Source organism: Microcebus murinus, chromosome 23 (genome assembly GCF_040939455.1).
Source record: "Microcebus murinus isolate Inina chromosome 23, M.murinus_Inina_mat1.0, whole genome shotgun sequence".
In the NCBI taxonomy this organism is placed as follows: Eukaryota; Metazoa; Chordata; class Mammalia; order Primates; family Cheirogaleidae; genus Microcebus; species Microcebus murinus.
The window spans coordinates 5,378,761-5,450,665 of NC_134126.1; the positions used below are offsets into that span (position 1 = coordinate 5,378,761).

At 45.7% G+C, this 71,905-nt stretch overlaps 3 long non-coding RNA genes across 3 annotated transcripts; 2 read left to right on the plus strand and 1 right to left on the minus strand.

Annotated features, from left to right (window-relative positions):
- The first annotated feature begins 9,398 nt into the window (after positions 1-9,398).
- On the plus strand, positions 9,399-30,420 carry LOC142863874 (uncharacterized). Its single transcript, XR_012914517.1, has 3 exons — positions 9,399-9,613; positions 20,776-20,959; positions 30,262-30,420. It is a non-coding gene; the product is annotated as an uncharacterized LOC142863874 (long non-coding RNA).
- Positions 30,421-30,690: 270 nt separating this feature from the next.
- LOC109730090 (uncharacterized) lies at positions 30,691-41,921 on the minus strand. Its single transcript, XR_002222765.2, has 3 exons — positions 41,650-41,921; positions 34,627-34,845; positions 30,691-32,633 (listed from the first exon to the last, which is right to left on the minus strand). It is a non-coding gene; the product is annotated as an uncharacterized LOC109730090 (long non-coding RNA).
- LOC142863875 (uncharacterized) lies at positions 34,802-36,759 on the plus strand. Its single transcript, XR_012914518.1, has 2 exons — positions 34,802-34,889; positions 35,478-36,759. It is a non-coding gene; the product is annotated as an uncharacterized LOC142863875 (long non-coding RNA).
- Positions 41,922-71,905: the final 29,984 nt, after the last annotated feature.

Below are 71,905 nucleotides of genomic sequence, written 5' to 3' on the forward strand. Positions count from 1 at the left end.
CTTACTCTGCATTTTCCAGATATTTGGAGAGAAATTGGGGGACACTGCACTTGATCATGAGACAAGCCCCTAACAGCAATCTCTTCAAACTTCTTTTTAAAGTATTTTCACATAAAGTCACACAGCAAAATTGTGCATACCCCCAAATCATTTCCCCCATTTTCTCTCTCTCCTCTGTTTTTTCCTGCAATTGGAAGTGACTCTGGTCCACTTATGTCTCCATCTGTGTCTTTTTGGTGACATCTTTCTACCATAGTTGAGTGATGACTTGGCTGTCTTCTGCTCCTGGCTTCCAGCCTGTCTGTTCTTCCCGCAGTGTCCTCGAGACCACTCTACCATCTCTCACATCCCTCCACACGCGAGGGCGAGACAGCTTCAGAAACAGGTCAACAATCTTCCACGGAGTCTCAAAGCAAACTCCCTATCGGTAACAGGCTGCACGTAGTTGCGTCCAGGAGGAATGCCGGCTCCTGCAGCAGCCGCCCACAAGGGCCGGTGGCCCCTGCTGCCTTCCCGGCCCCGCCCGCGCCGTCCTCTCCCGCGCAGACCGCAGGCCTCGCTGGTTAAGGCGGGATGGGGTGTCCTGTGCGTTTAGGGATTCACAGCGCTTCTCCTCCAGTGCTGTTCTGTTTTCTTTGCGAGTCTCCTCCGCTCGCACGGGGTTAACTCACCATCTGCGTAGACGACTCTCAAAGTCTGGCTTCCCGCCCAAGTTCCTCTCAAACCACCCGCTAAACTCCATCTGGATATTCTTCTGTAATCTGAAATCGACTATGGTCCAAAATGTTCTCACGTCTTCCCCCCTGAGCTACCTGTTCGCTTCCTGGTGACTGGTCAGCAAAACTTCAATGTCGTAGTCGTCTACCTTCTCCCCCTGCTGTGGCTGTCCGGAGGGTTAGCTCACCTTTGCGATGACTCACCGTCACCTTCTTTGCTTTTCCATGGCCACCACCCAATACTGGCGGGGCCATGTTAAAATTTCAGCTTCCCTTCTCTCCTGTGCATTATTCACATTTAAAACTATAATGTATGTATTCGCTGAAAGTGAACTTTGTGTGTTTGTAAAGTACCAGCATGAGCAAGAATGAGACCCCATCTCTATTAAAGATAGAAAAATTAGCTGGGTGGCGCATGCCTGTAGTCCCAGCTACTCAGGAGGCTGAGGCAGGAGGATCACTTGAGCCCAGGAGTTTGAGGTTGCCGTGAGCGAGGCTGGCGCTGATGTGGAGAACGTCAGGTGCGGGGAGGCAGCCGGTTGCCGCCCCCCTGTAGTTCCGCATCTCGGGGGCCAGTGAGAGGCACCTGCTGGGCCGCCGGGCTGGAATGCCCAGGCCCACCTGCCGCTGCCTGTTTCCGGCCACGCTATTTGTGTGGTCCTGACTGGGTAATTTTTGAATCCCACTGTTTTCGAGTAGATGTTAAAGCCTGTTGCTGACTGAATGACTATTTGATCCTTAAATAATGAAAGAATAGAAAACCCCACCAAGGTGCATAATAATGATTATATCCATAGGGATATGAAAAGCTTGTAGTTGATTGGACGCTTCTTGAGCCCTACCAAGGGTATAAAGCAGGGGCAGAAGGGCAGGAAGGGGAGAACATCGAGAGAACATCGGGAGACACGAGGAGAGCTGAAATGCTAGGTGCTGAGCCTGCTGCGGAAGAATAAAGGCTGTTCTCCGACTGACTATTCGTGGGCCGCTCGGTTCTTTCCCGGTCAAATGGATAAGAGCTGTCACAAGGGCTGTAACACTAGCTGTACACACTGCCGCAACAGCACCATGGTACTCTAGCCCAGGCAACAGGTTTTTTTTCTCAATAAAAAAAAAAAGAAAAAAAAAGAAATTAAGCTCTTGAATGACTATTTGATCCTTAAATAATGAAAGAATAGAAAACCCCACCAAGGTGCATAATAATAATGATTATATCTATAGGGATATGAAATCAGACTTCCAATGTGGAACTTTTTGCATTCTCTATTCTCTACCCCTAGGCTTGACAGAAGGAGTGTATAGGCTGGGCGAGGTGGCTCACGCCTGTAATCCTAGCACTCTGGGAGGCCGAGGTAGGAGGATCACTTGAGGTCAGGAGTTTGAGACGAGCCACCTGAGCAAGAGAAAGACCCCCATCTCTACTAAAAATAGAAAGAAATTAGCTGGACAACTAAATTATATATATATATATAAAATTAGCCAGGCATGGTGGCGCATGCCTGTAGTTCCAGCTACTCGGAGGCTGAGGCAGGAGAATCGTTTGAGCCCAGGAGTTTGAGGTTGCTGTGAGCTAGGCTGACACCACGGCACTCTAGCCCAGGCAGCAGAGTGAGACTCTGTATAAAAAAAAAAAAAAAAAAAAAGAGTGTATAGATGAGTATAACTTCCGGTTCTAATAAACTAGTGTGGATGCCTATGCCCTGAGGCAAAAACTCATGGGTAGAACTGTGAGCTTATGATCAGAATGGTACTTTGAAGGGAAGGAGGAGGTAAAGCCATATTTAGGACCTCTTCCTTTTCTTTCCTCTCTATTCCTTGTTTCCTGTCTTGCCGTCCATGCCCCCCTATAGATGTGCTCTTAGATTCATGACCATTTATAACTATGAGGAAGACATCCCAATGATCATCTAGTTCCCCATTTCCAATTTGAAAAGCAAATTAAAGGGTTCAGTAGCCTTGGCAGTGAGTGGCACAGAAATTGTTGCTCAAATCTTTAATTCATCTTTGATTTCTAATTAGACTTCTCCCCATTTCTGGGAATATATGGCATTCTATTTCCTCAGATTCAAAAGGCTTAACAGCTTTTTCTGACTGTGGGCATAAGACCAAGTCTTCCTTTATTATACTAGAGTGCCCATTAGGCAAGCTAAGTTCTATCCCAAAAGAGCCATCGTAAAATGAAAACCATTGAAGAATAATATTTATGTGGTATTGTTGAAGGTGGAAGGGACCATAAACTTTTCTGGGCTTCAGCATCTGAAGATCTGGCCCTGATTACTCTTAAGCCAGAGTGATCCATAGTGGGAGTGATCCATTGTAGGAGTGATCCATTGTGGGAGTGATCTATTGTGGGCGCCCATGTACACTGACCCAGCTGAGTCTACACCTGCTTCTTCATCCTGCAGTCCAGAGAAGTTCATGTTCTCATTTTCCGAAAAGCTGATTTTTCCATTTATATGCCTGTTTGTAATCTATATTTGATTAATGTCTGCCTTCCTATCTTTAAAAATTATAACCAATACATATCTTCTTCTTACCCTTTATTTTTTATTGCAGTTATTAACAGAGTGAGTAGCCAGTTTAGAGGCTGCTAACGGCAATGTTGAAGAGCTAGGCTGGTCTCTGTCTGCACACTGATGCTGATGATAATCCTAACCACGAATACAGATTACAGTGCTTCCCGTCTGATCTTTGCTCTCTCTTCCATGGTTCTATAGGATTCTGGCACCTCACATTACTTAAAGAAGGAAGTAGATGAAAATTCTAGTGCTTGGTCAAACAAACGGAACTTTAGAAAAAAATGCTACGCCTTGCTAGCAACAATGGGAGAATGTGATGGTGGTAAAAAGGACAAAGAAAAGTTATAAATCTATTAAGATTCAAAACAATAGGTGTCCCTGGTATTCATTGTAATGCAAATAAAGCTAGGTGCTAACTTTTTCTAAACTTGAAGGATACAACCCTGACCTGGACTTTAGATTCTTCCTATTTAATTTAAATTCTGCTAACCAGAGTGTTCTCTTCCAAGGTGCTGTTGAATTTCAAATTAATGTGCTCCTGCTTCATTGATATTTATAAAATTATTGAATTGCTCCTTCAGGAGAAGCTTGCTGGCACCAGCAGACTAGGAGGTGTGAACGGGAGTAACCTGCGTCAGACCAAGCAGCCCAGAATGGATCCCCTTTTCCTGTTTTTTGTTGTTGTTGTTGTTAACTAAAAAGGGTAAGTGGAGAGTGTTCTTCATCTGTCCTATCACACTTTTTTTCTTCTTTTCCTCTTCCTTCTAATCTCACTTGCGTTCTCAACACTAGTTATCTCTTTGCTGACAACAGCTGCTGAGCCTGTCCCGCCTCCCAACCCGCTCCCACCCCTAACGGCTGGGTGAGAATCTGTGAAAGAGGGGGCCTCGGAGTGGAGCAACTCTTGGAACAGGTGTTCACTTTGATCCAGATGAGGCACTTTGCTTCAATTACTTCTATCTACACAACTCATAATCTTCACGTGCAAATTGTTAGCTCTCCCTGTGACTTTACACTAGAGGAATGTGCACCTTTAAAATTCTTAGGTAAGTCTTAATTAGTGCCATGACTTATAATAATGGAACAACGTTAAGCAAAGCCTAATGTGGTTCTTCTTTCTTATGCAACAACAAGGGTTCCCTTTCTTGAGTGATCGGAATAAGTGGGTTTGGCTAAGCAAGATCAGGTTTGGGGGTGGAAGTAAGCTTATCGAAGAATGGAAAATGATTGCCTCGGTATTGTGGGCAACATGAGCCACTTAGTCCTGGGCGCTGCAGCAGACAGTTCTGCCAATGCCCAAGAGCCTTTGGGACAAGAATCTGAGCAGATGGTGCCTGACAGCTCATCTCCCTTTCTCCCCTTTCCCAGATCCACTTCTCCTTCTTGGTTTTTTCTCAACTCTCTTTTCTTGGAACCTCCATAAGTTAAAACACTGGGTCTCACTAGAGTCCGCAATTAGGACAGAAATAGCTACTGCAGTGTTGTCAGGTTGGAGCATGTTCCCCATTGACTGGTGGGCGCAGTCGTATGGCTTCTTATTCCCAATGTTGGCTGCATCTTACTATTCTAACTTTTGCGTTTATTTTGGAAACAAAGATTGAAAGGAGATATTGCTGTTTGTTTTCTGTCCCATTTCATAGTCAGTATTCTTATTTATTGGATTTTTCTTCCCAAGGATTAGGAAGTAGTTTCCCCAGCTCTACCCATAGTCTTGAATCATTGTAAGGATCTTACTACTAATTATTACAGAAAAGCAGAGATGGATGAATAAAAATAAGGTTTATTACAAACTGTGTAACCTTGGGTAAATCACTTAACCTGAGTCAAGAGAAGTCACTGTCCTCATCTGAGTCATAGGCTCGATGTGTGGTGGTTGTGGGGATAGAATGAAGTATATTGTGCAAAGTACTCAGTACAGAGCAGGAGACAGTGCTTGATAGAAGGTAGCTATTATTGTAATTGCTTTGCAGTAAATTCTGATTGAGTAGGTTGGGGTGGAGGTTGAGAACCAGTACTTGGGTGATTCTGAAGCAACCTAGTTCTGCTCTAGACAGTATTCCCTATGTTTTCAATATTAATGAAGTAAAAAAATTCATAGACTCAAATATGAGAGTGGTTATACTTTTCATATCCAGTGATTAAGGAAATGCATGGTAAGTGTATGTGATAGATGTTGTATATTTAGCCCAAAGACAATGCCCTCTTGGTATTCCAAATCTGTTTTAATAATGCATTGAGAGATTCCTTCTGGACCCTGTGCCGGTCAGAAGTCAGGATGCTAGACTACCTCATTCCCAAAGAACTTTGTGAAACATGATAGATCCTCTGCAAAAAAAAAAAAAAAGTTGTTTGGCATAAAGTTAATATTAATAGTTATTTACCTAAGAAAAATGAAAACATATGTCCACACAAAAACATGTACATAAATATTTACAGCAGCTTTATTTCTAAGAGCCCTAAACTGGAAAGAACTCAAATATCTACTAATTGGTGAACAGATAAACAAATTGTGCTACATGCGTTCAATGGAATGCATACTCAGTATTCAATGGAATACTACTCAGCGATAAAAAGAAATGAATTTCTGAGACAATACATATGGATCTCAAAGTAAAAAAGCAAACACAAAATCTTACATATCATATAATTCCATTTACATAATATTCTGGGAAAAAAACTATAGATAAATAATCAGACTAATGGTTGCCAGGGGTTGGAGCCATGTCAGGGAATTTGCTGCACTGAAGCATGAGGGAAACTTCTGGAGCAATGGAACTAGTGGATGTTTTGATCATGGTGATGGTTACGTGACTGTGCACATTTGCCAGACCTCATAGTGTTGCGGCAACATGCACAGCTAGCATTACAGCTCTTGTTACAGCTCTCATTTGTTTGACCGGGGAAAGAACAGAGTGGCATACGAAGAGTCAGAGAACAGCCTTTATTCTTCTACAGCAGGCTCAGCACACCTAGTGTTATAGCTCTCTTCGCGTCTTCTGATGTTCTCCCCCTTCCTGCCCTCCTGCCCCTCCTGTTTATATCCTTGGTAGGGCTCAAGAAGCGTCCAATCAACTACAAGCTTTACCATCCAATCAGCAACAAGCTTTACCATCCAATCAACAACAAGCTTTAACATCCAATCGAAAACAGTGGGATTCAAAAATTACCCAATCAGGATCACGGAAGCAGCGTGGCGGAAACAGGCAGCTGGCTTGTGGGCCCAGGAGCATTCCAGCATGCGAGGGTCCCAGCGGCACACAGGGTCCTGGGCGGCTGTGTGCCTCGGGGGTCCAGCCCCAGTAGCATGTCCTCCAACTGGCCACGGCAGCTCTGGCCTGCGGAGATGCGGCGCAACGGGGAGGTGGCAAGCAGCCGCGTCCTGGCGTCTGCCATTTTCCGTATCAATAGGACCACGGGCTGAAAGAGGGCGGATTTTACTGGTGTAAATTATATCTCAGTAAACCTGACTAAAAAACTAAACTAAAAAACCTAACTAAAACAAATGAAAAACAAAACAACCCCCGTGGCTACACACAAAATATTTTTACATATAAAATATCAAATATATTTTACATTTTTCTATATAATATGCACACATATTTTTTTCTTTCTTCAGCTTGAATTCTTCATTCTGTGATTTCATCTGTTGATACAGCAGAAAATTCATTCGTTTTTCATTGCTATGTGGTATTTGATTATATTAATATGCTATTAATACATAACGCATAGCATCTAATATACAATTCATCTAGCTCGTTCCTCATAGGCAGATACGCGGGTTGTTTCTGACTCCTGTCGGCCACCACAGCCAGCGGCCAGTTCGTGCCTTTCAGTGCGCGTGCGCACGCGGCTCTGCAGCGCCGCCCTGCGTCGCCCGCTGCCGCCGCCCGCCAGCGCCTCGCCCTGGCCCGCGGTTTCTTGTCCACAGAGCCGCTGGAGAGAACCTTTGAACATCTACGCGGAATAATGTCCTTCTGCCCGAACTCCTGCAAGAGCTTTCAATCACATTTGGATAAAGCCCTTTGTGACCCGAAGACCCTGCTATTCCTGACCCTCCACCGCGTCCCTCTCCGTGTCGCGGGTCCCTGCGGACACAGCGCCCGCCGGCCTTCCTCGAAGGCGCCCGCCGGCCCGCGCCCGCCGGCCCGCGCCCGCGCCTCTGCGCGTCCTTCCTCTGCCCCAGCCGGCCCTTCCGGGCCAGGACTGGCTGCCCCACTCTTTTTCTAGATCTTTACCGAAATATCGTGTACTAGAACAGCGTTTCCAAACCGTCCTATGAAAAATAGCACCCACCATCGTTCTGTGTCCTCTTACTTGCTTTAGTCTTCTATAGAACATTTATCACACATTTTATGTAGTTCTGTTTGTTGTCTGTTTCTCTCTTTCTGACTGAAATATAAGTTCATGGGAACAAAATATGTCTGCATAGGTCATTGCTATATTCCCAGCTCCCCAAAGAATGTCCAGTTATTTGTATGTATTTTTCATAAACATTTGTTATATATTTACTGTGTACATATTTAATCCTCATATTAACTCATTTAGTGCTCACAATAGCCCATTGAAGTGTAATATTATTATCCCAATTTTGCAAATGAGGAAATGGAGGGGCAGAAATGCTAATTGATGTAACCACAGTCAAATAGCTAATTGGAAGAGGAGCTAAGATTTGAAACATAGTCTGTGCTCTGGACCACCTTGCTGTGCTGCTTCTTATCATAGGTGCTTAACATTTGTCGAATGGATAAGAGAATGGTGAAGGAAGAATTTATGTGACAGTGGAAAAAAGCATTGTTCATTAGACTTCTTTAAAGTCCAAGTCCTCATTTAGAGCCGTGACTTTCATTACAAAAGGAAATTATTGTGTGCTAATTTACATGATTTCAATGCAAAGGTTAGGATGCATTTCATTACCATTAATAAATTTATTGCCCTGTTTTGATATTAAGACAAGGTGTGGAGTTTATAGAGAACACTCCCAAATCTTTTCCTTTTTTAAGTAACAAAAGCAAATAGCATTTGTTACTCGCATTCGTACTCACTGGAGATGAGAAATTCCAAATGGAATCTGAAATAACAGAAACGACGTCAGCAGGGCCTACTTTAGCTGCCCCAGTGGTTCTCCACTACCACACTCCACCTTTGTAAAAGCACTTTTGTTCCAGGATGAAAATAAAAGGCAGTATGTTGTATATAATAGGGTCTTTCTTTTCACCTTGATTCAGGAAAGCAGATTGCTCTAAGAAATTCTTCTTGGTACTACACAATTCTGTTCCATGTAATAAATTTACAAAACTATTTATTTCTTAAAAGTATGGTAACTTGAAGTTAAAAAAATAAAAAACCAAGTCCTATAAATCTAGAGTGAGCCAGAAAATCTTTTATTCTGATTGAATCAGAGTTATTTGCAAAAGCAATTTTTGTTCTAGTTAATTTGTCTTCTCTTTCGCTTTTTTCATTGTGGAAATAAGGTAAGATATGGCACGGAGCATGGATGCTGTTCAAGAGAACTGTGCTCAAATTGGAATTATGTCATTTACACACTAGGTGACGCCAAGCAATTTGCAATCTCTCACTAGGTCTCAGTTTCCTTAAAATAGTGATGATGTTGCCAACCTTGCAAGATTACTATGAGGACATAGCCTCTGCTTAAACGATGACTATAAGCTCTTAACAAATGCTTGTTCTCATGTTCCATTTCCCTATTAAATGGATCTAATAACAATTATTTGTGTTGTGTGTCTTGACCGTGGGAGGCAATGCTATGCTTTTCATCCATCTTTCCATACTGAGGGCTATGCTCTCACTGTGTGTGTCAGTGATTAACAAAATACCTAGAGTAGTGGCTTAAAAAGGAAAGGCAGCTCCAGAGGTAGGTTGGCGGGGGAGGTGTGCCGGTTCCATGGAACCAAGCACTGAGGATCCTTCTATCTTGTTCTGCCAAACATGGCTCCAGTTTCCAAGGCCACCTCCTTGGGAGTTTTCCTGGGCTACTAAAGTTCCACTTATAATAACCATATTCCAGGAAGGAGGAAAAGGGGTGAAGATTAAAAGAAGATGTCTCCTCCCTTTTAAGGCACTTCCCAGGAAATACCACGTAACATGTTTACTTAGATGTACTATTTAGAGAACTTGTTAATATGCTAAATAAAGAGAGCTGAAAATACACTGGCAGGTAGGTAGAACTCTCTTCCATGAAGCAATCCGAAGACTCGGGCTCTCGTGGTGGCTCTGCCACACCAGCGTGGAGGCTTCAAGGTTGCCGAGGTTGTCGCCAGTGCCAAGTTCAGCCAGCAGAAAGGAAAGGAAGGAGTGAGGCCGGCGCTGCCGTCGTTAGGAGGCTGCCAGTACAATCTCAGTCCCATGGCCGAGGAGAGTCAGGTCTGGCGTGGCTGCCATCGTGGCTATAGCTTTACCTTGGTGGGAGGTTTATATTATTTTACCCAAAGGGAAAAAAAGAGAGTGGATACTGGGGTACTGTTAGCAATCTCCACTCCACATGTCAGTGGCCAGAATTTAGTCCCCCGCCGCCTCCTAACTGCCGTAGAAGCCAGGAAATGTCTTTTGGTTGAGTGGCAAAGTAACTAGAGAATTAGAGTACTTTTCAGGAAGGAGAGAGTGGATATTGAAAGGAAATCGGCAGTTTCTATCACATTATACGATTAAGCTGCTGAATTACACTTCCTTTACCAGAATTTCAAGTATTTAAGGGCTAGGTTTTTCAAACTGTAAATCACTATTATCGGCTATTTATATTCACGGTAAAATTAATCATGTGATAAAGTAAAACCAATAGAAAATCTGTCAATAACACCTGACAATAAATTGATTTCTATATTATGGTTTTTGACAGAAACTAAAACTATTTGTACTACGTCAATCAACATTTTAACTGCCATGTCCATAATGCCTTGTCATGTCTTATCTTCACCGTGCTAGTGACTTTGCCAATATTATTTCCTGCTCTGGAAACATGCCGCTCCTTTGTTTCTGCATTGCTCTTCTCCAGCCGCTGAGGTTGCTCCTCCTCAGCAACTGCACCTCTTCTGAGTCTGCTCTGCAAATGCCCGCGTCCCTGCCTGTCAGGAGCACGCTGGCACTCCGCACTCTGCCCAGGCAGCCCGGCCTGGCCCAGGCTCCTGCCGCTGATCCGCTTCACGCTTCCCTTCTTCAGCTCTTATGCATGTACGCACATGCACACTAGAGAATTTCTTGTCTTTAATTTTTTAAAAAATTACCAGAATTATGAAATATAAAATGCCAGAGAAGTGCACAAAGCATAAACGTACAGTGTAATGAACAATGAAAAGTCAAACACGTGGGGAAACATACGGAAAAGACAAGGTGGCTGCGTCCTGTTGACTGCTCCCGGCTGTCACCTCGCACGATGCCGCCCTTTCTTCTCTCTCCAAGTAGCTGTTATCTTGGCGTGTGTGGTAATGCCTCTTTTGCTTCTTTAAATTTAGTTTTACTACCTATGTATACATATCTAAAAAATATAACTTTGTTTTAAAAGTCCATTTAAAAGTGGCCGGGCGTGGTGGCTCACGGGGTAATCCTAGCACTCCGGGAGGCTGAGTTGGGCAGATGGCTCAAGGTCCGGAGCTCGAAAGCAGCCTGAGGAAGAACAAAAACTCATCTCTGCTAAAAAAATAGAAAGACACTAGCTGTACAACTTAAAATATATAGAAATAATTAGCCGGGCATGGTGGCACATGCCTGTAGTCCCAGCTACTCGGGAGGCTGAGGCAGGTGAATTGCTTGAGCCGAGGAGTCTGAGGTTGCTGTGAGCTAGGCTGACGCCACGGCACTCTAGCCCGGCAACAGAGTGAGACTCTGTCTCAAAATAAAATTAAAAAGTTTATGTAAATGAATCATATTGTATTTATTCTTTTGAAGCCATATTATTAATAAGCACATTTGAATTTAGAGTTGTTAATCTTCAGGGTATTGAAACTTTCTATCATTATGGGGGAACCCTCTTTATCTTCATTAATGTATTTATCTTGCTTTTAACAAAGTCATTTACAGCATCATTTTAGTTAGTATTGGAATGAGACATTTCTTCCACTCTTATTCTCAATCCTGTATTCTTATGTTTTGGATATCTCTTATAAACAGCACATGACAGAGCTTAAATCTAGGCTTTCAATGTTTGACTCTTACCTGAGACATTTAGGACAATTACATTTAATATAATTGCTGCTGTATTTGATTTTAAATCTACCATTTTAGTTCACATTTTCCATTTATCCCATCTGTTTGATCTGTCTTTCTTTTCTTTCCTTTTGGTTTGAGTTGGTGCTATGGTTTGTGTTCCCTCCAAATTCATATGTTGAAATCCTAACCCCAAAGGTGGTGTATTAAGAAGTGGGGCCTCACCTTTTCTCATGCCAGTAAGTGGTGCTAGCTTTAGGCCAAGATCCCAAGCCAGAATTACAGAGTGAAACTCAATTCTTTCCTCTCCCCATGACCCTGTCTGTCTGAATAACACTCGCTTGGCATTGCGTCAGTCCATCTACTTCTCTTCATCCCCACTGCCGTACGTCAGTTCAGGATTTGTGTGAATTATTACAGCAGACATTTAAAACTGGTCTTTCTGTATTCAGCCGTGCTCCACTTGAGGACATTCTCAGTGTCACAGCAAATGCTCATTCTAAAAATCTGTCTTTGCCAGAGATGCTGCTAAATACCCCACCGTGCACAGGACAGCTCCCCCAGAAAAGAGTTATCCAGTCCAAAATGTCAATGATGCTGAAGTTGAGAGATCTTGTTCCAGAATATCGTATCCTTGGCAAGTCTTCTCTTAGGCTTAAGTGATCTGTTCTTTCGCCAACATGGCAATTATTGCAATGCATTTTATCGGTCTGTTTGTCTCACTCCTGTGGAGGGCAGAGTTTATATCTTATTCAGTATCGATTCCTCATTCTTAGCACAGTGCCTAGAGCAATGAAGATGATCATTAATGTTTTCTGAATTACATTGCAGTCGAACATGCGTATCATCAACCCAGAAAAGAGCGTCTTCTTTAGCCTACTCCAGCCTCGTGGGAGGGCTTAACTTTTCTCCTTATCAAACCACGTGAGAGGAAGAGGCTCAACTACAATTAGGATTCAGAGAATTTGGAGTGAGGAGAAAATAAATTTAAAACTCTTTCTTCTATTTGGACTGTGCTTTGAATTGTTCCTTTCTCCGAGTCCCATGCAGCTGATAGTAAGAAGGCCCTGGGAGAGGCGGGGCGTGGGACTTGGAAGGGACCCTCTCTTTCTCTGGCAAGGACAGGGTGGAGTCCGGCAGGCAGGACAGCATGGGTTGGGCTGTTAGGCTGGTGTGCTCTAGTCTTTAAGAAAACGCTCTTTTCTTTGGATGGGTTATTCCTTTGTGAGAGTGGAAGGCCTTGCTGGCTAAAGGCAGGATGTGGGCTGGCAGAGAGGAGCCAAGGGGCCAACTTCTAGCCTGGGCCGTGGGAAGACGGGCAGGGGAGTCCTCGGGCATATACTCCGTGCAGCCCCCACCAGGCGCGTTAGTTTCCAGGGCTACTATGGCAGAGCGCCACAAGCTGGTGGCTGAAAACAACAGTAACTTATTCGCTCACAGTTCTGGAGGCTGGAAGTCTGAAGTCAAGATGTGCTCAAGGTTGGTTCCTTCTAGAGTCTCGGAGGGAGAATCTGTTCTGTGTCTCTCTCCGTGGGTCTGGTGGTTGCTGGCAATTATTAGTGCTAATGGCACGTAGCTGTCTCACTCCAATATGTGCCTGTGTTGCCCACAGCCTTCTTCCCTGTGTGCCTCTGTGCGTGTGTCCGTCCTCTTGTTGTAAGGACACCAGGGACTGGATGTAGGGCCTAGTACTCCACTCAGAACCCACTCCAGCATGACCTCATCTTAAATCATTGTATCTGCAAGGACCTTATTTGAATTTGGAGGGACACTATTTAACTCACATAAGAGTTGGAATCTCATAAGTAGTTTCTAGTCAAAGCCCTGTAGAATTAAGTGTATATTTTTGCAGACTGTCCGCTTTGCAAATATCTGTCACAAATTTATTGTGGCAGGAGGTGGTGTATCTAAAATTCGGAAATCCCTTTTTTCTGGCTATCCTCATTGTAACTAATATATTTAACCTTGGTTGTGGCTCCTTAAATGTAGGTAAAGCCTAATTTATTTTACATATCTGGTATTCTGCTTACATTTCTTCAATGACCAAGTGAAGGATTACATAGTAGAATATCGTCCTAACAAAAGATTAGGGTAGGCTTACTGAGACTTCGTTCAATATAAGCAGTGATAAGATACCGAGTCCAGAGAATCAGTCAGATAATATAGGAGAAGACCTAGTGTATTATTCTTAAAACTTGCAATTCATATTTATCCCCTAAATTCTGCCAATATTTCATCAACCCAATCCAAACTCTTTTTCTCTCTACAGCATAATCAAAGACATATCAAGCACTTAAAGGCGTTATTTTCTTAAAGTAGTAATTAAAGAAAAACCTCAGAGAATCAGAATTGCTAGGTTTGTGATAGCATTTCTAAAAAGCTGGAGGAGGAGGCAGGCGTTGCAGCCTGAGTTCTAGCAGACGGCATTGCAGTCAGCTGCACCACAAGTGCCTTTTGCAGTGATTTGAAACCATAGAAACAAATCAAAGCTGCTGCCCATGTTTGCGTTGAGCTGAGATTGCATGTGCGTGAACTGTGGCGCACCAAAAATGGTAAGAGTTTTCATTAGCCAAAAATAGATTCAGGTACATTTGTCCTGTCTCTATGCATTTGTGGACGCTTATTTATTTTGACAGTTATGTAATCATCTCTCTGGTCTCCTGACGTCCTCGAGAAAGTGACTTCAGTTGTTTTCTATGGTAATTTGAATCGGGGTGAGGATAAGTTGAAAATAAATAAGATTGCAAAGCTGAGCTGCGGGCTGACCATTAGCAGCCTGGCTGTAAAACAACCCCCCCATAAACGGCTCGGCGTCACCGCAGCGCCTGGCCTGATGGGGGCAGGGCGTGCGGCTCAGAGTGCCTGGAAGACAGGTGGGAAGCAGCGTCTTTGGCACACGGGCTAGGGAAAAAGCCTTGTCCTATTCTTGTCAGATGTAATACCACTGGAATAGAAATGAGAAATAGAATCGAATGTCCTGGGCATTAAAAAACTTAACCACAAAGGAACATGAGCTGTTTTATTTCTGTTGAGAATCAGCCTTGATGACGTAAAACTTTTGGGGATAGTAATTTAGAGAATCTTCTTCTATTTGATATTATATATGAAATAATCCATACAAATGAAATAGAATCAAATAGAATTGGTTTTGAGTATGTGGCCAATTTAATTTTTTTTCTTCTTTTTAAATCAAGGACAGAAATGTTTTAGAGTAGTAATTAAACTTCAGATTTCTGCAGATGGCTCTACATTTGGATGTTAGAAATTAGACATCTCCATATGATTCTCCTCCCTTCTCCTACTAGCAGTCATATATTGGCAGCCCAAAGATTAATCTATCTCTCAAGTGTGTTTCTTTTGATATTTACAGTTTCTTTAAAATTGTTTTGAATGTGAATATCTTTGGTCTTCCAGTTGGTATTCCCTGCCAACTTTGTTCTTTGATTATCCATTTTTTCGCTTGTCCTTCCTAAGGTGTCTGGCCACATTTTCTATGCCATTCTAGCATTTATCTAATGTCATTTTCTGTATCTCAGGTAATTGTTTTCCTCAATTCTTCAAACTGCTGCTATTCTTCATTCTAGATTCCTGAATATTTGCTTTCCCCATTAAATTTACCGTAATTATTTATAATTTGCTCAACTGTTTTCCAATGTGGCCGTTTACTCTAACGCTGCAAGAGCAGGGTAATGTACAACAAAGAAACAACGCTGACAAAACTGGCTTAATTTCTAGGTACTCACCATTGCTCTGGAGTTGACAAGCCGGCTGACTGGAGATGGAACTGGTATTAACACATAGTCAGTTTCCCTCTGCTTCTACCAGGGCCATCGCCTTTGTTGGCTATTAATTGCGGCCTGGAAGTCAGGACTAGTGACAAAGACAGAACAGTGGGAAAGGTAAGGCATCAGACCCTATGAATGCCTCCTTCCTAATTCTGCTTCCGTATCCACCCCTCTACCACACAACCTATGCTTAAAGAGCAGTTGGCTCCATCCTCAACTCAGGCAAATATATCCTAGTTGTTTTACGTCATTTATTGTGGCTCCCCTGTATCCTTTTCAGACCAAGGAGATATGAGGAGAGGTTGGCTAGGGCTTCTGGAAAAAATTTCTTCACATTTAAGTAGGTAACACCGGAAAATCAGATCTTTTCAACCTCTGAACTTTACCTAGTCTGGGTGTGACAGCTATCTTGCTACCCGCTGAGGAAGAAGCCAACAGACGGATAAGGGAAGAACCGATAGAATTGCAGAGAAGCTCAGCGGGGCCTTGACAGGCCATGGCGGGAGCTGCCCTACTTCTGTTGTTTCAGACACTGCACCCGGGCTTTCTGCTACTCACAGCCAGAGGCATCTAATGTCAGTCTCCTAAATTTGCCATGTCATTAAGAGGCAAAATACCCTGACTTAACCTCCAGAAATCCATTTGTTCCTTTGTTGTCCTTGGGAACGTAAACACCTGTAGATAAGGATTCTTTCTCTGGGAAAAATCCTCATGGAACAATTAGTCCAGTGTTATGCTGAGAAAGTTACTAGTTATTGATGATTACTATAATCTTCATTTTTTCATTTAACCACTATTACAATTTGGTTATAATTATTATACGTGTATCTGCAAAATAATTTTGGGTTTACAAAGTGTTTTGTGTCATTTCATTTAATTCTAATAGCCCTGTGAGGTAGAGGAATTAGATGAAAATGCAAAAAAACAGAGACTAGAAAGGTCACATAATTTGACCAAGATCATAAATCTAGAAAGTGTCAAGGCCAGGACTTAAATCTCAGTCCTCTCTCTGCCCCTGCATCCAGTGCTCTTTCCGCCGCCCGTTGCTGGAGGCGGGCGCAGGCCCAGGGCCGGGCGCAGGAGCTCCAGGCCGCGGCGCGGAGCGGGCTCTGCGCAGGCGCGGGCGGGTCCCTGCGTCCCCTGAGCCGCGACCTCAACTAGCGGGACGGTCTCGCCCGTGCTGCCGGGTTCTAGCATCCCACGGCTCGGTAGCCGAGAACTGCGTGCCAACAGGGCGGAGTCGTGCGGCGTGAAGCGGGCGGCTTCCCCGCGGCCGGAGCCGCCCGCGCGCTCTGCCCGCCGCTGCGCCCGCCCCGCGTCGTGCGCCGCCGGGAAGCGTCAGCAGTTGACAGAGGCGCGCCGACCTGAGCTGGCTTCATAGCACAAGGCACAGGCTCCTCATTCACGGAATAATTTTACTCTGGAGCTGCGAAAATCATTTGTTGATAAACTGATCTTGTCACTATGACTCTTGGGGCACTTTTGAAAGGGCGTAAAAAGCCAGTCCTGCGGAGTGGTTAAGATGCTTATTTATTATACGCTCGAATGGTGGGTGTCCACAATTGATTTCCCTTCACTATTTTAATGAATCGTGTGATATTTGCTGCCTCACTAGATCTGGGTTTGCAAATTTCGCACTATGGAGGCTATTTTTTCCTAATCAATATGTCAGCAATTTGAGAAAATTGCCATCAGGGAAGCCATGTGCTTTAGTTGCAGTTTCACAGTCCTAAAGCTCATCTTCACACAGACAAATTTTTAAGTCAAAGAAAATGTAGCACAGCAGGACTTTAGTCTCTTGACTAGAAATTGGTCATGTTAGAAAGCAGGAAATTATATTTTCAGAAAAAGCGTAAAGAATTGGTTTGTGTGGCCGGGCGCGGTGGCTCACGCCTGTAATCCCAGCACTCTGGGAGGCTGAGGCGGGAGGATTGCTCGAGGTCAGGAGTTCGAAACCAGCCTGAGCAAGAGCAAGACCCTGTCTCTACTATAAATAGAAAGAAATTAATTGGCCAACTTGTTATATTCGACATTTCCAAGGCCGCAGGACTGAGAGAGAGAGTCACCGAGGCTGTAATTATCAAAAGGAGTTTTATTGTCTAGCTCAAGCTAGGGTCCGAGGCCCCAGAGTGCCAGCGCAGTGGCCTCTTCTTCAGGCAGGGACCCTCCTTTGTGTGCTAGTGCCCTTTTATAGCTCAGTTGTTTACACGCTGGTCATGCATCCATCCCCACAGTGATTCTTACTTCATCCTGCCCCTGATAGGCTCCGACCTGTTCCGGGTCCTCGCTGAGAGACTCCGGTTTCCGCGTTCTTTGTCTTTCTCCTCTGCATCCCATAATGTACTCACAATGCCTTGCGGTTAGCAGACAAGCAGTAAACAGAAGCTGGAAGGTGTCCATTGTCCTTATAGCCCAGTATCTTACAAATTAATATATACAGAAAAAATTAGCCGGGCATGGTGGCGCATGCCTGTAGTCCCAGCTACCCGGGAGGCTGAGGCAGGAGGATTGCTTGAGCCCAGGAGTTTGAGGTTGCTGTGAGCTAGGCCGACGCCTCGGCACTCACTCTAGCCTGGGCAACATAGTGAGGCTGGTCTCAAAAAAAAAAGGAACAAATTTACGTATTGGCTGACTAGAAATATTGGGGTCATGGATACAGAAGGAAAATAACTAGCGGGGGTGTAACAAAGATTGGAGACAGTCTAGCTGGGTGTGGCCTACAGTCGTCCTTGCCTTTGCTCTTGGAAAAGAGATGCTGGAAATTGGGTCCTCAGAGGAATGATGTGAGTGCAAATAAAACCTGTGTTAGGTCTCCTAAGTGACAGAAGCCCAACTCATACTGGTCAAGTACAGTAGAATTTATTGGCTTATATAACTGGGATGGCCAAAGGGCAGACTGGACTCCTGACTGTATTCAGCACTCAAATGATTGCATCTTTTAGTTCTTCTCTTTGGGTATTGGCTTCGTTCTGTTTGTGAGCTCGTGGTACACACCAGAAAAGGTGGCTACAGCTTTTCTTCCCCCAGAATGCATATGTAAATTCTAGGAGAGAATCTCATTAGCCCTGTTTAGGGCATAAACTCGCACCCAGCTAGTCGCTGTGGAAGGCGCTGGGCCTCTGCTCGCGCCGGGGTTCAGGCAGCCGGGGCTGGCAGTTCGCCTGGCGCTCGAGTTGCAGAGTGGGGAGTTTATGCAAAGGTGGGGATTTTGGACAGGCTAAGTCATAAATCTACTTGTAGATTTCTTTAAAAGTCTTCATATTTAACACTGAACCTAAAGCTATGAAGCTAAAAACAAAAGTGAGTTATGGATAAGCTTTTCCAAATTACTCAGAAATGCTTTGCCCTAAAATTAGAATGAATGAAATAATCAGAACTAAATAAGATTTAAAGTAGGTAGTGTGTGCTCTTTTCATCTAATTCATATCTTCCCTGTAAACTTGTTATTAAACGAACTATGTATTAATACAAATTGCTAAATATAAAATAATTGGTAATTTAGAAGATTGAAATAATGAATTAGACAACTCTCTCATAATGGCAGAATCCATCCTCGATTATTAATTTGTTTCTATACTTGGGTAAATCTAATGTAAACCATAAGATATTGGAAATTAAGTGGATCATTAAACCTTAATGATATTGGTAATTAGATTGGGTTCAACGGAGCAGACTCTGAGATGGAAGATATGTAGAAGATTTATATAAAAAAGGGAGGAAGGCAGGATTAGGCAGAAAGAAAAATAGATCTGCCATGCGATTGCAGCTGAGATCTCAGCCAACCCTTAGGAGCTCTGGAGCGAGGGTGGCCCTTCAAAGTTGTTCTAAATGGAGACAAGGGGGCCAGGACTTTGTACTTCTACAATGGCTAGCCATTGGATACAGGCTGACCCAGGGGGGTGAAAAGGACATAAACGTGGTCCAGGCAGCTCCCTCAGCTGAGGGCAATTCCTGGGAAGGGACTCAGCTGTGAGGCCAGCAGACCACCCTGCGGGCCTGGAGAGGCGGGCGCCTCAGGGCTGCAGGAGTGCCTGCGGGACACGCCCGCCACCACGGTGGCTGCTGCTACCGGAACACTCAGAGGCACTACACAGATGCCAGGTGTGCTGTCATTTTTGTCTCTAGGCAGGAAGAGTCTCTTTAGGCCAGAAAATATTTAAACGTTTCCCATCCCCATCGTCACAGCAAACAAGAACCAAAGCAGTCAGATCAAAGAATGCTAATGCTGTTTAGAGGAGGCAGTTACCCGAGAAGACAGAGAATGGATCCAATGTCCCAGCGAGCCAAGAGCCTGGGGTTGACAAACAAAGACTCATCTGGGCAGGACCCTGAAGCAAGACGTCTCTGCCCAGTCAAAATCTTAACAGAACAGCCTGAGGAGAACAGAAAAAGGTTCTCTGGGCCCAGAGTCAATTCCCTTGTGCAAACTACTTGGCTGTGATCAGCAGTGCCTTGGTGAGAGCTGGCACTGACAGTGCGCTATATATTAATAGCTTGTTCGGTACAACTGCGACTACCCAAGTGTTGTTTTTTCCTTCTCCTTAAAAGTCCTTTTATGCTGGTATATTAGGGTCAAATAGGAGGATGTTTCATAACCACTCTCAAGTTGTCCACCCAGCAATTCTGATCATGTTTTCCTTCTCATCTCTAGCTATCTACAAGCCAAATTTCTCCTCCTTGCTAGTCCTGAGCCAGGTCCCTTGGGAGGCAGCAGCTCTCAAAGAAGGGAGAAGTACCCAAAAGGTAGAAATGTGGGAGAAATCATGTTTCCCTTTACTTCCTGCCCCTTTGTTTTCCACATTAACCACACAGAACCTGGACTCGAGCAGAACAGTCTTTGGTGGGTATCGGTGTCCCCTTTGGGAGAGAGAGAGGCTGCAGCCCTGGCCACCACCGCAGAGCAGACAGACGCCTCTTCATTCTTTTATTTGTCTGACAAATAACTATTAAATCTATTATCTGCCTCCCAATCCCAAATCCCACGTGCATTTCTTTGAAGGACAGATTAAATCCTTAAGGAAGGAAAAAATGTGTTCTTACTGTGCTCTAATTTGCAAAGTTAGCTTCTTAGGTCTGACGGAAGCTGAACACAGACGTTCAGCCACCTTCTCCTTTTGCAGAGTGGAGACTTGGGTCTGTTAGAAATAAGCAGCTGACCATTTACTGAGTTAAGTAATTCTTTGTTTTTATTTTTATTTTGTTTTTTCTTTTTTTAATTTTTAAGCATTTCCTTTTAATTATCATTCCATTTTACATATTTCTCATTTTACAGTTGGTTCAATTATTTTGAATAAATTCTTTTATACCCTCATGAGGTCCTTCACATGTAGATACATAGAGATGCCTGTTATGGTTTGAATGTTTGTTCCCCCCAAATCTTATGCTAAAATTTGATCCCCAGTGTTGGAGGTGAGGCCTGGCGGGGGCTGCTTGGGTCTTGGGGGCAGACCCCTCATGGAGGGCTTGGGGCGCGCCCCCAGGGAGCCAGTTCTCAGCTTATTGGTTCACACAAGAGCTGGCTGTTTAAAAGAGCCACCTCCTCCCTCTCGCCTGCTGTCGCCATGTGACACCTGCCCTTTCACCTTCCGTTTTGACTGGCAGCTCCCTGAAGCCCTCCCCAGACACAGCGCTTCCTGTGCAGCCGGAAGCCCCAGAGCCGAATGCCCTCCTCTCTTCTCGTTATGAGCTGCCCAGGCTCAGATGTTCCTTTACAGCAATGCAAGATGGACAAACACAATGCCTGAACCAGATGGTCTCTGCTTTCCTTAAGATTCTGATGTCCAAAGTGAGTAACACCAGCTAAGTAATTCTTGCTGTGGAATCTTGTTGGGGTGCACTACACTTAATATTTAACTCACCTGAAATATTCTTTGCTTCTTAATAAACAAGCATCCCAGATGATTTAGGTAATTTCAGGTGCTTGTCTGAAAAAAGACTTCGGACTTTATTTAATCATTTTATTATTTATTTTTTAATTTGAGTACAATAAGGTATTAAAAGAATGGTTTTTGCTCTTTTTTCATTTCTGAAGTATTTAATTTATCTGCACTAAGGTTGAGGACAGCAGTGATATTAAGTAGTCATCATAAAAACAAAACTATAGAGGTAAGCAATTGGCAGTGGGAACCCACTGAAGACTTCACAAACTTTTTCCCATTGAAGACTTTTATGCAGTGGAGTGGCATAATTAGTCTGCGTTTTAGAAAGATTAAGCTGGTGACAGTGTGGAAAATGAATTTTTAGAAAGATTTATCCATTCCTTTATCCAACAAATATTATGAGTGTTCTCTTCTCTCAAGAAACTTACATTTTTTGAAGGACGGAAATGACAAACAACTATTTACATAACGAGTCATTTGTTTATCCTTGTGATGAGTGCTGTGAATGAGGAGCACAGGGCTGAAGAGGAACGTGGCAGGAGGGAATGGTGGAGAGAGGAAGTTCAGGGAGGCCTTCTAGAGAATAAGATTCAAGACACAGACACAAATTGTATTTGTTGCCTAACAAGAGTAGTAGAGTTGAATGGAACTGGATCAGTTGGGGATATGTCACACAGAATAAAATAGATTCAAAAAAGAGTGGATACTAGGACTCCAGGAAGATTGACAAGTATTTGCCTTAGGCACCTGGGTAGATGATGCTGTTCTCTATCTGAGATAAGAATTTAGAAAAAGCAGATTTGTGAGATTGGGAGGGGAGGAGAGATATTGATTTTGGAGTGTTCATTGGCCGCGTTAGTTAAGATCCCCAGTAGTAACTGGATACAGGAATTTGGAATAAAAGAGAAAGCTTTGGACCGAAGGTCTAATTTTTAAGTCACTAAGAGATAGCTAATCAATGTATATGCGAGATTAGAAGAGATAATTTGTAAATAATTTTAAAAAATGAAAATAGAAGAAACTCAGTACAGAATCTTGAAAACTATTAACATTTAAGGGATAACAGAGGAAGAGGAACTCATGGAAAATACTGAGAGTGAAATAATAGAAAGTCAGGAAAGAAACTTTGTTATCATGGTCCATAGAAAATGGGAAGAACGAGGGCCTGGTCACTGGTGTCAAATGCTACAAACAGCTCAAGTATAGAGTGAAAAGTATCAACTAGATTTAATAAAAGGGTGTCATGTGGCCAGGACAGTTCCTGTGGGGTGGTAGTGAAGGCCAGATTGCAGTATCTGAGCAGTCACTGAAAAATAAGGAGGTGGAGAAACAAAGGTGACAACTCCTTTATGACGTTTGACTATATAGAGAGGAAAGAAGCTGTCATGAGGGTTTAGTAGAATGTAAATACCGTTTCTTTTTCATTTCTTTTTATTTTTTGGCTGATAGAGATCTGAGCATGTGATGAATATTGGAAAAAGCCAATCAGAGAGGGAATGGGCAGAGGCGCAGGAGAGTGGGTGTTGGGACAGAGTGAAGTCCCACAGAGACCAGCGAGGTAGGTCCCACGCACCTGTGGTGGGTATGAGACTTCTGGTTCAAGACAGCATTTATCACTTTCCTTCTGACCTTGTAATGTGGTGATTCCAAAAGAATAAATACATGCAAATTCACAGAAGAGAATGAGAGGTGCCATGGGAAGATGAGAGAGTCCAACACAATTCTAGAAGACAAAAAGTGAATAGAGTCGTCACTGAGGTAGCAGGGAAGCTGCAGCCAAGAAGGTCTCAGAAAAGACATGACTAAGAAAAAAGACAGTTTGCTTGGCAGAACCCACAGAGGGTCAGGACCCGGTGACGATAGGTTCTGCAGACAAAGGTTCAAAATAAGGAGATGGAAGACTGTGCATGCAATAGTCAGCTGCTACAGTGCACAGTGCTGGCCTAACTTCCCCTAATTCCTACTTGGAAGATCAGAAGTTTCTTCTCTAAATAAATTGGACGGTGGCCCCCACCCAGTGACTTCTGAATGGTGTTATTTAGGAACCCTGGTATCATAGCTCGTTCCCTGAGTCATCCTCTTAAGCAAATCAAGTCAGCTGAAAAACTTCATCCATGTTAACAGAACCTCAAATATGAAGGAAGAATAAGGGGCTACTGTGCATCTAGCACCTGTGAAAAACAACCAAATAAACCAACGTCCCTGAGGAAATAGATACAGTGCAAGGAAAGAGAAACACAAATAAATTCTAATTTGTATCCACACAGGGATGAGACCATGAGAAAGAAAATTTAGAGAACCAGAAAAGAGCTCTTGGAAATAGAAAATGTTCATTAAAATTTTTAGAAATTCTATAAAAGAAATGGTAACATTGAGGAATCTCCCAGAAAATAGAACAAAATAGCTAAGTGTAGGGTAGAGATTTCATGCAAATCTCTAAATAAAGATTTTATATAAATTTTATATAAATATAAATAAATTTTATATAAAGCTTTAAAACTGTTGACACACCAAAGAGGAGAAGGAGTTGACGACTGTGGGGGCGGGAGGTCCTGGAAGGGCAGAGGGAAGCGCCGCAGAGAGCCTGGGTGCACAGCTGTGTGAGCTTGAGCCGGCGCCACCTCTTTGAGATTGTTCGTCAGTAAAGTGAAGACAACACTAAAATCATTAAAAAGGCTAAATTAGTTCAAACAAGAAGCAGCACCTACCTTATAGCAAATACTCTCTAAATGTTAGCAATATGACTGGAATCCCTTTTTCTTTGGAAAACCAAGCTCTTGGAATAATAAAAAAAATAGACACACAGAATTTTGTGTACAAAATGAGCATCTGTAGATAAGCCCACACTTCGCTGTCGGCCAGTCGCTTCTGCTGTGGGTTACAAAGATCTGTTCAGTTACTCAGTAGCTTCTTGTTCCGCCTTGTTTTGCTCTTAGTGCGGCACTGAGGAGCACGGGGCACAAGGATAAAAAGCTTGGTGTATTGGAAAGTTAATTCCATCACACAAACAGATGTAAAATCGCAACGGTTGCGAGATCCACGAGAGCCAGGTGACAGCAGGATTATCTGTTCTCGAGGTTTAAACTAGTGATGAAACAACAGCGGCGGCAGTCTTTTCCCGGCGGCCAGGCCTGGGCGGGGGCTCGCTCGGGCGCGGAACCGCGGGCAGCAGGTCCCAGGGGCTCCCTGTGCGGGAGCGGCCCTCAGTGGACAGGGGGACAGAGCTTCTCTGGAGGGATATTTCCTTCCTCTTTGCTTCCTTCCTCAGTGATATCCCACCCTCCTCAGCTGCTGTGCGGCCTGTGCGGTGTCGCGATGATGACAGTGTTCGCTGTCGCTGTCCGTCGTGTGTGAGTTCTCCACAAGTTCGAGCCGAACCCATAATCTTTAGGTTCCCCGTCAGTGCGAAGCAGGGCGCTCCAAGGCTTTGTGTTTTCAAGTATTAGAAACGTTAGTTGGTTGGTTCGGAAGATGTATAAATCAGGGCACATGGCTGCAAGTGGCAGAAAGACTTCTCAAATCAACTTTATCAAAAAGAAACACTTGTGTCCTGCATACCTGGGAAGCCTGGCATTCAGCTGACTTCAGGTGTGGTTGAGTGGGAGAGCCTAAATGATGCTAGAGGTTTCCCTCTCTCTGTTCCTCATCTCCGCTTCTTTCTGTTTATGTTAGCACGTTGACTTCTTTTTCTTGTGATATATTACAAGATTATTTTACGAGATTACTATGATTACAAATTTATTAATAAATCTTCCCAGAACTGTGACTCCAAAGGCAAAAAAGGAAGCGTCACTAATCTGAGCTAATCTAACAGTCACGCGGGGCTTTGACCGGCCACCTGGGGCCTTGCGCTCGCCTTGGCCGCTGCTGCTTGAGGCAGGGCCTGCCTGGCCCTGTGTGGCCTGCTCGCCCCTGCGTGGCCCTGCGTGGCCCGCTCGACCCTGCGTGGCCCGGCGTGGCCTGCTCGACCCTGCGTGGCCTGCTCGCCCCTGCGTGGCCTGGTGTGTCCCGCTCGCCCCTGCGTGTCCCCGCGTGTCCCGCTCGCCCCTGCGTGGCCTGGTGTGGCCCGCTCGCCCCTGCGTGGCCTGGTGTGGCCCGCTCGCCCCTGCGTGTCCCGGCGTGTCCCGCTCGCCCTTGCGTGTCCCGGCGTGTCCCACTCGCCCCTGCGTGGCCTGGTGTGGCCTGCTCGCCCTTGCGTGTCCCGGCGTGTCCCGCTCGCCCCTGCGTGGCCTGGTGTGGCCTGCTCGCCCCTGCGTGGCCTGGTGTGGCCCGCTCGCCCCTGCGTGTCCCCGCGTGTCCCACTCGCCCCTGCCTGGCCTGGTGTGGCCTGCTCGCCCTTGCGTGTCCCGCTCGCCCCTGCCTGGCCTGGTGTGGCCTGCTCGCCCCTGCCTGGCCTGGTATGGCCTGCTCGCCCCTGCGTGGCCCGGCGTGTCCCGCTCGCCCCTGCCTGGCCTGGTGTGGCCTGCTCGCCCCTGCGTGGCCCGGCGTGTCCCGCTCGCCCCTGCCTGGCCTGGTGTGGCCTGCTCGCCCCTGCGTGGCCCGGCGTGTCCCGCTCGCCCCTGCGTGTCCCCGCGTGTCCCGCTCGCCCCTGCGTGTCCCGGCGTGTCCCGCTCGCCCCTGCCTGGCCTGGTGTGGCCTGCTCGCCCTTGCGTGGCCTGGTGTGGCCTGCTCGCCCCTGCCTGGCCTGGTGTGGCCTGCTCGCCCCTGCGTGTCCCCGCGTGTCCCACTCGCCCCTGCGTGGCCTGGTGTGGCCTGCTCGCCCCTGCATGTCCCCGCGTGTCCCGCTCACCCCTGCCTGGCCTGGTGTGGCCTGCTCACCCCTGTGTGTCCCGGCGTGGCCTGCTCGCCCCTGCGTGTCCCGGCGTGTCCCGCTCGCCCCTGCCTGGCCTGCTCGCTGCTGCCACAGGCGGTGTGCAGGCCGTCTCCATGGAGGCTCGCGCTGCCACGCGCAGGTGAAGCCGTTACCGCATGTCACACCGCGAGAGAAAGAGGAGGCAGACCTGCTTTTCTTCTCGTTACACCGTTGACTTGATGGCCACATTCAGTCTCAGTTCTTGGGGAACCCAGCGGACGTGCTTTGGGCGTGTCTGTTGTCAGTGCTGGGCAGGCGTGTTTGGCAGTGGCAGTCACGCTCATTCACATGCCATATTATGGGATTGTTTTGTCTTTTTTCCTTCTTTTTTTTTTTTTTTTACATTGATGAAGATTCACCTTATCAGAACATATGGGATTGCTTTTATTGAGCTTTTTATTCATTCATTTATTCATTTTTGCTGTTGACAAGCTTTTGTCAAGTACCAAGAACAGGCCTGTACAGAACAAAAAGTCATGGCCTCTGCCCTCATCAAATTTACAGGGTAGTGAAGGAGAAAGACAGTCTCACTCACACACACACACACACACACACACACACACACACACACACACCCTCCCTTTGAGGTGGTTTCGAACACTGTAGGGTCACATAACAAGAGCAGGGACAGCGGGTGTCAGAGACGCCGTCTGACACGGGTTACAGGAAGGCGGAGCTCGCCAGACGGGCGGAATGAACAGTGAGGAGCGCAGGGAGAAGCTTCCAGGGAGAAGAAACAGCACGCGTGGAGCACTCGAACTGCAAGAGAGTGAGGGGCACAGAATGTGAGGCAAAAGATGAAGCAGGGTCATGAAAGGCCTTGCAGGCGGGACGAAGACTTTTCTCTCTTTAGCCCACATAAAATGAGGAGTCCCTGAAGGGCTTCAACCACGGCAGTGAAACAGTTTGATTTATGTTGGTAAAAATCAGTCTGGTTCATGCATTCATTTATGCATGTAGGCTATGGACTATGAACGCATAAATCAAGACTGCTTGACGGTGTTTGCGGGCTCAGCAGGAGACATTCTGAAGAGTGATGTGCGTTTCCGCAGCTCAGTGCTGAGGGCCGGGGCGGCCGTGGCTCCTAGCTAGCATGCGTCAGAGCGTTACCGCGTGTCTAGCACCGTTCCCAGCACTGCGGATGTTCCCTGTTAATTCCATTAGAAGCCTTTAGGACAGTTAAAAAAAAAGACTGATTGAGCTTGAAATCTTAGTCTGCCACTTACTGCCTATGTGACTCAGCATACGTTACCTAATCTCTTTGTGTCTCAGTCTCCTCATCTGTAAAATGGGGATAGTAATAGTAATTACCTCATAGGTTTGTTATGAAAATTCAATGAGGTAAAATATATACAAGTTAGAAAAGTGCTTTGTGTATGGTGTTATCTATTTGCTATAATTATTATTATTGCTATTATTTAATATATAGCTACTGAGCAGTTCCTTTGAGCCAGGCATTGAGGAAGTAGGAAATGGTTTTTGCAAAGAGTGGCAGTGTTTGCTCACTAGCGATAGCAAGGCTGACAAAGTCGGGTGCTATTTTGAGTACAAACTCAAATGATTGTAGCCTACATGTTTTACAATTATCCAGGCTATTTATGAATTTTAGAGTTAAATAGACTTGAATTTAGTTTCTGGCTTTGCCTCATACTAACCAAGTATCCCCATTTAATAAGCCTCAGTTTCCTTATCTGTAATATGGGGGCTTAAAATCACCTACCCCATACTGTTGCTATAAAGAATAAATTATATTATATATGTCTGTATTTATGCACTAATATATATGTAAAGATTTTAGTACTGTGCATGCCACACCATAAGAACTCACTAAATGGTAAATTATGTATTTTTTCAATTGCCATTCTCCATTCTTAATTGGTATATCTTTCTGATACACTCTCTGAGAAATTAGATTTGTTATTAGCTGTGTAAAATATACCCCAAAGAGGAAGAATACATGCTGAACTAGTATTAAAGTTATTTTTAAGTAGAGGAATGGAAAAAGCAGAACAGAAATAAAAACTTACCTATTTTACTGAAAATACTTACAAATTTCTTAAACCTTTGATGATGAAAATATGCTTATAATTTATTTATATGTTAAAAATAATTATTGAAAAGAAAAGAATAAAATAGTGGCAGGCATATATCCAAAATACTTTCTTAGCTGACAAAAATTAACATTTTATGCAATGGAATGATCTCTACTGGGAAAAAAAATTAACATTTTAAAAACTTGCATAATGTAGTTTTAAATTTTATCTTCCTATTATTATAATTTATAAGAAAACAAATCTAGTGAATTTTACGAAGCATAAATATTTGCTTGTTAAACAATAAAGTCTGAAATGAATATCTGTTTGTCATTTTCAAAACTGTCTTCAAATCTACCCTTCTGATTTCTATTCTTCTTGTCTATAAACATGCATTATCATAGGCTAGAGCTAGATGGATTTAATTATGGTCCAACACAAATGGAAAGTGAAATATGAAAAGGATATTTCCATTTATATAGCAATAAGTTAACATTAAATCTAGCTTTATAATGTTTAACTTTGCGATATCTGGCTAAAACACAATTGCTTGATAGGATGGAAATTAAAACCACTAATGGGATACCTTGTTCTATAATTCAGGGTTGAGGATTATGAAGCTAAGGTCATTATCTTTATTGCTTTGAGGGAAGAAAAGGCAGGTAAACACATTTAAATGAGCCTGTGGGCCTGGGCGCCCTGCAAGGACACCATAGAAGACCAGGTCACTGGCCTCGAGAAATTTATAAGCCTGTGGCAGATAGAATATGATCACTCAAGAAACAAATTAGTAACAAATGCCTGCAAGTGAACTGACTATAGGACAGAGAAAAGAACAACACTTGAAAGAGAAGATCATGCAAAGGAAAAGTGAATTAGAAGGCGAAACACCCAGCAAAATCCTGCAATTCCTCTGCACTCCACAAACCAGAACAGAATTCTAATTCCTGGCGTGCTGGTATTGACAACACAATCTACTGGGAGAGTTTTTTCAGCATTTAAAAACTGGGAGAGGCCTGGTACAGTGGGCGCTATAGTCCTAGCACTCTGGGAGGCTGAGGTAGGAGGAGTTTGAGACCAGCCTGAGCAAGAGTGAGACCCAGTCTCTACTAAAAATAGAAAAATAAGGCAGACTTCCTGGCATCTGCCTGTAGTCCCAGCTACTCGGGAGGCTGAGGCAGGAGGATCACTGAAGCCCAGGAATTTGAGGTTGCTGTGAGCTAGGCTGACGCCACTGCACTCTAGTCCGGGCAGCAGAGTGAGACTCTGTCTCAAAATAAAAATATAAAACTAAAAGAAAAAAGAAATTGAAACTTATTTCCCCCCTTCGTATTCTAAAAATATATATAATAAAATAAAAACTGGGAGGGAGAATAAAGATTTATCTGGCAAATCTTTTTTTTTTAATTTTAGGTAAATACTTTGTTTATAGGCAGCTATGTAGAGGACACGTATCTCATAAAGGAAAGAAATCATACATGCACCTTGTATTTTAAGCTCCAAATGATTCTCCTAAAAATACAAAAGTGTAAACTAGATATTTGGCATCAAAAATTTAAAAGAAGAATGTACTATGTCTCTCTTAAAATAAAGTAATATATTTGTTCCAACCTTGCAGGATACAAATGCTTTTATTTTTTTTTTAGACAGAGTCTCACTCTGTTGCCTAGGCTAGAGTGCTATGGCATCAGCCTAGCTCACAGCAACTTCAAACTTCTGGGCTCAAGTGATCCTCCTGCTTCAGCCTCCCAAGTAGCTAGGACTACAGGCATACACCACCATGCCTGGCTAATTTTTTCTATCTATTTTTAGTTGGCCAATTAATTTGCTTCTATTTTTAGTAGGGACGGGGTCTCACTCTTGCTCAGACTGGTTTCAAACTCCTGACCTTGAGTGATCCACTCGTCTTGGCCTCCCAGAGTGCTGGGATTACAGGCGTGAGCCACCGCGCCCGGCCAATACAAATGCTTTATGTATTATTAAATTTAATTCCTTTTTCATCTCTACACTTTCTCCTAGACTATTGGAATTTCCTCTAACTGATTTCTCTCTTCTTTTTCCTGTATTTTTGCCCTGCTTATTTTTCTTTTTCTATTTGCAGGGCTAGTGAAACTAGACAACTATAGTCCAGTAGTTCCGTAAACTTAAGCTTTAATGGTAAGAAAGTAAAATTAAATTAGGGGGCAACAACATGGGATTACCAATTTTCTTTTTGTTTTGCTAATGACAGACATCAAAAACTAATTTTAAAACACTGAATAAATTTAGTTTTATACAAAATTCATCACATTGTACTTAGTTCTTTTATTTCTTCTTGGACTAGTGAAAAACTGATTACTGGCTGACCCCAGTCTGGAGGCTTGTGACACGCCGCTCTCCTCTCAAACAGCCGGTCTCCCGGCCCGCAGCCTCAGGTTATAAACAGAAGGTTAGTTCTATATTTCCTTTGTTCTATGATTACAAAAAATCTACATTAAAACACTTAAAATTATGTTTACTTTATTGTTAAAGGAAATACAGTCTTCAGTGACTTCGGCACTTTGGAAGATCGTGTGTGTTGTCGTTATCTGGCTCCCATTTACTGTTACAGCCTCTTCTTCTGACCACTTACACCCCCGACCCGTGTGCTCTCACCCCCACACATGCACACGCGTGCCTCTGAGGCCTGGCCCACTGTATTGTCTTTGTGCTTTAACATGTACTGTTTATTCCTTGAGGGACTTTGCATTTTTATTTATTTATTTATTTATTTTTGAGACAGAGTCTCGCTTTGTTGCCCAGGCTAGAGCGAGTGCCATGGCGTCAGCCTAGCTCACAGCAACCTCAAACTCCTGGGCTCAAGCAATCCTCCTGCCTCAGCCTCCCGAGTAGCTGGGACTACAGGCACACGCCACCATGCCCGGCTAATTTTTTCTATATATATTAGTTGGCCAATTAATTTCTTTCTATTTATAGTAGAGACGGGGTCTCACTCTTGCTCAGGCTGGTTTCGAACTCTTGACCTTGAGTAATCCACCCGCCTCGGCCTCCCAGAGTGCTAGGATTACAGGCATGAGCCACTGCGCCTGGCCCAGGACTTTGCATTTAAAACCCAATTCAAAGACCAACTTCTAGGGGAAGCCCTCCTGGGTTGCTCTGAGCAGAGGTAGTGATTGATGTCTTCCTCTGCTTACACACACACACACACACACACACGCACACACAGACACACACACTCACATGAACATAAAATCGCCCTTGTAATGCCTGTTATAATATTGTGTGGCAATATTTTATCTATATATTATTTTCTAGAAAAGTTCCTTGAAGATAGAAACTATATCATTTCAGATTTTTTGTTATGCAATTAATGTACCTTGCTGGAAAGTAAAAATATATTAGGCAGAAGTCATCTACTCTCAGTTTTGAAATTATAATCTTTCTTTTAACCTGATTAAACTCTTAGGCAAGACTCCTCTTGTATAGGTTTGTATTGGCAAAAGAAAGTAGGACAGAGATGTATTCTCCCACTGGTGTGAATTTTGCAACTGAGACCACCTTCTAAACCACTCTCTGCCACTCCCACATCAACCCTTAGAAGACAGAAGGACTATAGGCAATGGTTTTTATTTATATGTTTAAGATAGCACTCCCCACCCTCAATGGATCTATGTATATTTATGAATAATGGACACAAAAATCCTGATGGGTCTATATGCGTGCTGCTATGGGTTGGCTACTTGACCCCATCAAACCTCATGATGAAATTGGATCCCCAGCCAGGCGCAGTGGCTCGCGACTGACATCCCAGCACCCTCTGGAGGCCAAGGAGGAGGATAGCTGGAGCTCAGGATTTCAAGACCAGCTTGAGCAAGAGCGAGACCCCATCTCTACTAAAAAGAAAAAAAGAAAAATAAATTTGATCTCCAGTGTTTGAGGTGGTTCCTCACGGGAGGTGTTTGGGTCATGGAGGCAGATCCATCCCCTCCCTGCGTGTGGAGGTGAGAAGTTCTTACTCCGTTAGTTCCTGCAGGGGCTTAAGAGCCTGCTGTCAAGAAGAGCCGCACCTCACCTCGGGCCTGCCGCCTCCCGCGGCCTCTGCGGCCACGAGGGGCCAGGCCGCGCCCGCCCGGCCGCCCGCCAGCCCTTCTCCCTCAGCTGCCCAGCTTCAGGTGTTCCTTCGTAGCAGCACCAAAGGACTGAGACACACACACACCCCAAAAGTAAACAGTGCTGTGGACATATATTTTCCTTTAGTGGGAGCGTCTTTCCCTGCCAATGTACTTTCATTTCATCGTTTTTATAGCTGCCTAGACAGACTGCACGGCTGTGTTTTATTTGGATTTTTATTCTCTGGCATAATGTCTGAAACAAATATTTGTCAAATAAAGGACAAAACATCTCAGTGCTTTTATCTAAGCCTGATTTGAGAACCTAGTGAGTCCAGAAGTGACCTTCACGGCAGCCTCCAGTGAGAAAACAGGAAAGGAAAAGAAGTGGCGGCAATGCAGTGACTCATTCTGTTTTTGTGTTTAATTTTCTCTTATCATAAAGTGAAAAACAGTGGCTGAAAAAAAAAGAAGATGTGGTTTTACAACGCATCATCATTTCCTCACGAAAATGACAATGTGGGAACAGGATCACGAAGATTGCTGGGCGCCGATGACGCGCGGCGCGGGGCGCTGAGCGCTCTCAGTCGTGCCATGAATAAAGTGACTGCGAAAATAATAAATTGCTTTGAGAACTCCTTAAGTGTACAGACTTCTTTAAAGACTCGTAACCTTGAACTACCCGCCCCCCCAGGGCCTCTCCTCCTTCTGCACCTTCCTGCATAGAGATTTGAGCAGGACGTGAAGGTCCACGGCCCACACCCCATCAAACTGGCCTGCTGCTGCCAAGAGGCTCCAGAGCAGCCATTGTTCTCAGTCAGAAGAGATGGCCTTTGCTTTACCTTCTCCCGGAACAGGGTTGAGGGAATGCAGTGGTTACTTAGTACTGTGAGTAGCCTACTCAAAAGCCAGTCTCCTTTTCTCTTTGTTAACAAAGTCCTGACTTTGCTTGAATGTTCAGTTCCTCTGTGATTCAAGGATAAAATACTGCTTAGTTTTGGTAATCCTCTTCCCTCTTCAGAGACTGGTTTAGGGGTGAGTATATGATCTAGTTCTAGCCAATGGCAAATCCCCTAGAGAGCTTCTGGAAAAGGTCTCCTCATTACCAGTAGGAGACCCAGGGATGGAGCAGCCTCTCTTCTCATACAGGATGCCATGGTGCCTGCAGGAAGGCCAAGACTGCAGAGCCAGCCGTGATATGAGGAGAGATTCAACCCAGTGTGGTGAAAATGGCAAAATAGTGAAAAATGGAAAAAAACAAGTTTCCCTGATGAATTTGATAAACCACTGAATTAACGTGTTCTGGAAGTACTACCTCTGGACTTCTTTTACATGAGAGAATAATAGTGGCCTTATTTGTTGAGGCTGAGGTTCTCTCCTGCTAAACTCCAGCATTAGCAAGTCCTAATGACTTCTCCGCCTATGGTTTTGCCAAATCAGGTTTCAGAACTCTTGGGACATACACGTTCTTTACAATTCATGAATCTTTATCCACACTACTCTATCCATGGAAAATAACTGCATATTATATTGCACTGATATCTAGTGAAAATATATCCATTCTTCAAATCTAGTCTAAATCTTATTACCTGAGATAGCCTTCCAACATTCCACTGGTCAAAATCACTTCTTCAGTCTCTGTATTACACTTGGTTTGGATCAGTTTTTTTGTCGTTATGCTTTTTTGCCTTAATCTATAGGTATACATTATCAGTCTCCTCAAATAAATATAAAACTTCTTTAAGGCAGAAATGAAATAATTTTTGCCAAATGACTCAAGGAATGATGCATTTTCCAGCTAGTCTCTCTCTTGCAGCCCCAGCACACTGCCTCTTAGCAGGTGCTGCACACAATTTGCCAGACTGGTCAAGTGTGAAATGAAAGGGTTGGATTAAATGACACTGAAAATCCCTTCTGACTCTAAGATATAGTGATGATATCTAAACTGAAGTGAAATCATGCTTCTCAGAGATACATAGAAATATGAGAGTTGAATAGAAAAAAAGGAAAACTGGAAGTGAAATACAAATAGCTTGAACTTTTTCATGATTAGTGTTTTTAAAACTACACTTCTATTTTTGAACATCTTTACTCATGATATTTACTTTTTGATGACTATCTAGGATAGCTCTTTGCAAATGCAGAAAGTCCTGTTGTTTGGGAGGAATGTGCTGGAAATAGAATCTCATAATCCATAGCTGATCATAAATCTTTTATAGCCCTGCCAATATTCCGGGATTTATTGTAGAGTTTTCTGTCCTTGTTTTAAACTTTGCACATCCCTGATATGTTGGACTTGGAGGAGGATTTGCTTTGCTTGAGGAAAACACGCCAGTGGGCTATTTTTGAACTGGCTTTTGACATTTAGACTTGGAAATACTGTATTTCCAAGATACTTATCCTTCAATAAGCTTGCGATGCAGATGTAAAAGTAAATCAAGTTAAAATTTTAATCATCTGTTGATATGAGTTTTCGTAGAGGATTTCCCTATTGTGTACTTCTCTTTGTGTACATTAATTGATGGGTACAAAAATAAATACAAGATGGGGAAAAGTATGCAAGGTTCAAGAATTCCCTTAATTATCCCTTAATTACTTACCTTACATCCTCATTTCTAAGGTCTGTGAGCACAGGAAAGGCACACACAATCCCCAGAGGCTCTGTGTTTTGGTTTAGCTTAATGATGGCTCAAATCTCTGCTTGTTTTTCTACTGCTACCTCGATTAGTTCTATTGGCTCTCGTGTGAACGTGAACGGGCAGCTAGGCTCACGTTAGCTACTTGGAAGGTTCCACTGAAGAGACAGAGTGGAGGTGGGGCTGCAGAGGAGACAAAAGGAGGAAGAAAATGAAGGCTGCTGCAGGTGGGTAAGAGAGCGAGGGGGGGACTGATTCCTTGACCGGGCACGGAATGGAGACTCACCCAGCCACAGCCCTGAAGCTTCTGAGGCAGAAAACCCTGATGTGAGCTTGCCTAGAGGCAGGCAGGCCTGGGCAGTTTGGTAGAATTACCCATAGCCAAAGCAAGTACAAATTGCAGAAGTGGCGGTACCAATAAATGCCTGCTGTGTTAAATTGAACTATGTTTTTGACTGGTGACCATTTTCATGTTCTCAAATGAAAAGTAGCTACTAAATCAACCTGTTTTCAGTTTCTGTAAAACATAGCTCAGTATCTCTGCACCCTTGCTCATGTTATTTCCTCTATCTGGAAATATCTCCATTTCTCCCCTATCCTTTGCCCTTTCCCCCAAATTCGAGAGCACCTAAACATTCCTTAAAGGCTTGCTTCTCTGAACCCTTTCCTGACCCCACTGTTACCTCTCTTCAGGTAGAATTTACCATCCTGTTTTTGAGCTTCCCACTGTATATGGTAAAATGTGCGTATCCCCTATAATACCTTAATGTCTTTATTTTGTATATCTTCTGTTTTTGTGTTTTTGCCTTCTTTAGGGCAGGGACTGGCTCCTAATCATCTTTAAATCCCACGAAATCAGTGCAGAGCCTGGCTTATTGCAGGGATTTAACATATGTTAGTTCCATGCGCAAATAAATGAAGAGTGGTGAGGGAAGAGGTTCGGAGACTAAACTGGTAAGGGTTTAAGGATTTCAAAGCTTTACCTGGTGGATATGTGCAATGGTGGTTTCCACCCTGCAACTACTTCAAAAACCGTGATTCCATGGGGTGTGGACACTGCAATGACAGCATCCTCCCTGCTGCTTAGGAATCCTGCTATGAGTGTACTATCTGGGCTTATCGTCTCTTTCCCCAGCTAAATCCCATGTAATCTTGTAGAAGCAATGAAAAATATCTAATTCTAAATATCTAAGTTTGCAAATTTGTATCTAAATTTATTCAATAACCTTCACCAAGTATTTAATGAGCATTTATGGTGTTCCTGGCACGATGCTAACCCACACGGTGGGTGACAGGATTCTGTAATTTACAAAACCTACATAAGTTGCTGTCTCTCCTTTGAAGTTCCCAAGAAAAAAATCCCAGAAAGCAATTCACTACTGTCCCACATTTCAACTTTTTCCTATATTTATTGGTAATAACTGAAGAGTTCAGCAGGAAATCTCTCCTCTGCTCTGGAAGGTATTTGAGTCTCTAGGAAAGAATATAGGCTTTGGAGGCAGGCAGATCAGTCTTGGACTCCCCTCTCTTTGCTTGAAGTGATATGGTAATTCACCCAACACCTATAAACACCAATTTCTTTTTTTTTTTTATGTGTACCTCTGCTTGAAAATCAAATCATCAATTTCTTCAACAAAAATGATAATACCTATCATTTGTGGTTGTAGTAAGAGTGAAATGAAATAATGAACATGGGACTATATCTAGGAAATATTAATACTGCTCAGAAGCCGTCAGGTACTCTCAGTATGACTGTGCTGTCTTATGGTTCACAGTTGTAAGAGCAACCTTCAGCAAACCTTGTAACATCTATGTGAGTGTGTATCATTTGCACATTTACAGGAGACTCTACATATTAGACTCTTTTCTGGAGTGATAGGGCTTGCTTGTAACATACTGTAAACATACCTTGATGGATAAAAGAACCATCCCCACAACACTTGGGTCTTTCTTGGGGTCTTAGAACCGTTCCAGGCCCAGACTTCTACTGCTCAGCTTTGCTAGGACTGGAAGAGAGGCAGTATGTGTGCTTTTAAAGGACAGCACCAGACATAGAATTTGCACTATGGAATTAAAAATGCTCAAATTTGCCACTAACTAGGCAATTGATGATGAACAAGTGAATTAAACATCCCATGGTAGGCAGAATAACGCCCACCTTCATGAGTCCATGCCCTGGTCCCTGGGGTGTGTAAATATGTTGCCTCTCATGGCAAGAGGGTCTGTGTATTACAGATATGATTAAGTTAAGGCCTTGAGACAGGATATCCTGGATTATCTAGTTGGACTCAGTGTCATAATGGGGTCCTCATGAGAGGGATGAAGGAAGAATCGGAGTCAGAAAAAGGAGATGGGACACTGAAATCAGTTTGGAATGATGTGCACTGAAGGTGGAGGAAGGGGCCATAAGCCAAGGAATGAAGGCAGCAAAGCAACAAATTCTCCCCTGAAACCTGCAGAAGAAACATGGCTCTGCTGATAATGTTTTAAGCCACTAATTGTGGCAATGTGTTGCATCAGCAATTGAAAACGAAAACACATCTTAAGTGTTAGTTTCTTATTTCTAAAATAATAATGCTATACAATGAAAGTTTATTGTGTCAGGTAATATTTTAGCCATGTAGGACACAACACTTAATACAAAGTCCCTGCCATCAGTGAGCTTAGTTATTGTGGAGAGACAGATAATGTAAAAAAAATTATTCTGTACATGTGTAACTTTGTCTCAAGCAGTACAAAAGTAATGCATATAACTAAAACATTTGTACCCCTGTAATATTCTGAAATAAAAATATGTACAGCTATTATAGACCCATAATAATTAAAAATAATTTTTTAAAAAGAAAAATATATCATTATGATCACAATGAGATATCATTTTATAGCTTTTAGAATGGCTATTATCAAAAAAACAGAAAACAAGGATATGGAGAAAAAGGAAACCTTATGCACCGCTGTTGGGGATGTAAGGCTGAAAGGAGAAACAGTGCACAATGGAGCTAGTAATTCATTTTGTTTTATTTATTTTTTGAGACAGAGTCTTACTTTGTTGCCCAGGCTAGAGTGAGTGCCGTGGCATCAGCCTAGCTCACAGCAACCTCAAACTCCTGGGCTCAAGCGATCCTCCTGCCTCAGCCTCCCGAGTAGCTGGGACTACAGGCATGCGCCACCATGCCTGGCTAATTTTTTGTATATATATTTTTAGTTAGTCAATTAACTTCTTTCTATTTTTAGTAGAGACGGGGTCTTGCTCTTGCTCAAGCTGGTTTCAAACTCCTGACCTCAAGCAATCCGCCCACCTCAGCCTCCCAGAGTGCTGGATTACAGGCGTGAGCCACCGCGCCCGGCCTGGAGCTAGTAATTCATTTTAAGTTGAGAACATTTTAAAAAGATTAGTTGTCATTTAAAAATCACTTTGGTGCCTAATCTTTTTTTTTTTTTTTTTTTTTTTTGAGACAGAGTCTCGCTTTGTTGCCCAGGCTAGAGTGAGTGCCGTGGCATCAGCCTAGCTCACAGCAACCTCAAACTCCTGGGCTCAAGCAATCCTCCTGCCTCAGCCTCCCAAGTAGCTGGGACTACAGGCATGTGCCACCATGCCCGGCTAATTTTTTGTATATATTAGTTGGCCAATTAATTTCTTTCTATTTATAGTAGAGACGGGGTCTCGCTCTTGCTCAGGCTGGTTTCGAACTCCTGACCTCGAGCAATCCGCCCGCCTCGGCCTCCCAGAGAGCTAGGATTACAGGCGTGAGCCACCGCGCCCGGCCTACTTTGGTGCCTAATCTTTTAATTAAAGGTTTCAAAACATGATTCCTGCCCTGTGGTCGCACTAAGTGGGCTTTGCCCTCTCCAAGTATGTAGAGCTTCTCCTTTTCGAGTATGGAGTCAATCTCCTGATTCTCCTTCTAGCTCCATGGGATGCCTCTTTTCCCCTGTGTGCATTCCAGCCGGTTTTTAGAAGTGCCGTTCTTCCTGTCTTGTGCTTCAGGACCTTTGCAAGGAGCCCTTCCTCTGTGGGAGCTCACAGAAACCGGTCCTCAGGGTAGGGGCATCTACTCAAACAGGTGAGCTTTCCTGGGGCTTTAGCGTCTGAGCCCACAGCCCTTCACGGAGGCCGCAAACCCCTAGCATTCTGGCTAGTGCCATGGCACAAGATCTGCCTCTCCCAGGAAGGGACTCCCATCTTTTGTGGTTCCAGATCACACTGGGTTGCAGACACACACCTTCACAGCCTTGTGGAGCTTGTTGTTCAAGCCAGTACGAATTCCCACAGTATCATGCTAGCTAGTTCTGCCTCAGCAAGCAGAGGGCACCATTTCCTTGGAGCTCTCTCCTAGCACAGTATCTAGTGTGTCTTAGATACTCCACAAATATCTGAAGAGTAAATGTAGTGATCCTCCCTACCTTCCTCACTTTCCCACTTCCCTCCTACCTCAGCCTGGTTTCTGTAATCCTTCATTATGATCCATCTTTGTCTACCCTCACTCCTTCCCTCTTTCTCCCTCTGTATTAGTTTTCTATGCCCAGTAACAAATCATCACAGACTGAGTGGCTTAAAAAAACACCTATGGGCAGACACGGTGGCTCACGCCTGTAATCCTAGCACTCTGGGAGGCTAAGGTGGGTGATCACTCAAGGTCAGGAGTTCAAAACCAGCCTGAGCAAGAGCGAGACGCCATCTCTACTAAATATAGAAAGAAATTAATTGGCCAACTAAAAATATATAGAAAAAATTAGCCGGGCATGGTGGCGCGTGCCTGTAGTCCCAGCTACTTGGGAGGCTGAGGCAGGAGGATTGCTTGAGCCCAGGAGTTGGAGGTTGCTGTGAGCTAGGCTGATGCCACAGCACTCTAGCCCGGGCAACAGAGTGAGACTCTGTCTCAAAAACAAAGCAATAAAACAACACCTATGTATGCTTATACAGTTTCCATGGGTCAGGGGTCCAAGCGCACCTTAGCCAAGGCTTCTCAGGGCCCACGACACTGCACCAGCCAAGATGCAGTCTTCCTCCACGCTCTCCTGACGGTCGCTGCGGAACCACACTGGCCTGCTCCCGCGAGGCCAGCAGGAGTGTCTGAGCTCAGACAAGGCCTAAGCCTTTTGTGAAGGCTTGTTTGATTAGGTCAGGCCCATCCAGAACAATCCCCTTTTGATGAGGGACTGGCAAATCTCTCGCTACATAGTATACGATACCATCGCCGCGGGAGACATCCCATCGTGTCCCAGGCCCGGCCACACTAAGGCGAGGCTTGCACCCCAGGGCTCAGGGAATCCTGGGGCCATTTACTCTGCCGCACTGGCGTCTGCATCCCTCAAACTGCCCAGTTACATTCAGCACTTCACCCCAAATACACATGCACATGGCGGAAAAAGCACACGAACAGACCGACTGCTTTCACTTTAAATTCTCAACCGCTAACTTACCCAGGAACTTCCCTTGCGCCCTCACGGTGTCCAGCAGACTGGTTTATTGTCCTGTTCCTGTTCCAGGTGAACACGCCCATCCCACACCTTCCTAACCACCCTCCCACTGCGTTGGAGCTCTAAGTTTGCCACCACTTCTGACATAACTGAATTCACCAGCTCCTAAGGTGTGGGTTTATATGCTTTTAATTTAATTTAATTTTGAAGAGTTAATGTATTCACAGGGCAAAAAACTCCAAAGACATAAAAGGACTTAAATGCTGTCCCCAGCCACCAGATTCCCTGTCTTAGAAGGAATCAATGTTCTTGTGTTTCTTTCCAGATATATTTTTAAAAGCATATAAACCCACACCTTAGAGCTGCTGTGAGTGTCCTCGCTGGAGTTGCCAGGTGGCTACGGCCACAGAGCACGGTGGCCTCCTCTGCGCTCCAGTCCTGAGCGATGGCACTGAGATTTCCGGTGTGGAACACACTTTTGGCAACAGGCCAACTAAACAATTCAATCCACCAGCAAAACGACGTCAGTGGGAAACACTGTGTGCCAATCCCTTTTTGCCTGTAATGGGGAAAACACACAAGGCACAGTTACGTGAAGCAAAAGGTGGTCAAATACTTGTGATATTCTTCAATTTCTTGTCATACCAGAGAAATGGAAAGAGAAGCAGAAAGAGAAAATCTACCAAAAAAGGAAAAATAAGGTAGGACAGTTCAGTTAAAGGTATAATTGAACGGAATCTTGAGTGTATGTTGATTTATAATTAAAATATGTTTTCTAGGAGACATCATTATTATTGATAAAAGTTTATTTCAGGCACAGTATTGTTAAATTTGTTGCCCATAAAGTATGTCAATCTCTTATTTTTTATTTCCCAGCTAAGAGAATTCTGTCTACTCCCCAAACTGATACATTTAAGTTCTTCAGTACTATGTTCTATTATGGCAGTGACGGTGGTGGTGGTGGTTTTAAAGTAAATGCGTGCGTGTGTGTGTGTGGGGGGGGGGATGTCCTGGGAGAGATTCCTTTTTAAAAATTACTAAATATGAAAATGACTCGTGGGCAGTTCTTTCTTATTTGCTTCTGTGAAAATCCTCACTTCCTCATCTCCAGCCAGAATCTGACAGTACATATTTCCTTTCTATCTATTTTATTTTTTGACTTGGGGAATGTGAGAATAAAACAGCAATTTCCTTATTTATTACAGCTCCCTTTGCTTATCCTAAATTCTCAAACTCTTTTAACTTGCATTTATTCATTTATTTGGTGTCTAGGTAGTGAGGAATTTGGGGAAATGCCAGATTTTAATTCCTAAAATGCTAGAATACCGGGTTCACACTCATAGATTTGTTAAATAAAATTAAATTTTAGGTTGTATTAATACACGCAAGGGGCCAGTAAGGAGGACAGTAACAGCCCCTCCCTGCAGACCTGGTGACGTACAGAGTACACTGTGCTCTCGTGAGGATCTTTTTTGAGAAGGTGAAAGGAATTAGGAGGAGGGGAAAGCATAATACCTGCCTTTAAATACTGCAAGGATGAGAATGAGGACCAGAGTTTAGACTCACTGTGGTAAATGCCGAGTGGTTAAATCTGGATCAGAATTGTAGGAGGTGCAGGAATTCAGACCAAGAGCTGCGTGAAGTTGCAGGGAAATGGTCCCCCCCTTCGCGCACAGAGCTCACACTGGTTCCGGGGGCTCACACTGGTTCCGGGGGCTCACACTGGTTCCGGGGGTATGCTAGCACAGGCAGCAGGTTTATGTTTCAGTTGGGTTATTGGTGAAGATGCTATTTCACAACTCTTCTGCTTCTATTTATACTCTAGAACAGTGGCTCGTGACCTTTTCTGAGTCCTGGATCAGTCTGAGAGTCTAATAAAAGGCATCGCCTCTCTCCCAAGAGACGAGTGAACGCAAGCTGCCGTTTCCTCCTGTAAATGATATTAAAAACATATACAAAGAGCACAACTCTGGGGGAGAACCCCCAGGTCCCCAAAGATCAAATTTTGAGATCAGCTGCTCTGGTTTTTTTTTTTTTTTTTTTTTTTTGAATAAAGGCTTCATCAGAAACTTAAGATGCTTTTTATTTTTATTTTTTGGTGATATTATTAATTTTATAATTATCATTATATAATCTTGTTCTCTCCACCTGGAGCACCTCATCCCTGGGACACCTTTCCCCATGCCACTTCTCTGCCTAGGAACTTCTATTTGATCTTCAAAAACTTGACTCACATGTCGGCTCCTCTGAGGAGCCCTCCCACATCCCATCTCCCCAAACGTCCAACCCCCTGGAATCCCACAAAAATTTGTTCAGATTTCTATTATAGCCCAAGTTATATTATAAAGTGTTCATTTTCATACTTCCTACTTGTACCAAACTCAGAACTCTTGAGGGCAAGGACTATGTTTAATTATTCCTTGAGGTTCCAGTGCTTGGCTCAGCTCATTGTAGGTCAGGGGTCCTCAAACTTTTTAAACAGGGGGCCAGTTCACTGTCCCTCAGACTGTTGGAGGGCCAGACTACAGTTTAAAAAAAGCTATGAACAAATTCCTATGCACACTGCACATATCTTATTTTGAAGTAAAAAAACAAACGGGCAAAAACACCCGCATGTGGCCAGTGGGCCATAGTTTGATGACGCCTGCTGTAGGTGCTCAGGGAAAGTGAGACTGAATGAATCAACATCACACTTCGGGGACCCGCTGTCATACCAGGTACTATGCTAAGAGATGTCAATTTAAAAAGATCAGGCCTTTGGCCCCTTAAAGTTCATAAACAAATTGAGGATGTGTTCCTATCTATGCTGCAGGTAGAGTATTTATAATCACTGCACTTTACAATGATCAAACTGAGCTTCAGAGAACTTACTTGGATGGGCTGAGATCAAAACTAGAGGAAGCATGTAGCTGAGCAAGAGCCAGGCATACTTGGATTACATTTCTGGTTCTGGTGTGTGACTTTAGAGAACTTAACCTCTTTATACCTCAGTTTTCTGTTTTGTAAAGTGTGGGTAACAGTAGTGTTAACTTTCTCGAGGTGTTGTCACCTGTTGACAGTTAAATCCTTCTTATATCAGCAAGGAATTCCTAGGGCACATGTCTTTAGATAATATGTGTATAGTGCTAAGCACAAAAGCCAGCTCAGAGTAAACAATAAAGTATTAAAAAGATAGTTAATGATAGAATTAAAACAGAACTTAAGTCTTTAGGCCCTGTATAACACAATGCCTTCTGAGACATAAATAGTTTTAATAAAAGTAATAAATTAGTTTTAATAAAAATTTTAATTTTGTGCATTTCCCAGAAAGAATTTATAATGCAGTGGTGAGAACAGTAAACCAACGTCTAATTATTAATATTGTTATTTACTAGTGGTGTAATTTTGGGCAAGTTATTGTTTATTTTAATTATCTTACACTATATAACAAAATATCCTCAAAAGTTAGTGGCATAAAACTACCCTATATTTTGCTCCTGGTTTCTGTGGGTCAGGATTTCGCCATGACACCTGGGAGAAGGCTCTGCTCCCCTCAGCTTCAGCCGGCAGGTCTCAAAGACTGGCTCTGGCATCATCGTTTCATTTATCTCTCGTGGGCGAGGCCGGGATGACTCAAACAGCTGGAGCCTGGGCTGTGGGGCTCCTTGGGCATCTCTCTCTGTATCTGTCTTTGCATGTGCTCTTTCTAGGGTGGTGGCCTCAGGTAGCCGTACTTCTTGCATATCAAAAAGACTTTTAAGACGTGTGTCTTGAGAGAGAGAGTGCGCACCAGGCCACAGCTGTGTCCCCTTTTTCTGCCCCAGCCTCAGAAAACACGCTCACACCCTTGCTGCCTCAAGTTCTTTAGAAGCGGCTCGCTGAGGCCACTTGCATTCAAGGAGAGAGTTAGACTCCACCTTTCAGTGGAATGTTTTAGAGCCATCATGCTCTCCGAGCTTCATAATAACCTCTTTGTTAATTACTACTGTGGACAAGTGAGTGTAAATGCCCGGTGGGAGGGACGCCCAAGCGGCTGCACGAAGCGAGAGAAGCCTTCATGTCTGTCCTTAGGGAGATCACAATTTAGTTGGGGAAGATAACACTTTCCTAAGAAAAGAGAACGAAGACTATCTTTGAATAAAAAGTTCCAAATGATAAACTGTGCTCCTAATGAAGAAGAGCTACACTATTTTACTCCAGTCCCACCACTCACACGCCTTGTGACAATAACCATGACCTTCAGCGTCCCTGATTTCCATCTCCCAGAGCTCACCGCGCGGCGGAGCCTGGCGGGGCCTGGCAGCCTCTGGGCTTGCGCCGGCGCCTTCCAGGGGCGACTCGGGCTCACTGGGTGTGAAGGAGGACTGCCTTCAATTTCCTCGTGTCTTAAAGTTGATCGAGTATGTCATATGTGCAAGTTGCTCCGCTAAGTGCTTTGGGCACTCAGAGATAAATTAGTTCGTATGTACTTAATGACCTGGTACCTGTATATCTATATTACTCAATATAGTATACAAGTAGTACATAGTTGTCCCCTCATCTATAGGCTATCTATAGGTCTCTATAGGGTATTGGTTCCAGGACCTCCTTTGAATACCAAAATCCATGAACACGCAAATCCCTGATATAAAATGGGATAGTTTTTGCATGTAACCTATGCATCTCCTCCTATATATTTTAAGTGATTTCTATATGACTTACAATGTCTAACACAATACAAATGCTATATAAATAGTTGTTATACTGTATTGTTTAGGGAATAGTGACAAGGAAAAAATGTCTGTACATGTATAGGTGCAATTTTCTTTCAAATGTTTTTGATCTGTAGTTGGTTGAACCCATGGATATGGAGTGCTGACTGAATATATATTCCTACAAATCTACAGATAGGAAAAACATATATTTCTTTGCCATATATATTATGTAAAAACAAATAGAAAAGAAAACATATGGATACCATGTATATATTAATCTAATATATAAAACATTCACAACTCTAAGACATATTAATACATATATAATTTATGTATACATTTAACAATTATATGCCAAACGATGGCCTGCATCGACTGACAGCCCTCAGGGCAGCGGCCGGGCACTGTCTCCAGAGGCAGCATACCCAGTTACAGCTGCTTCTGTCCCTAATTTGGGCAAGTTGCTAGCCCTTACTAAACCTAAATAGCCACAAGTATAGAATAATGGGCTTGCCCTATGTATTTTACAAGGTTTCTTCAAACTCTTAAAAAGGCATTGAATAAGTTTTGGTTTTTGTTTATGATCATCTGTGACTCAAACACATGGGTTAAAACGTTCTGCTTCCTTTCTCTAGCATCTGTTGGGTTTCTATGGTGCACGTGCTTGAGTATATTCAGAATGTCCTTTAGATAAATTTATCTATTGAATACTCTATAAAGCAAAAAGAGAAAATCCTTCTTATAAGAACAACCCTGTACTGCAGATTTTTTTTACATTACAAAGTGCACCATATTTATATTTACAAAATGTTAATACTAGTGCCTTGCCTTATGCGTCCCTGGACATTGTTAGGGTGTTTCATTGGTTAGAATTCTGATTTTATCTATCTCCTGGGCTCTCTGTTCCTGCCCTTTTAAGGTCCTTTTCTGGCTAGTCACAAGCACTTCTGGGCCCCAACCCAAAACCTCCTTGATGGGTAAACAGTGTATTCTCGTATAAGAGGATGAGACTAAATCTTAGCAATCAGCACTCCTGGAAAAAATTATCTATTAGGGCCAGGCAATCTGAACTTTAGGAGAATTACTAAATTACACTCAATTATAGAATGCCCCACTCCTGACATCCTGGCGGGGCGTCTGCCTAGATTTTTGAGGAGGAGGGTAATGTCCAGTTTATACTCATTGCTTTTTTAAATCCTCAGTCTTATATGATGAACAGCGTGAGGCAGGAAAGGGCCAGGTAACCTGCTTAAGGCTAAAACGCAGCACGGGCGCAGGGCCGGGGCAGGAAGGGCGGCCGAGGTCCCTGCCCGGCTCGCGCTCGCCTGTTTGGCGGGCGGCTCTGCGGCCGGGCTGAGGCTGCCTTACCCTGGGGGCCCGCGGGCTGAGGCTGCCTTACCCTGGGGAGCCCGCGGGCTGAGGCTGCCTTACCCTGGGGAGCCCGCGGGCTGAGGCTGCCTTACCCTGGGGAGCCCGCGGGCTGAGGCTGCCGGACCCCGGGGGAGCCCGCGGGCTGAGGCTGCCGGACCCTGGGGAGCCCGCGGGCTGAGGCTGCCGGACTCCTGGGGGCCCCGCGGGCTGAGGCTGCCGGACCCTGGGGAGCCCGCGGGCTGAGGCTGCCGGACCCCGGGGGAGCCCGCGGGCTGAGGCTGCCGGACCCTGGGGAGCCCGCGGGCTGAGGCTGCCGGACCCTGGGGAGCCCGCGGGCTGAGGCTGCTGGACCCCGGGGGGGGGGCCCGCGGGCTGAGGCTGCCGGACTCCTGGGAGCCCACGGGCTGAGGCTGCCGGACCCCGGGGGGCCCCGCGGGCTGAGGCTGCCGGACTCCTGGGAGCCCACGGGCTGAGGCTGCCGGACCCCGGGGAGGGGGGCGGGGGGCCCGCGGGCTGAGGCTGCCGGACCCTGGGGGCCCCGCGGGCTGAGGCTGCCGGACCCCGGGGGAGCCCGCGGGCTGAGGCTGCCGGACCCCGGGGGGCCCCGCGGGCTGAGGCTGCCGACCCGGCCACTGCCTGGCGGGGCGGGGGGCCGCGCGCGTGCGCCTGCATTTGCGGTCAGGGGCCTCCGGGCCGACTCGCTCCCTGTTGCCCGGCGCCAGGGGAGCGTGACACTCGTAGCGAACCACAGGCTGAGCGAGCCCGTGGACGAAAGAAAGAAGCTTCCATTTCAGCGCTTCTCAGGGCGACGTGTCCTGCCTTTTGACCCAGCGCGCCTCACACTTCCCTTTGGCACGGCCGAGCTCGTCGCGTGGCCAGCCCTGCTGACGACGCGACCGTCTTACCGCGTGTGAATTCAGCCTCGCGCCAGCGGGTGCTCGCCTCCCTTTCCCTGAGTTCCTCGGGGTCAGGCCTGAGACGGGCGAGACCGCTCCGTGGACGCCATGGCACAGCCTGGTCCGTGGTGGGAAGACGCCTTTGCCTTCTGTTGTTCCCCACGGTCACTCTGCCTCCTTGTCCGCAGACGCGGGTGGGCAGGTGCAGGCCCCTCCCAACCCTGCTGGTGAGGAACTCAACCGGAAGGAGCTTTTCTAAGTAATGTTCATCTCCCCCGGGACGTGGCAACCACTTCTGGCCGGTCGCTAGTAGGGATGACAGTTTCCTGCAACATTAGCCGGGGCGGGCGGGAGCTGTCGGTTGACCAGGTCTCTAATAATGCCCCCTGTGGCCTCCACTCTGGAGGCTGAGGGCACAGGCGAGCACCACCTTGTGCACCCCGGGGATGACTTGGTCCCTCTCTGCCATGCTGATTCTCCCTGTACTCTAGTAGCCCTTGGGCAGATTGACCAGTCTGGTGGCTCAGACAACACCTAATTGGCAAACAGAGTACCATTTCTCACCATCTTTCAGTTGCCGAAGTGTCACAGCAACGTACAGCTCTTGATAAGGGAAACAACCAAGCGGCACAGAAAAGTTGGAGAACAGTCTTTATTCTTCCACAGCAGGCTCAGCCCAGCAAGTGTCACAGCTCTCTTCATGTTTTCTGATCTTCTGACCCTCCTTCCTTGGTCTCCTTTGGCCTTTATACCTTTGGTAGGGCTCAAAAAGCGTCCAATCAACTCCAAGCTTTAACATCCAATCAGCAACAGTGGGATTCAAAAATTACCCAATCAGGATCTCGGGCACTACAGCCGGCTGGGCCCAGCAGCGTGCCCTCCAACCGGCCTGCAGAGCACAGCCCAGCCCAGGTGGATGAGGAGCCACGGGGAGGCAGCAAGTGGCCCCAGCCCAGCGCCTGACATTTCCCGCATCACAAGAACGTCAAAGGCGAGTCTTCTGAAACTTAGCTCACAGTTTTTGAGACAGAAAGCAGTGAAAAAAGATGTCAATGGAGGAAGATGGCCTCTGCTTACAAATACTACCTTCCTCCCCTGAGAAGCCCTGTTTGGAGGCACTAGAGTTCCCTCTTGTATCTCTGTGAGTAAAGGGTGTCAAACCAGGTCATTTTCTCTCATTTCTGCAAGCAGAGCCCTCTTGAAACTTAACTCTGCTTTCAACAAAACACTAACTCTTCTTTGATCCCTGCAATCATTTGGTAATCTCTCAGGGCAGGAAAAGATCTTAATTAGCAGTACCCCACAAAAGCCTATTATCCACATGAAGACATATCATTTTGCACCTTTAACGCAGTAAATATACATGTCAACGTCATGAATAAATATTTACACGGTGTCTATTATGAGCATAACATTTAGGGGGATTCTGTGTAAGGCTTCGCCCTTATCTTTGAGGACTTTTTAAAGGAGTTGGCGAGAAGGGACATAACTAGGGACATGAGGAACGATGCTTGCTGAGACATGCGAAGTGCATAAGCAGCAGGGCGGTCTGAAGCTGGAGAGAGGAGCGTCTCCGCGGCAGGACGTGTTTGCGCCGACGCGGGCCGGAGGGCGCAGGGCACGGTCGGGGGCGCCATTTACACACGCGCTGCGGGAAGCGAAATGCCTTCCAGAGGGGGATGAGAGCAGCGTTCAGATTGCTGCGTCTGAGAAATGCTTCACTACACACAGCATCTTGCCCACCGCCTCCTTCAGTAGCTCCCAGCCCTTCCTCCAGGGGAGCCACCCTGCAGCAGGTGACCAGAGTCGCTCACAGCCGGTGCTGGGGGCGGTTCCACCAGACTCTGCAGGCTGCCCTTCGGCACTCCAGAGCCAGGCCCACGCCCCTCCAGTCTGCCGGACAAAAGGGCGATCGTGTTCACCGTCAGCAGTTAACTAGTGAGGCCCACAGACAGATATGCTCAGGACTCAGACTCGCAGTTCCCTCTCAGCTATGAACCCAGATACCTAGGAGGAATGACTTCTCTTCCTCCGGCCAAAATACCTGTCTTAGGTCGGGCTCCCTGGAACGCAGAGCCTGTGTGTGTGGGGTAAGCTCTGAGCATAAAACCACATTGCAGCTCGTCTCCTTGAAGTACGGAGGCCACACTCTTGTAGTCAGTGTAGACGTGGGCTGTGGGCTCTGGTGGGAGGAGAGGGACACCTAGCTCCTGGGCTCAACCCTAGTGAGCAGAGGCTCGGAAAGGGGGCCTGGCTGTGAACCAACACTGCTAGCAGCTGGGCAATGGGTGTATGAGCTCAGTAAAGTGGATCTGGGAGGAGCAAGACCGGCACCCATGGAGCCTTACATCCTTATGCAGGTCAAGGTCACTGTCCATGCTTCACATTCCTGGACCCAGGTTGGGCACCAAGGCCACCTACCCAAAAAACCAGAGCCTTAGGCAAAGCCTTCTCCGTGCAGTTACCGAGAAGACGCCCAAGCGCTGCCGTTTCTTTTCCTTGCTGTAGGCCAACAGCTCTTCCGGGCAGGGAAGGGGTCCCCACGCCATCCTCTGTGAACCTAAGCCAGGCAGTGGCGGTTCTTGAGCACAAACAGCCTCAGGGGTCAGGAATTGAGACAGAGTGTGTGGAGGTTTCCTAGTTTCCAGTTATACAAGGAAATAGCATTGGCTTTGAAGTTGCAATATCTATGATTTATGGTATTTTGAAAATTGATTCATATTGAATCATTTTATAGTATCAGACCAGCATACTTCCTCATTAAGTAGAAAAACAAGCCAGAGACAAATCTGTTTTAGACTCCCAGATTTTCTTATTGTAATTGAACCATGAAGCTTTAATATTAAGAGTAAAAAGAAATGGAATGATACAGTTTTAAAACTGTATGAATTCTGATGAGGACAAAGGAAATGGTGGCTTTTGTGGAGTAGGTGGAAGGGAAGTGGGGGAGGGAGAATGACAGAAATGAATTGTTCCAGATCAAAGGAGAAAACCAGTATCATGTTAAAAATATTGAAACACTTTGCTCAAAATTGACTTGATATTTCTAATGTAACTCATTTTTAGAATTTTATACACATGGACATACAAAATGGGATCATGAGAGTTTGTAATCCTTTTAAAAAATAAATAATGATTATTTCCATCTATTATAAACATTTTTTCTAAAACATATCTTTAAATGGATAGTCTTCTGCTTTATGAATGTGTCATAATATATTTAACTAATCATCTTTTGAACATTTAATTTATTTGCAGGGCAGCAACATTTTGATTTAATTATACACAGGACCAAAGTACCCTAAATAAATAGGCTGGATTAATATTGTTTGGTTATAGGATTGACTTTGCCATTAAATGAAATTTGTAAAAGTACATCTGCATTTCAGAACAATAGAATTTACTGTGGTTGTGTTCTTACTGAAATATCTCATGTGATGAAGACTAGTGCTATTTAAAAGTACAATTTTAAGGCCAGGCATGGTAGCTCACGTCTGCAATCCTAGCACTCTGGGAGGCCGAGGCAGGAGGATGACTAGAGGTCAGGAGTTTGAGACCAGCCTGAGCAAGAGTGAGACCCCATCTCTATTAAAAAAAAAGAAAGAAAGAAAGAAAGAAATTAGCTGGACAACTAAAAATTAGCCAGGCATGGTGGCACATGCCTGTAGTCCCAGCTACTTGGGAGGCTAAGGCAGGAGGATCGCTTGAGCCCAGGAGTTTTTTGAGGTTGCTGTGAGCTAGGCTGACGCCACCGCACTCTAGTCCGGAAAACGGAGTAAGACTCTGTCTCAAAAAATAATAATAAATAAATAAAATAAAATGAAATAAAAGTGCAATTTTATTTTAAAATTATCCAATAAATATGTATTATAGTTCCACAAGCAGAATTTTCCATTCCAAGACTTCTGAGGTTAAGGAAATTGGTATAATCCTTATTTCTAAAGTAAAATTAAAATAATTCCACAATAAACTCATTATATTAAGCAGTTAATGACTTCAAGAAAATGATTTTTAATTAGAGAAAACTCAACAAATGACATTTAATCACTAGCTTTTTTCATAAGTCATTCATGACTAAGAAAATTTGAGAAATCCCACTTGCGCTGAGAGCCAACACAGAGCACGCGGCCGGCCGGCGCTCGGAGGCCCTGCAGGCTGAGCTGCGCCCTCAGCCCCCCTCCCAGCTTGCCCACCCACAGGTTCTTGCTTGTGAACCGGGCAGGGTGATGCCGTGTGATCTCTGCGGTTACTTCTAGCCCAAGAACAGAAATTCACATCAAGATAGGCCCCGGGCCAGGGTAGTGCATTTCTATGATTTTGAGCTCTTTAGAACACACACACTCTCTTACTTTAAAACAAATATTAAAAGACTGATTCCAAACTCAACTATATCACTAGCTTTCTTAGATTTCACCTTTGTGTCAGTTTCTGCATTTATAAAGTGAGTGATTAAACTAGAACAGACAGAGACTCATAGGTTTTTAATACTGGAAGGTACTTCTTTGAACCAATCAATTCGTTCCTTTTCCAAATAAGAAGCTTCATGATAAAGAGGTTAAGTGACTTGTCCCAGGTAGAACAAAGTAAGGGGCCAAGCTCAAGTTCATGCTCAGGTCACTTGATATCTAAATCTAGTGTTCTGTCACTTGGCTACCAATCTCTATAGCATTTTGCTCTGATATTTATGAATTTATACTAGGGTTTATACTATGAACATTATGACTAGAATCTTATAAATTTGACATTTTTTTAGGTTGCTCAAAATTGGCAATTAGCTAAGCATATTCGAGTGCTCTTTAAATAGGAGAATGTTGTTTTGGTCGTCACCCTTTGAGAATAAACTTAAACCACGATTTATCATCCTCAGACTCAATCCTGTGGCTAAAAGGATAGCCAAAAATAGTAACACAGAAAAATAGATACAAACAAGCAGTGACACAGGGCTAAGCAAATGATGGCAGAGCAGCCTGTGCTGCTTATTAGATTCAAGTCTTAAAATAGGAGCAGGGATAATCCAGTGGACACAGTCTTATTTTGAAATAAAATGCTTTATATTATTTCAAACATCAGCTGTCCTTGGAGTTAATGTTAATTCAGCTTTGCAACAAGTTACTTTGCAGATGGCACAGTGTCTCAACAGATTTGCCTACAGCTGGGACCAAATTCAGATAGTCTTGCTCCTTCTCTGGAAGCTAAAGCCTCAAGCGAGTCGTAACTTGCAGACAGTGGCAGGAGCCCCTCGGGGGCGGCGAGGCGGGCGGGAGGACTCTCGGGTCCCATCCTGTCTCTGACGCAGGTGCGGCAGATCGCGTGTGGTCAGCGCTGGAGCCAACAGCGCGGGTGGGGCCCGGAGGCCGCAGGTTGCTCAGGCCTGCGCCGGCGGCCGGGCCTGCTTTCCTGCGCTTCCTCGTCAGGAACACAGCGTTTCTTTCTTTCTTTCGTTTTTGAAATATACATTTTTAATTACCTATTTTTAATTGGCAATGATCGTGTATATTATGGGGTACAATGATGCTCTGATCTATGTCTATGTTATAGAAAGATTCAATCAAGCTAATTAACTTTCACCTAACCAACTTACCGGTATTTTTCTGTGGGGGGAACTAAATATCTATTCTTTAGCAGTTTTGAAATATGCAATACATTGTTATTAACTGTGGTTATTTCAGTAGAGTTCTTGGGCGAGTTTACTTGAGGGGTGGGAAAATGGAATTACCCCACTCCCCGTTTATTGGTTAAGCCTGCGTGTGAGTTTTCCTCCGAGCCGCTCACAGGCATGACAGGTCACCTAAGCAGACTGTCTCTAGCTACCAGAATCTTCTTAGAGAAATGGACTATCCCTCAGTTCCTCATGAGTTACGATGCTATGTCCAGAGGCCATGGAGAAGGGGTCAGCAAACTTTCCTGGAAAGGGCCAGATAGTAAATGTGTCCAGCTTTGCCGGCATATCATCTGTTGAAACTGCACAGTTCTGCCGTTGTAGAGTGACAGCGACCACAGACAAGATGTAAATAAATGACTGTGGCTGTATTTCAATAACATTTTATTTACAAAAGGAGGGAGAAGGACATATTTGTAGTTTGCAGCCCTTGCCAGAGAGTACAGACCTATTCCACGTCCACTGTAAACCGGGTGGTGCTATTTTCTCCTAGTTGCACAGATAGAAATCTTGAGATTATCTTGATTCCTTTTTCTCCTTTATTTTCCACATTTAATCAATAGTCAGCATTGTTGATTGCACCTTCTCAGTGTCCTTTCTGTCATTTCCTCAGTTGGGCCTTCTATACACAACCTACCTGAACTGGGCTCAGCTCCTCTGCTCTCACCTCCTTAACAATCTGAAGTTGCCTCATTTATTTGTTTATTTGTTTACTGTTTGTCTCCCACAATGGAGACAGTTGAGGGCTAGGACCTCGCTCCTCCTTGCTGCTGCGATGCTGCCTGCGGCAAGACACAGCAGGTGCTGGTGAATACCTGTTGAGAGAGGGAGGACCCCGGCCAGTCCCCTGCCGTTGATTCCCGTGTTCTGCGGTGCACCTGCGCGTGAACCCCAGCGTCATTCCAGCAGTCGCGGCGCAGCAGGACAGACGCGCACACTCACAGCAGGGCGAGCTGAGGGGTGTAGTGAGGGGCTGTTTATAAACAGCTCGGGTGAGGGCAACAGGAAGGAACACTTGGGCTGCTCCCATCCTTAGGCCCGAGGTGGAAAGTGAGAGGGCTGTCGCAGGAACCTGAAAAGAGAGGGCCTTGGAGAGATTGCGGCAGGACCTGCGGCAGGTCTCGGGCTGCAGCCAGCCAGAGGCAGCCCCGGGAGGGGAGGGGAGGAAGTGCCTGCTTCGTCCTCCCTCCCTCGGATCTGCAGGGCTCTCTGCGCCCGCTGCCGCGGCCAGGGGCCACCGTGGGACCCGCAGAGACGGCGGCCGGACGGGACGGCGTCCCCACCTCCGCGGCCCTCGCCACCCGGGGCTCCGTCCCAGGGGACAGGGACGTCCCGTCAGCTCCGGCGTCATGACGGGTGGCGTCGTTCAGTCATAGGCATTCCTGAAACGAAGTCACTAGTGAGCACCCAGGCTCTTGGCGGAAGGCAGCAGGGCAAGAGGACAGGGAGACAACACACACAAGAGCGGTGCCGTCCTCAGATCTGTGACCGGGCGCGAGCACAAGTTGGTGATCAGAGCTCCTTTTTCTTTTCTTTTCTTTTTTTCTTTTTTGGGGGGACAGAGTCTCACTCAGTTGCCCAGGCTAGAGTGAGTGCCGTGGCATCAGCCTCGCTCACAGCAGCCTCCAACTCCTGGGCTCAAGTGATCCTCCTGCCTCAGCCTCCCGAGTAGCTGGGACTACAGGCATGCGCCACCATGCCCGGCTAATTTTTATTCTATTTTTAGTCGCCCATCTAATTTAGTTTTATTTTTAGTAGAGACGGGGTCTCACTCTTGCTTAGGCTGGTTTTGAACTCCTGACATCAAACTAACCTCCCATCTCGGCCTCCCAGAGTGCTACGATTACAGTGGTGAGTCACGGCGCCGGCCTTATCTGTTCTTAAAACTCAGCTTAAAATTCTGTCCCCTGTCAAGGTACATGCAAGTGTAGTTCCTTCTTTCTTTTCTCATTGTACGTATTCCAGACACAGTGCACTTTTCATTAATGTGGGCCTACTGTGCTCATGAGTTGCACTGGGTGCTTTGATTATGCTATTCAATTCTCACGGGAATCCGGCCATGCGGCTATTTCTCTCCCGTGAGTGAAGAGCCTGCTGTCAGAGCGCGCTGGCCGCCAGCGCCTCGCCCGGTCTCCGCGCCGCGCTGGGTGCCTGGGTGCCGGGTGCCGCGGGCCTGGGTGCCTGGGTGCCGGGTGCCGCGGGCCTGGGTGCCGGGTGTCGCGGGCCTGGGTGCCGGGTGCCTGGGTGCCGCGGGCCTGGGTGCCTGGGTGCCGGGTGTCGCGGGCCTGGGTGCCGGGTCCCTGGGTGCCGCGGGCCTGGGTGCCTGGGTGCCGCGGGCCTGGGTGCCTGGGTGCCGGGTGTCGCGGGCCTGGGTGCCTGGGTGCCGGGTGCCGCGGGCCTGGGTGCCTGGGTGCCGGGTGTCGCGGGCCTGGGTGGCGGGTGCCTGGGTGCCGCGGGCCTGGGTGCCTGGGTGCCGGGTGCCACGGGCCTGGGTGCCGCGGGCCTGGTGTGCCTGGGTGCCGGGTGTCGCGGGCCTGGGTGCCGGGTGCCTGGGTGCCGGGTGCCGCGGGCCTGGGTGCCTGGGTGCCGGGTGTCGCGGGCCTGGGTGCCGGGTGCCTGGGTGCCGCGGGCCTGGGTGCCTGGGTGCCTGGGTGCCGGGTGCCGCGGGCCTGGGTGCCTGGGTGCCGGGTGCCGCGGGCCCGAGTGCCGCGGGCCTGGTGTGCCTGGGTGCCGGGTGCCGCGGGCCTGGGTGCCGGGTGCCGCGGGCCGGGGTGCCGCGGGCCTGGGTGCCGCGGGCCTGGGTGCCTGGGTGCCGGGTGCCGCGGGCCGGGGAGCGGCCGCGAGTCGCGCGGACTCTCCAGCGAAGGGGTCTGCCAGCGCACTTAGCCCGAGTCTGATCAAGCGTCTACACCTGGCAGCCAGTTTGCAGAGAGTGTGGAGAACAGAGAATCATGCCAAAATACAAAGTGAAGAAGAAACAATCAGACCAAAATACGAATTGGGACCTCCTATAAGGCAGTCGCTCTGATTTCTGCCAAAAGGCAACTTTATGGTGGAGAAGGGAGCCGGAGCCTCCCAGACTGAGAGGCGCGCGGGTTGCAGGCCCGTCTCGGCCGCCGCTCTGCGTCGGAGGCTCCCGCTCCCGCTCCCGAGCCTGCCGGACCCTCGGAAGAGTCGCTGCCCACGGCCGAGGGCGGCCCTCAGCGGCAGCGGAGCACGCGAGCTCCCGGCCTCCCCTCCGGGGCGACCCGGCGAGCCGGCCCCGTCCGCCCCGTCCGTCGCGGGCCTGCGCGGACTCGCTCCTCTCCCCCCTCTTCCCTCCCCGCCGGTGCTTTCTGGGGTCACTTTCAAATAAATGGCTAACGCCCGAGTCCTTTCCTCAGGGTCTGCTGTTAGGGACCGACCTTCCACAGCCCCACCGGACAGAAGAGCAGACATCGAGGATGCAATCACACAAGAGGAGGTTTATTTTCTGGCTAGCCAGGGTCCGAGCCCAGAGCACCAACGCAGTGGCCACTCTCGCAGGCAAGGACCCTCCTTTGTGTGTTAGTCCCCTTTTATAACTTAGTTGTTTACACGCTGGTCATGCATCCGCCCCACAGTGATTTTCACTTCAGCCTGCCCCTGATGGGCCCTAACCTGTTCCGGGCCCTCGCCGAGAGACTCCGGTTTCTGCTCTCTTTGTCTTTCTCCTCTGCATCCCATAATACACTCACAATGCCTTGCGGTCAGCAAGCAAGCAGTAAACAGAAGCTGGAAGGTGTCCATTGTCCTTATAGCCCAGGATCTTACACTGCTTCTGGCGACGCAGCCTGAGACGGGCGCTAGCCTGCGGTCTTTCCGCTGGACGGGGCTCCCGGGGGGGCGACACAGCCCGGAGGGCCGGGGTTCAGAGGCGAGGCCCCGCAGTCTCAAGCCCAGCGCTTTGCCCTGGCCTCGTGCTTGCTGATAAACTTGCTAATTTGTTGCATGATGATGGTCCCTACCACATGGCATTAGTGTGAATGTTAAATAAAATACCACATGGAAAGTGTTTAATCTACTGCCAGATAAGTAGTAATTATCAAATAAATGTGTTGTTATGAATAAGTTTTTTTTTTACACGGAAAAATTATGTGTATGCTCCCAAATGAGTATCCAAGGATGAAATTTCAGCAATAGTAGAAAGTTTGGGGAAGAGATTCGCAATGCTCTCCACGGGGTCCTCAATATATCTTTGTTGAATGAGTGAATGAACGATGAATGAATGAATTACTCTGACAGAAAAATGTCGTGTTCTCCACATGCTCAAGGTCACTAGCTCAGTCAGTTGCAGAGGCTGCCGTACGCATGCCAGCTTTAACTAAGTTTGTCGCTGTACTCTCAAAAAGGTTTGCCGGATAAAATGAACGTGAAGCTATTCCCGATGGCAAGTGTGATTGCACAGTGGGATTTTAGTTTCTACTTTATGTTCTCCCTTGTTTGAATTTCTTGTACACATGGATTATTTTATAATAAGAAAAAGCAATTGCCATCTGTATAATTATGCTAATAAAATGGCCACAGAGCAGCGCCACGCGGCTTGCATTAGCGCCAGTGCCTTCTGTGGACCCTCACGATGTGACTCCTGACTGAAGATTTGTAATGTTTGGCAGCTTTAACTAAAAAATGTGACAGTCCTTTTTTTTGTATTAATATTTTATTTATGGTCAGTAATGTAAGAAAAAGTAATATTCACATGAAACTGGCATAACAGGACCTCAACACACACACATGCACACACACAATGTTATAAAAATTTGATATAGGAAATTCTGGTTGGAACACGTTAACACACTTACCAGACTTCATGGTGATCAAAGCTATGACATCATTGTGTAGTCTCAATAGAGCGATACTTTTCTCAGAAAAAGACAAAAAGAATGGAAACAAAACAAACAAAAAAAACTGTCTCTCTTCAAAGCCAGTACCTATTGCACAATATTTTTTTCTTAATCCATGTGGAGTATAGTAGAGAATAATTTCATAATTTGCTTTCAGAATGGGCATTTGTATTGAGAAATGCTTTGCAATTAGTGGAATATGATATATTAATAAGTGAATCAACTTAATAAAAATCCTAAGGTTCCTATTTTTCCAGTTGTAGCTCCTAGGTTTAACCTAACAACAATAAAAAGGAAGTTTCTTATTCTAGTAATATATTATGTGCTTAAATTCATGGCATCATTCATTATTAATTTGGATATATTTGCAAAACTTACGTGATATGGCCCTGGTGAAATCTTGTGAGATACAACCTCTGAATATTGCTAAACTGTACAAAACTTCTAAGTAAAACATTCCTGTCTCAATATGTTTGCCAAAATAATGACTCATAGCAGGCTGCTGTCGGTAAGCTTGCAGCCAGTGACGTGGGTTGCTTTTGCTTTCCTTTAACGTTCGAGTAATTGATCGGAGTTGTTCTCACCAAAACCAAACTATTGGGAGCATTCTTTTCCGCAGGACAGTTTATGCCTCACTCCACTGATCTTCTGGAAAGGTTGTGATAGCTACTTATCACTGACTCAGTTATAATTTGTCAAAATCATGAATAAAACATATATACTCCCCCACTTCTCCTCTTCCTCCAGGCTTTTTTCATAATTCCATTTCATTTCTCTGGCATATCAGTGTGAGGTTGGCTGGGGGCATTCATTGAAAAGTTGGCAAAAGTGATAGAGTATTGAAACTTTGGGGCGAGTCACTACCCCTACTACCCAAGCAGTTTTTCACTTGGACAATGAGGATATTCACACTTACGGAACACGTGAGCACTTATTAAAATATGTCAAGGCATTTAAAAACAGTTTAATTTGTAAGATAGTGCATGTTCACTGTAAAAATTTTTAACATACAAAGAGCATAAAGAACAAAATAAAAGCAATGCATTGTTTCACTATCTAGAGATAACCACTAATATTTTTTCTTTTTTTTTAAACCAAAAGATCATATACAATCTTGTATGCTGCTTTTTTCACTTCATCTTATAGTAAGTCACCTATCCTAAGTCACTAAATAATAAAGCCTCATTTTTAAACTGTAAAATGCATTTATATAAATACAATGTCTATGTGCCATTGCTATTCTTCAGTCTTCAATTCTGAGTCTGAAAACGACTATTGCATTACTAAGAGAACCTGAGAAGTCCATTCCCCTGGCAATTTTCAGGGCAGTGTGACGCCTCAGTGCTGGAATTGACCCTGTGGTTTGTTGAATTGAGACGGACTTTCTATTTTCAAGTTAATATCAGATGGAAAATTGTAGGGAGTACTCATCAGATAGCAGTAGACCTGGGCTAAGGCTGTAAAAAATACAATCACAATTTACGTAGAGAAGCATCTTCAAACTTTAAATTTTCTAAGCATTCCACCAAGCAGTATGGAAAGCATGGGTTTTGTCAAGTGCTCCTCCAGGAGAGAGCTGGGGCTATTTTGTGGAAGTTCTGCAAATAAATGAAAGAATTTTTCTTTTGTGTGCTACTCACAAGACTAGGAAATTAGCAAATTATTTAATAATAAAAAGGCCATATTTAAGCTATGGGGATTTGGGACTGAAATAAAACATTTGAGGAATTTTAAAATAACAGGGATAGATGAATAGAGTAGTTCCACACAAATTTACATATGAAATGCCAAGAAATTTCTTTACTTTCAGCTATCATAAAAGAAACAGAAGTGATGGCCTGGGAAAGAGAAAGCCTTTTCCTTACGCCTTGGTGACAGAACGCAGATGTCACAGGCCCAGTGGGATCTCAATGCACTAAAGTTGTCTGGATCCCGCTGCCCACTGGCAATAGAGCAGCCCCTGTGGCCTATATTTAAACTCAGCACCTGTGGGGATACCCCTGGCATGGCCTCAAAATCAGTGGTGCAGCTGTTAATGTCCACAATTTGCTTTAGTTACAAGGCTGTTGCCAGATTAGGAAGGCAGAGGGCCACACGGATAAAAGGCGTACCACAGCCCTTGCAATTGCTAGAATATTTCAGAGAGATCTAGTTCCGCTGGACTAGGTTGTGTCACAATTTACTTCAGTTCAGGGCTATAGGCCCAGTTACAGGGAAACAGCTTGAAATGAAGCATTCATCATTTATTCAAGGTCTATCAACTGAGTTCACAAATTCTGATAATTTGGAAACTTTCTTAGACATTTTTTTAACTGTTTTTTTAAATTGAAGTGTAAGTTACATAAGTAAAATTTACCTTTTGTAGTGTACAATTTTATGAGCTTTGACAAATGTATACAGTTGTCCCTTGGTATCCATGGGGGGGTGGTTCCAGGACCTCTGTTGATAACAAAATCCATGGATGCTCAAGTCCCTTGGGTAAAATGGTGTAGTATTTGCATATGACCCACACACATCTTCCTGTATACTGAAATTCACCTCTAGATTACTTGTAATACTTGATACAATGTAAATGATATATAAATAGTTGTTATATGGTCTTGTTTAAAGAATAATGACAAAGAAAAAAGTCTGTACATGTTCAATACAAATGCAACCATTTATTTTTTTTCTTCTAATATTTTTTATCCTCAGTTGGTTGAATCCACTGATGTGGAAACCACAGATATGAAGGACCACCTATACAGGTGTTTTACCACCAGCACAATCAAGATAAAATCAAGATAAAATGTGTATTCTAAAATATTAGTGGTTATCTCTAGTTAGTGAAACAATGCATTGCTTTTATTTTGTTCTTTATGTTCTTTGTATATTAAAAATTTTTACAGTGGGCCGGGCGCGGTGGCTCACGCCTGTAATCCTAGCTCTCTGGGAGGCCGAGGCGGGTGGATTGCTCAAGGTCGGGAGTTCGAAACCAGCCTGAGCAAGAGTGAGACCCCGTCTCTACTATAAATAGAAAGAAACTAATTGGCCAACTAATATATATAGAAAAAATTAGCCGGGCATGGTGGCGCATGCCTGTAGTCCCAGCTACTTGGGAGGCTGAGACAGAAGGATCGCTTGAGCCCAGGAGTTTGAGGTTGCTGTGAGCTAGGCTGACGCCACGGCACTCACTCTAGCCTGGGCAACAAAGCGAAACTCTGTCTCAAAAAAAAAAAAAAAATTTTACAGTGAACATGCACTATCTTACAAATTAAACTGTTTTTAAATGCCTTGAGATATTTTAATAAGTGCTCATGTGTTCCGTAAGTGTGAATATCCTCATTGTACAAGTGAAAAACTGCTTGGGTAGTAGGGGTAGTGACTCACCCCAAAGTTTCAATACACAATCAAGATAAAATGCCATAGTTTCCCAGAATGTTCTATTGCCCACTTGGAGTCAACCACTGTCTACCACCAACCACTAGCAAGCACTATCAGTTTTCTGTTCCTTTAATTTTGCCTTTTATAGGGTGTTATATCAAGTGGAATCACACACATGATTGATGTGGTATGTAGCCATTTGAGTCTGACTTCTTTCACCTCGAATATTGCATTTGAGATTCATCCATGTTGTTGCGTGAGTCAGTACTGTGCTCCTTTCCATTGCTGAGGGATGTTCTATTCCATGTTAGTTTATCCATTCACCAGTGAAAGAATACTCGAGCTGTTTCCAGTTTTGGTGATTGTAAATAAAACATTTTTGTTATTGTTGCCTATGCTTTTGAGGTCTTAGCCATGAAATCTTTGCCCACACCAATGTTCTGAGGTGTTTCCACCGAGTAGTTTTATAGTTTCAGGGCTCTTACTTTTAAGTCTTTAATCTATTTTGAGTTGATTTTTGTATTTGGTGAGAAGCATTTAGTTTCATTCTTCTGCATGTGGATATCCAATTTTCTCAGCACTGTTTATTTATTTATTTAGAGACTAGGTCTCGCTCTGGCTCAGGCTGGTCTCCAACTCCTGAGCTCAAGTGATCCTCCTGCCTTGGCCTCCCAGAGGGCTAGGATTACAAGCATGCGCCACCACGCCCGGCCAGCGCCATTTACCAAAGAGACTGTCCTTTCCCCAATGTACATTCTTGGTGCCTTTGTTAAACATCAGTTGGCTGTTAATTCATGGACTTATTTCTGGGTTCTTTATTTTGTTCCATCGATCTATGTGTCTGTTTTAATACCAATATCATGCTGTGTTGGTTTCTTCAGGCTTGTAATATTAATATATTTTGAAGTCAGGTAGTATGATGTCCCCAGCTTTATTCTTTCTGCTCAGTATTGCTTTGGCTGTTTGGGCTCTTTTTTTGTTCCATATGAATTTTAGGACTACAACGCAATGTTTTCAAAAGACTACCCTTTTCCCATTGACTCGTCTTTGCCTCTTTGTTGAAAATTTATTGACCACATATATGTGGATCTATTTCTGTTCCAATAATTTATGTTCCTATCCTCTTGCCAGTACCACACTTTCTTGATTATTGTAAGAAGTCTTGAAATCAAGTTATATGAGTCCTCTTTTTCCTGTTTTTAAAATGACTTTTTTGTTTATTTTAAATCTTTTGCCTTTCCACAAAAATTTTAGAATCAGATTTTTCTTTCTATAAAAAAAAATCCTTCTCAGATTTTTACTGGGGTTGCATTGGATTAGCTTGGGGAAGTCTGGTTGTTTTTTTTTTTTTTTTTTTTTTTGAGACAGAGAGTCTCACTCTGTTGCCCGGGCTAGAGTGCCGTGACATCAGCCTAGCTCACAGCAACCTCAAACTCCTGGGGCCAAGCGATCCTCCTGCCTCAGTCTCCCCAGTAGCTAGGACTATAGGCATGTGCCACCATGCCAGGCCAATTTTTTTCTCTTTTTAGTTGTTTGCCTAATTTCTTTCTAGTTATAGTAAAGACAAGATCTCTCTGTTGCTCAGGCTGGTCTAGAACTCCTGAGCTCAAGCAATCCTCCTGCCTTGGCCTTCCAGAGTGCTAGAATTACAGGCATGAGCCACCTCGTCCGGCTGAGAGATCTGATTTTTAATCTTAAAAGTATAGAGTTTTTCCATATATGAACACAGTCTACCTACTGATTTATTTAGGTCTTTGACTCTAAAACAGGGGAAGAGAAGGAAGATCATTGGTCCTGAACTGTATCTTTTACTAACTTGGATACTGTTGTAATACAGAATACTAAAAAGCAGAAACTTTGGGCCATATATTTTCAGTTAGCATTTTATGTGATATTCAGTGCTCCTAAGCATAGATTTTTTTTTTGCATTCCTTTAGACATTTTTGGGTAAAAAAAGTAGAATTGTAAATATTTAATGAAATAAGTTAATATTAAATCATTCTATACTATGTTTGAGTATTTTTAAAAAAGAATCCCCTCCACCCACTATCCTAGGTAATCTAGGGTTGGCTGTATTACTGACAGTAGTTCTGAGCTTATGAATGATTTACTTTTAAAATGATGTATGTTTATAATAATCCAGAATGAGTTACTATTTCTGGTATACCATTAATGTTTTACTTTCCTTCAAACATTTTCATTCTGTAATGCCTTTGAATATTTTGTATCTTTTAAAGCATGGGGAAAAGATTGTCAACTAAGACACTATAACATATATTTCAGGCTGGGCACCATGGCTCATGCCTATAATTCTAGCAATTTGGGAGGCCAAGGCAGGAGGATTGCTTAAGGCCAGGAGTTCAAGACCAGCTTGAGCAAGAGCTAGACCCCATCTCTACAAAAAATAGAAAAAATTAGCCAGGCATGGTGGTGTGCACCTGTAGTTCCAGCTACTTGGGAGGCTGAGGCAGGAGGATCACTTGAGCCCAGGAGTTTGAGGTTGCAGTAAGTTATGATGACATCACTACACTCTAGCCTGGGTGGCACAGCTATACCCTGTCTCCAAGAAAAAAAAAAAAAACATATATTGCAAATTCAGATGTCATAGGAACCAGGCAGGTTCAAGTAACAGAAATGGGAGAAGCTGGAAGTAACAAGAGACAATAAGAAGAGGTAAAGCAAGGAGCACGTGTCTGGGGCAGAGGAGCAGCTCAGCTCTAGTGACTGCGGAGCTATGTAGTGCCTGTGCTGACAGATATGATTTTTTTCCTTGCAGAATTCACAGTCTATATAATTTTTTTAAATGAGAAATATTCTGATTATTCGTTAAAACCTCTCAAATTAAAAATGTTAATTAAAAAATATCTAACTTACAGTTTGCCAAACCAATGCATCTAGGGCTGAATCCAGCCTGTGATGGTCTGTTTCCAGCCTCTGCTCTAAACCTTTATCAATAGCAGCAGCAAAGGAGCCTATTCGGTTATCCTCAATATTTGATGAATGTTTCTGTTGCACAATAATGAGGAGCCTATTCCCGGAGACTTTCTTCGGATGAGTGCACGCTAATGACAGCGCGCGTCGGCGCGTAGGAAATTGCGAAGCGTCCCGCCGACGCGCCGCTTTGGGTCCCACCCTAGTACCTGTCATGATATCTGGGGACTGTCTCTGAGCTCAGCGTCAAAGGGGCTGCCGGAGATTCGTTAGGAGATTTGAGGCAGGACTTTGTCCAGCTGTTCTTAGGTAACCCACTGCAGCACTCTGAGTCACAGTTTTTACGCCTTTCAGAGAAGAAGATAGGACTACACTTTTTCTAAGGCTTCACTGACTTTGCTATTGCGAGCTAGTTCTAATCTCTACGAGAATGTGGGCCTAAAAGTGAACGCCATGCGCTCTGGATTTACACAGCCGTTTAAAGAAGCGTCAAAATGCGGGCCCATCTTGGCTGAAACCCACGTGCTGTGGAGCACCTTGGAGCTTCGAGAAGCTCCGCTGGCCTTGTCGCCAGGCCAGGAGACGTGGTCGGACAGGGAACCCGCCCATGACCGGCCTCCGCCACGGAGACCCCAGCCCCACGGAGGGCCGGCGCAGCATGGCACTAACCCCAGCACCGCGACCCCGGCCCTCGCACCACCCCGACCTAACGACCGTGGGGACCGCGCAGACGGGCGAGAACCGGGCGCCGAGCCCTGGGCGGCGGGCGTCTCCGCGAGCGCGGCCGGGCCGCGGGTCCCTGCACGGGCCGCGGGTCCCTGCACGGGCCGCGGGTCCCTGCACCGGCCGCGGGTCCCTGCTCCGGCCGCGGGTCCCTGCTCCGGCCGCGGGTCCCTGCTCCGGCCGCGGGTCCCTGCACGGGCCGCGGGTCCCTGCACGGGCCGCGGGTCCCTGCACGGGCCGCGGGTCCCTGCTCCGGCCGCGGGTCCCTGCACGGGCCGCGGGTCCCTGCTCCGGCCGCTGGTCCCTGCACCGGCCGCGGGTCCCTGCACGGGCCGCGGGTCCCTGCACGGGCCGCGGGTCCCTGCACCGGCCGCGGGTCCCTGCACGGGCCGCGGGTCCCTGCACCGGCCGCGGGTCCCTGCACGGGCCGCGGGTCCCTGCTCCGGCCGCGGGTCCCTGCACGGGCCGCGGGTCCCTGCTCCGGCCGCTGGTCCCTGCACCGGCCGCGGGTCCCTGCACGGGCCGCGGGTCCCTGCACGGGCCGCGGGTCCCTGCACCGGCCGCGGGTCCCTGCACGGGCCGCGGGTCCCTGCACCGGCCGCTGGTCCCTGCACCGGCCGCTGGTCCCTGCACCGGCCGCTGGTCCCTGCACCGGCCCCGGGTCCCTGCACCGGCCGCGGGTCCCTGCACGGGCCGCGGGTCCCTGCTCCGGCCGCGGGTCCCTGCACGGGCCGCGGGTCCCTGCTCCGGCCGCGGGTCCCTGCACCGGCCGCTGGTCCCTGCACCGGCCCCGGGTCCCTGCACCGGCCGCGGGTCCCTGCACCGGCCGCGGGTCCCTGCTCCGGCCGCGGGTCCCTGCTCCGGCCGCGGGTCCCTGCACCCGCCGCGGGTCCCTGCTCCGGCCGCTGGTCCCTGCTCCGGCCGCGGGTCCCTGCTCCGGCCGCGGGTCCCTGCACCGGCCGCGGGTCCCTTCACCGGCCGCGGGTCCCTGCTCCGGCCGCGGGTCCCTGCACCGGCCGCGGGTCCCTGCACCGGCCGCGGGTCCCTGCACCGGCCGCTGGTCCCTGCTCCGGCCGCGGGTCCCTGCTCCGGCCGCGGGTCCCTGCACGGGCCGCGGGTCCCTGCACCGGCCGCGGGTCCCTGCTCCGGCCGCGGGTCCCTGCACCGGCCGCGGGTCCCTGCACGGGCCGCGGGTCCCTGCTCCGGCCGCGGGTCCCTGCACGGGCCGCGGGTCCCTGCACGGGCCGCACCCACACGCCGTCGCGCTGCCCCGAGGGGACCGCGGGAGCACAGGCGTCCAGCCCGCGGCAGGCCGTTTCAGAGCGGTGCCTGGAAATCGGTGGCTGCTTTAGCCGTTTTCGTTGGACGGTTGATTGGATTGAGTGACAGGCGGGAAATTTAGGGGACGCGCTGCAATGCGACGCAGACAAGTGAACACTGCCCGGAAGCCATTTTGCATCATTGCAGCCTTGATTTGCCGACCACTGAGCACGACTTTAATATTCTATTGCTCGCCCTCTGGTGAGCTGCTGTTTGCATGGGTGGATCTGCAAGCGCTGCGTGCATGAAAGTCTCTGGGGAAAGATGGTCACATTTACAAAGTATTTTTGGTAAGGTGACCTATGGTGAAGATTTAAGAAACCACAACTAGAATTTTCTTTTTCTTTTTGATTCTTACCATTATGACTTAATTAAAAAGATTTTTTTTTCTACATAAACATTTTAGGTAAAACATATTTTTGTGAGCACCTAATTTTCCTTATTGAGAAAACAGAAAAAATAAGAATGATATTACCGTTTATCTTTCTCAATAGACTGCTGCTGTTTTCAGAGCGCTCTGCTGATGGCTTGGTGCATTCAGAGACTCCACACCCAGTCTACTCTTTTGCTCAGAATTCTGGAGAGGAATGAAATAACTCCCTGAATTTGCATCCTCTTTAACAGAGCTTATAGAATAAACTGAAAATGTATCTAGAGGAAACAGTGATGTTTCAGAATAGCTATTTAAATGAATAGTGAAAAGGCTCATTCAGTCTCAAAACAGTTAATGAAATAAACAAAGAAAACCAGGCAATTGCTACTTAAAAGACAAGCCATGTTGTCCTGTACAGCAGTGATGGCCTGACACAAAAAGCCTATTTAGGGATTGGGAGGGGACTGGCTGTTGAATGGCATTGTCCCCCAATTTTTGTATCCATCATATCACACTTTCAAGACCAAGGATTTGTCCCTCATAAAACTGGCCTAAAAATCCATTATCCTTATATATTACTGGATGCTAAAGTATATATTCCTGGATTGCGCCTCGTCTGGTAGGTATATTGTAGTAGATTCCTAGACAAAGGGATATTCCAGCATTAGTGGAGAAGCTAAGCATTTTCTTACCTTCTGAGTGGATCCAGTACCTTTCCTGGCTCGTTAGTGCTTCCTGGACAATAGCATCTGCTAACCTAGTAAACAAGAGTGCTGAGGCTGATGACTGTTGACTTGAAGAAGCAGCCGATGATGATCTTGAGGAAGACAGACACATTTTAAACAAGGAAGTCAAAACAAACATGCATCTCAAATCATAAAGAACAGAAGACAACAATTATTTTTTAAAGTTTTGTTTTTAATTTACAAATAATAATTATACGTATTTATGGGATAGAGTGGGATGTTTCAATACAGGTATACATTGTGTAATGATCATATCAGGGTAATTAGCATATCATTCACCTCCAACACTTGTCATTTCTTTACGGTGAAAACATTCAAAATCCTCTCTTCTAGCTATTTAAAAATATATGTTATTATTAATTATAGTCACTCTACTGTGTAACATAACACCAGAAGTTATTCTTCCCATCTAAACGTAACTTTGTACATGTTGGCCAACCTCTTCTCATGTGCCTTTCACTTTTTTCAGCCTCTGGTAACCACTATTTTACTCTCTATTTCTAAGAAATCAACTTCTTTAGATTCCACATATGAGTGAGATCATGTGGTATTTATACTTCTGTGCTTGGTTTGTTTCATTTAGCATTTCTCTAAGTTCATTTATATCATTGCAAATGACAGGATTTCATTCTTTTTTATTGCTGAATAGTATTCAATTGTGTATATATATACCACATTTAAAAAAATCCATTCATTCATTGATGGACACTGAAGTTTATTACATATCTTGGTTGTTGTGAATTGTGCAGCAATAAGCATCAATAATTGGCTTGGCACGGTGCCTCAAACCTGTAATCCTATCACTTCGGAAGGCTGAGGCAGGAGGATCTTTTGAGGCCAGGAGTTTGAGACCAGCCTGGGCGACATAGCGAGATCCTCTCTCTACAAAAACAAACAAACAAAAACCAAACAAACACAAAAGCATCAATAATCATCAGGAAATGCAAATCAAAACCACAATGAGATATTTATTATCCAGTTAGAATGGCTATTCTCAAAAAGATTTTGAAAAAAACAACAACAAATGCTAGGAAGGTTGTGAAAAAGAAAAATCTTAAGCTTTTTTTCTTTTATTTTTTGCTTGAGAAGGGGAAATCTTATATACTGTTGGTTCAAATGTAAATTAGTATAGCGATTATGGACAACAGTATGGAGGATCCTCAAAAAATTAAAAATAGAACTACCATATGACCCAACAATCCAACTACTGAATATATAGCTAAAGGAAATGATATCAATATGTATTAAAAGAGATATCTGCACCCCCATATTTATTGCAGAAGAAAGCTAAGGTGCATCAGGTGTTAGGGACCGACCTTCCACAGCCCCACCGGACAGAAAAGCAGAGACATCGAGGATGCAATCACACAAGAGGAGGTTTATTTTCTGGCTAGCCAGGGTCCGAGCCCTCGAGCCCCAACGCAGTGGTCGCTCTCCTTGGGCAAGGACCCCGACCTGAATTGTGGGGTGCTTTTTATCCCCCCCAAAGGGCGCTAGCAAGGCACAAACTAATTACGCGCTGGCCATGAGCTGACCTTTGAAGTGATTAATTTTCTTTGAATTCTGCGCGATCCCTGCGCATCCCACCTCCCTTTTGCCTTCCTTCACAACCCAAGAGATAACTGGAGGTAAGAGTATAAACAGATGTGTGCTGTTCGCTAATTGCCTCACCCTACTTCACACGAAGGGGGGGAAATTCCTTTCTTGTTGTGCCACTGAGACGCTGCCGAAGGGCCATCGAGGCGCCCCCACATTTCCCCCTTTCCTTTACATCGCTGACGAGCACTCTTGCTCGTCTTCTGGGTAATTTATAAGTTCTGGGTCTGCATTATTTGTCCCGATACTTTGATATTGCTGTTGCAGCACCAGAAGCTGAACAGCACTGACCCTGTCTCTTACAAATCTTATGAGTTTGTTTACTATGCAGGGCCCAAATGTCAGGGCTAAGAGTAAGATCACCAGTGGTCCTATAAGCTCGGAAATCAGGGTAGTCAGCCAGGGGGAACTATTGAACCAGGACTCAAACCAACCTGTTTGTTTTTTGTACTCTCGTTTGCGCCGAGCAAGCCCTTTTTTTATTTTGGCCATGGACTCTCTTACCACTCCTGTGTGGTCGGCATAGAAACAGCATTCCTCCCGGAGGGCCGCACATAGCCCTCTCTGTTGCAGGAACACCAAGTCTAACCCTCTCCGGTTTTGCAAAACTACTTCCGAGAGGGAGGTTAAAGACTTTTTTAAGTGGGAGATGGACTCTTCAATCCTGGCGATATCCTCATCGGTAGCCGCCCTGAGGGAGTTAAGTCCCCTATGCTGCATGGCTAGGGAGGAGATGCCAGTTCCCGCCCCTATTGCCCCTAGACCAAATAGGGTAGCTAGAGTGATGGCAGTAATGGGCTCTCTTTTTTTACGGAAAATTAGGTTAGCAGCTCTTTGTCCTATCACACCCTTATACATTGTCTCTTCAGTGTGGTATATTATTTTTGGGAACACTAATACCATTATACAGTAATCTTTAGACTCATTGAAAATAGACATATTAAGGCAAGGAGTCAGACCGGTCTTGGAGCAAACCCACCACCCACCTGGCCCTTGGATAACCCACTTTGTTTTCTTAGATAGGCTTAGCGTCCTGTTACCCTTGGCACAGAGTTGTGCATGGCTGGGAGGCACTGTTCCTAAACAGGTACCTTTGCCAAGAACTGACTGGAGGGTGAGTCCGGGGCCCTTATGATCCCACTGGCACGTTTTAGGGGAGTCTTTTGAGGACAGGTTAAAATAAGTGGCCAGCCCCACCGCCTCATAAAAGGGGGGCCTTATGTCATAGCACAACCAACAGGCCTGTGTGGCATTGGGACTTGTGCAGTTCAGTGCATTATATGCTGCTGTCAGCATTTTCCATAAGGGATCTGTGAGCTCTCCATCGGGCGATGGGCCTCGGGGACTACTTGTGCTAGCCATTAGTTTGTGGAGAGTCCCTTTGCTGGAGGTGGTCTGGGGTGCTGCCGGGCTGGGCCTGGCAGTAGCTGGCCATGGATGTAGTACCTGGTTGGGTCCTATCGTTATTGGGAGCGGGGTAATTTTAAGTTTGATATATATTAGTGAGCAAACGTGCAGTCTTTGGTAGAGGCATATCCCCCATGAGAGTCCTGTTATCCACCGCCTATATTTTTTTTCTTTTTCTGTAAATTTTACCCTTATTAGGTTGCAGTCTCTGGCATACCTGTTTTTAGTACAAGGTTGGACATAGGACATGCTAACGAGAAGAGGTTGTGCCTGCCATTTTTATTCCCCATCATTGGTGGTCACACACCACCATTTGGCACAATAATAACTTCCAATACCCCCACACTGACGGTTTTCCTGAGGGGGCCGGAATCCCGGACAGGCATAAAACCCATTCCGGCTCATGGAGGTTCCTTCTATGTCTTCTCTCCATGGTTCAGTTACCCACGAACTGGGGATTGGGGCAACAGCAGGGCCTCCTGAGGATATCGCTATTGTCTGTGCTGGCTTTTCTAGGGGGTTAACTTTTTTTAAGTTAAAATATAAGTCCGGCCACCAACTGTTTAAGGGGGCCACCCCAGAGGTCACGTTCCAGACCTCGTGGGTTTTTTGATTGACAATTTCCCATGTCAGGTTATGGGGTTTGTGGGGATTGAAATTGTTCATCACACTTATAACACCCCCACCCATTAACAAAATGCTCTCAAGGAGATACAAAACAAACCCTGCATACATTTTTGTAGTGAGGTCCAATCTCCAGGTGCCACAGCCCCGAGTCTGAGTCTAGACAGTATAACTAGTAGTCCAAGAGGAATAGGACTCAGCTGGCTTCTCGTGGCGCTGCTGCTACTTGAGTCAGCCTGACTTTCAGTGGGTTTTCTGGGTCCACCGTCGCTCTCCACTGGCTCTGGCACCGTTCTAGGTCGTTCTCGTTGGCTGGCCTCACGTGGGAGTGGTGTATCCAAGTTGATATGCCGTCTGCATGGGTCCCTTTGACCCTCCCTGGCTGCATGACTTGGCAGGCTCGGCAGTCCCGGACGATGTCGTCTGCCACTCGTCCCTGCGACATGAACCTGAGCTGGGCGGTGTTTAACAGTTGTAACATTTTTCTCTTTTCTAAATGTGTGGTCTGGTGTAGGTGCGTCAACAGGTGACGTCCCAGAGTCTCTGGCACTATCAGGCGGCGTTCTTCGTCTCGCAGCCAGCCATCTTCACCTTTTTCCGCAGTTAGTCGTTTTGCAGCCCAGGCTTCGTCTGCACTGGAGTAGTCTGGCAGAGGAGGTATCTGTGTCCGTCCCGGACGAAACTGCTCCCATCCGTGAACCAGATCAGGTCGCTGCTTGGAAGGGGGCGGTCTTTTAAGTCTTTTCGGGCCATCTGGGTTTCAGCCAGGATCTCAAGGCAGTTGTGCTCAGGTGCAGCTGAGTCGGGGATGGGCAGGAGCGTGGCTGGATTCAAGGCGGTGGGGGCCCGGAACTCGATGCGGGGAGCGTCCAGCAGGAGTCTCAGGTCATCTTGGAGGGCCTCGTTGAACAGAGTAGGCAAGTTCTTGAATCCCTGGGGCAGTCTCGTCCATGCCAACTGTCCGTGGATCCCTCTCTCTTCATCCTGCCACTCAAAGGCGAAGATCTCCTGGCAGCGTGTCACTATCGCCAGACTGAAGAAGGCATCTTTCAAGTCTAGGACAGTGTACCACGACAAAGTAGGGGAGAGAGAGCTCAACAGGGTGTAGGGGTTTGGAACAGTAGGGTGGATGTCCAAGGTCCTCACATTGACCTCCCTAAGATCCTGCACGGGCCTACAGTCCTGTCCCCCCGGTTTCTTTACCGGCAATAGGGGTGTATTCCACGCCGACTGGCATTTCCGGAGAACCCCACTGTCCAGAAGTCTCTGAATGTGGGG